Source organism: Lutra lutra, chromosome 2, assembly GCF_902655055.1.
Source record: "Lutra lutra chromosome 2, mLutLut1.2, whole genome shotgun sequence".
NCBI lineage: Eukaryota > Metazoa > Chordata > Mammalia > Carnivora > Mustelidae > Lutra > Lutra lutra.
In genome coordinates, this window is record NC_062279.1 from 189,035,454 (window position 1) to 189,107,542 (window position 72,089).

The following is a 72,089-nucleotide window of genomic DNA, read 5'->3' on the forward strand; positions in this document are numbered from 1 at the left end:
AGGTTAATGCAGCTGTATGTGTACCCCCCATGTTAATAAATAATGACTATAGCTCTAAGTGGCCAAAATCATAATCATAAGAAATATTGTATTTTAAGAGAGTACAAAAAAGATAATTTTCTTGATGTAGAATTAAAAAGTAAAAAAGATATCTCTTAATTCACACTTTATCACTCTATTTATTAGACTGTGAACTTTTTTTTTAAACTTATTTATTTGACAGACAGAGATCACAAGTAGGCAGAGAGGCAGGCAGAGAGAGGAAGAAGCAGGCTCCCCGCTGAGCAGAGAGCCCCATGCGGGGCTCTATCCCAGGACCTAGGATCATGAGCTGAGCAGAAGGCAGAGGCTTTAACCCACTGAGCCACCCAGGTGCCCCTACACTGTGAACTTCTTAATAAGCATCTGAAATGATGAATTTGAGAATTTTATTCCACACATACAGTCAGTAGGTGGTTTTTGAATGTATATATAGTCAATACTGTTACTGATATATTTGTGTTATATAATACTATGAAATGTGATTTTTATCAACTACATATTGATTTGATTCAGTTTTTATACAGTTTAATTTTGCACTCCTCACAAAGTTGGATATTTATTCAGAAAAGAAATATGATTAATATCATATTTCTTATATCAACTTGGGGGCTTATATCAACTCAGATATTCATGTAAACCATCAGATGCCAGTGAGTTAAACACATAATAGAGAACTATCCTGATTTCAGGATAGTGGTTTTCTCTGGGACCTCACTTCTCTAAATGGGTCCAAGAAAAGTTGTTTTCTTCGTCCGGCTTCTTATTCTTGTAAGAATGAGAATGACAATGTCCAAGGTCTTTACTCTTCTGAACCAAAACCAGAGCCTTTACATGATATTTTAGGTAAGTAGCAACACCAACGGAATATGAGTAATGATGGTCTGATTGGGCATTATCATGAAAAAGGACTAATTCTACCATATAATTATAACAGCTTTTTGTTGTAGTTAGTAGAACTGTATTATTACTCTGATAATAACTAGTACTATTTTCTTCTTTCTACTTTTCTTTTTCTAAAGCTTGCTGTACATTCTTAATTTTCTATGAGAAGCATATAATTAATTTATAATAAATTTCATACAGAGCATAAGTATATGCTCACTCAATTTCAAAATTATATGAAATTATAGAAACAATTATTTAAATGACCAAAAAAGGAAAGAGCATAAACATTTGAAGCAGAGGTGTCAATTTAACCAACAGAACTGAAATTCAGATTTGTTTCTAAACTTCCAGGCAGCAAGAAAGAAAAAAATGGGGTAAACATGATGAACTACCTAGTGCTCTTCAGAATGTTCTCAGAGAAAAGAAAACTTCTTAGTGCTCAATTACATGACATTACTCAGTTGGAAATATATTTCATAAGAGAAATGGTGAAATGTATAACGTCCTAAAAAATGTGACAATGAACTTTAAATTCTATTAATTCTTGCACCGTTATATAAAAGTCAAAAGCCAAATATAAATTACATTCACAGTCATAAATAAATCAAGACAGTTTTGTAAGAGATAAACTAATTTGGTTCAAGTATGCAGAATCCTCATTATTCATTGTGATCTTGGAATAAGATCTATAAAATCCATAGAAGGAGATAGTGCATATTGAATATTCACTTCCTTGGTAACTCTCCGAGATCTCCTACTTCTGCTATTCACAGCATTGTACATTTCCCTGTCACATTGTATCAAGTTTGCTCTGTATAATCAACAGAATATAGCAGAAGTGATGGCATGTGGCTTCTGAGTCTAGCATGCAAAAGACATGGTGACTTTACTGTGCTTTTTCTTGGATCATTCGTTCTTAGGGAAAGTTGTTCTGTCATAAGGACACTCAAGCATCCCAATGGAAAGATCTGTGTGCAAGGGACTAGAGATTCTTGCCAACAACTCTTGGAAGGGGATCCTTGAATTCAAAAGAAGTTTCCAGTTGACTACAAATGCAGCCAACATCTAGACAACAACCTCGTCATAGTTTCGGAGACAGAACTACTCAACTAAGCTATTGCCAAATTCCAGACCCACAAAAATCAGTGTTGTTTTAAGCTCCTCAGTTTTGTTACACAACAATACATAAATAATTCATTATGTCTTTATCAAGTCTTCCCTGGATTTCGTCTGTCTCATCTAGATTTGGGAGGGGAATTGGAGAGCAAGGGATGGTTAGACTTCTAAAAAACTGGTTTTTAGTATTGCTTCTATTCTCAAACATTGAATGTAGCATATTTTGTTTTCAAAATCAGATCTTTTTAACAGGTTAGAGATTTTATTTAACATTTGCTGGACTTAAAGTTCACCCAGATAACTATGAAAAGGTGAGTTGTTGTCATTAATTCAATAAATATTTAAATTAGTCTGTTCTCTCCCAAGCATTGTGTCAGCATTATCACTTAGTTATACAGATTTATATTCTCCTTTTGTGTGGAGTAGTTCTACTCTTGTCCTCTCTTGTGAGCAGGTTCTCAGTTGAATAATCAGAGACATCACACCAAAAATGTGGACAGTGAAATGTTTGGAAATTTTCAGTAGTCTTTAGAACACTGGGGAAGAAAATCAATACACCTCTCATGGATCATCTGATTTTAAGCAACTTGGTTTCTTAGTGCACCTGCCAGGATTAATTATGAACAAATTGTTACTGTACATAGCTAGATGAATTGAGTTGCTGGGTGGAATAATTTGATATAAACCTGCTGATTTTAGTGTACTACCTATCAAATCCAATGATTTTGGCTTAAGAATAATTAACATTGAGCCCCTATTTTTGGTTGTATACTTTATATAAAACTAAAAATACAGAAAGATGAGAAGGAAACGAGAATAAAGACTTGGAGAGGTTTTTCATGTATGTTTTTACTCTCAAAGAAGTTTATTCAAAGCAGTAGTTTTGGATAGCTCCTATTATTTTCAGGAAGAAAATAATATATAACTGACAGAAATAGGTCATTATTTTTTTTCAAAAATTCATTTCAACATGGTTCAATAGGCAAGCACACATTTTCAAAAATTAAACACTAAAATTTTTAGTTACTATCACTGTTCTATCAATGTCATCGTGTGATTGTATTCACATCCACTCCTGCCACAGCACCAATGGGCTCTTCTTCACGTCAAGCTCTCATGTCTGGAGCTGACTCCATTACTCAGAATTACTCAGAATTATTCAGAAATTACTCAGAATTATTCTGTCAAATCTGCCATACTTCACCCAGACAGGTGATAGCTCTCGAAAAAAGGGAAGATCATCAATGCAGAAAGAACACAAAAGCACTTCCATAATTTGCCATTGCTGGAGCATATGATGTTTCAGATAAGCAAAACTTTTCTGATTATGGAAAATTGGCTTGTTTTCATTGAAAGGGCCACCACAAATAACTTTTTGTGGAGGGGAACAGGGCAAGAGTACAAATGGAGGGCCCAAACTGCTAAATAAAGTATGTTCTATCCTTTATCCCAACAGTAAACGTCTATAATAACAACATTGAAAAATATGTACAATTTATGGTTTTATAGGATGCATATGATTTACATATGAATTATACATATATTGTATATATAACATAATGCAGTGATGTATTGTATATTAATGTCTATTTTACATTTACATATAAATGTACATTTATGAATTTACATATTTATGCATTTACATAAAAATTTTTACTTTATTTGTATAGTAATACATTTATATATTTATATAAAGAGAGAATGTATTTAGGCCTGGACTCAACAGCTTGGGGGTCACTCAGGAAACTGGGAATTAGCCTGCTTTGTCACACGATAAGTTAATATTGTTGGACACTGGAGGGTCATTAAGAGTAAACTGTCTGGAAAAATGTTTGCAAGCATTTTCTGAAGTAAAGGGTGAAGTGGTATACTAATTTACAGTGTTATCATCCTGAAGAAGGATACACTGAAATAAACAGTTGTGTTGTGTTGACCAGATGGTCATTGTTATCATTTTAACATGTTTTAATTTAATCATATCAATTGCTATTACATGTATCATGATAATCATCTTGTAATGAAGTATCTATATCTATATATTTTTTTCTTAAATTCTTTTTCTTTCTACATTTTTATTGCTGGTTTTTTATAACAAAATTGATTTTTAAAATAAAACTATTGTAGAAAGAAATTTTGTGATTACTTTTTTTTTTTTTAAAGATTTTATTTATTTATCTGACAGAGAGAGATCACAAGTAGACAGAAAGGCAGGCAGAGAGAGAGAGAGAGAGAGAGGGAAGCAGGCTCCCTGCTGAGCAGAGAGCCCAATGCGGGACTCGATCCCAGGACCCTGAGATCATGACCTGAGCCGAAGGCAGCTGCCTAACCCACTGAGCCACCCAGGCGCCCCTTGTGATTACTTTTTACATGAGTCTTTTTTTCATAGCCATGCAAACGTTTTCTTTACTCATAGTGTTTTGTATAATTGGAATGTCACTTTTGTTGTATGTTTCCTATGGAGATTTTTTTCTTTTAGGTAAGATGAATTATTTAAAAATACGTATTTTAATTTTCTTAAAGTTAAATAGCCAAATTTAAGATGGTTTGGATTTTTATAAGCTATTGCTAATCATAGCAACCAAAGCAATATTTCATGCTGAATAACTAAAGAGAAAATTCAACATTAATTTTTTGGCCAAAGACCCCAGTTGGGATTAACTCTTTGTGCTCCTTCTCTTCCTCCTCACATTCTTAACTTTTCTGTGCACCTTATATCTTCTCTGAATTAAATCTATTGCTTTCACAGAATTTAGGCAGGATTACCATAAGTTTCTAAGAGTGAATTTTATGTCAAAATCAATATGTTTTATCAAGACATCTCAGTTTTAAAAACACAGATGAAAATTGAAAGAAAAATTGTAAGCAATCTGAATTGTTACAAAGTCATCATTTCTAAATACAGATGAAATATGAGAAAGCATCATGGATTTTTGGCCATAATTTTGCTTCTACATTTTTCTTTTTCCTATACCAGTCAGAGTGGTAACATTATAATAAACTTATGCTCAACAAATATTTGTATTTCAAAGATTAACTTTTTATGTTTCAGTCCTTCACTTAAGTCAAAATCTATATTTCTTAACACCTGATTTTCTTGTTTTCTTCTAATAGTTCAACAATGTACAAAATAAACATTAGTTGTCCAACAAGATTTCTATCACTGATAGTACCTAATTGAAGTGTATAATGTTACATTTAAAATTTTATGTATAACTTCTCTCAGTATATTACCTGATAAATGAATAGTATTATTTTTACTTTTTCAGGCTAGATAATAACTATTTGTTTCATTATTTTGGTATCCGTCCTATGTGTTCAGCCATTCTAGCATCTAATTTCAAAAAATCATTTTTAATAATCTACCCTTTTTATTGTTTTCTACAAATATATTGCTTTTAGGAACACTGGAGTATAAATATAAAAAGGAAGTATATTAATTTTTTAAGTGCATTGTGATTGTAATCTTTACCAGAATTCTGTGAGTTGACTGAATTTGTATCACCATTTTTCTTCAGTCATAAGATGGTATGTACTTATCTGTGTGGAAACAACATTAATTAACTCTTCCTTTTACAAAGACTCTATAGTGGCAAGATTTTTATCTGACCTCTTTGAGAACTTGAAGAGAACAACTTTCTTGCTAATTTTTGTTGTTTTGATCAGTAATTAGATCTCTATTAAGTCAAGAATTTTAATATATTAACAAATTTTTTGTGGGTGACATTGGACAGAAATCTGCTCACTTTTATTATCTCCATTTAAAAAAAATGAGTAGACTGCTTCTTCGAAGATTCATTCTCACATTTTAGTTTATCATTAAATGAAATTACTGTTTTCTGTTTCTAACATGATTTTGAGTTCTACTCATTCTGAATAATAATCTAAATAATGTAAAGAATAAAAATTAGTTGGATTCAGAGTATATAATATTTAAATATCTATTCATCACAAATAAAGTAAGTACAAATTAAAAAGTAAAACTTTTTTTTATATATTTCCAAAGGAATTTATCTTCAAATCCATTAAAATTGTCAAATCCATTACAATTATAATTAAATATTATAATTTAAAATTAAACTTATTTAAATAATCTGAAATTTATGATTTATTTAATTAAAAAATTTAACTGAAATGTATGATGTTCACAGAAATAAAATTATTAGTTAGAGCTACCAATAAATGGTACCTTGTGAATTAAAGAATTGGTATCATGCTTCCTATATGTTTTATCTAGTCTTTTTTTTTTTTCAAGATTTTATTTATTTACTTGACAGAGGGACAGACAGCAAGAGAGGGAACACAAGCAGGCGGAGTGGAAGAGGGAGAGGGAGGCTTCCTGCAGAGCCTGGAGCCCTGCATTGGTCTCTATCCCAGGGTCCTCGGATCATGACCTGAGCCAAAGACAGATGCTTAACAACTGAGCCACCCGGGTGCCCCATGTTTTATCTAGTCTTATACAAATTTAAAAGGAATATCAATATATCAATTATTTTTTAAAAAATATTTCTCAGTGACTAATTCATCTAATATCAGTGTTATACTAATTCATAAGTACCTCTGGAATTGCAAATTGGAACAACAACCACAACAAAAAAGGCAAGAAAATAAACACAGCACCAATGAGAGATTATTCTTTCCTGTGCAAAAATCCATCATGTGAACAATAACGTAAGAGAAAAGATTTGATAGTGAATTTTCTACTTGCAAGTTCTTCTGCTAGTTAACTCCTCACTGCCCTTCAGAGCAACTCCATGTCCACGCAGGCTGTTATTAATACAGCCCTCAAAACTTTACTCAGTTGCTTTTGGTCCTAGGACTAGTTGAAGACTAGAAGACAAGTCTTGCCTAGGGGTGTTGAACAAGGATCACCATGAGATTGAGTGTTTAGGGTTGGGGTACACAGTGTTGGTGTTGAGAGATAGATCTTAGGTGACAGAAAGTGGCAGTGGTTCTCTAAATGTTTTTGCAATAATACGTGTGGGGCCCTGTAAAATCTGGGGCTCAGAGCAGTTGCCCTCTTGAATTTAAGATTGCTTTTGTACTAAAACTACCTTTATTTTTTTCCATGTTATTTTATTTTATTTCTTTTCAGTGTTCCAAAATTCATTGTTTATTCATCACAGGCAGTGCTCCCTTTAGTTGTTGGTGAGATTCATGTTATGGGAAAATATTTCAGAATATTTACTTGAGGGGTGCCTGGGTGGCTCAGCGGGTTAAAGCCTCTGCCTTCGGCTCAGGTCATGATCCCAGGGTCCTGGGATCGAGCCCCACATCGGGCTCTCTGTGAAGCAGGGAGCCTGCTTCCCTTCCTCTCTCTCTGCCTGCCTCTCTGTCTACTTTGTCTGTCTACTACTCTGTCTGTCAAATAAATAAAATAAAAAAAAAAAAAAAAAAGAATATTTACTTGATAATTTCTAGTTAAGACATTTTCAATTCTTTATGTATGGAGTCAGACTATAAATAAATCAGGTAAAATAAATATATATTTTTTCTTAGGAAAAATACAATAAAATGAGATACATTAAGGATAGAGAGTCAATATGCTGTAATAGAAAAAATGATTTTTCTGAATTTGAATTCTGGTTCCCTTATTTCAGAACTGTTCTGTACTTCCCCTTCAGCTAGATGGGCAAGCTGAGTCTATCTTCAGTGGGCATCACTGGGTCCTTCTCCTCTCATTTTCTTCTGTCTTCCTTCTTCCACTGACCTGGACTCCTTGCATTTGGAATCTCCTCTTTTCTACCTCCAGATATCTTTTTATTCATCTTGCCTTCTGGTCCAAGGTTTTAGACAAGAGGCTTAGTCTATTTTTTTTTTTTTTTTTTCCTTTCCAGGATCTTGAACTATAGGAAAGAGTGAAATAGGAAAACAACATTTTTGGTCCAGTTCCAAAGTAAAATAAATATGGATTTTTGTGTTTGTTTTTTTCTGAGTAAGAGAAATTCATTGCATTAGTATCCCTAGAGTCGTCAATCTCCCTGTGATATCCGAGAATCTTTCTATCATTTATCTATTATTTCTATTTCTATTACCCTGGCTGATTACCTGATTATGAGCCCAAGCTCTGGAAAGTGGTGGTAAAGTGTTCTACTCCAGAAAGAAGTTAGGTCTGGAGAAAATTTTATTCATATGTGTTTCTCTTGCCAGCAGAATATGAGAAACCAGATACATAGAGTATCAGGATATAGGATACTAAAAGTAATATACTGAGACTTTCAAACTAACCCCATATGAATCAACCTGTGTCAATAGAATTCTCCTCTAGATGTCATCAAGCCTGTTGTTGTACAGGGGTCATTTTTGGCATTGCTTTGAGAGATATAAATTATCACTGTTTTCCTCTTATTTGATAACAATACAGTGACATTGCTAATATATTTACTGTACACGAAAGTTAATGGCTGTTATGTGCAGAGTTCTTTATATTATCACCTCATTTAATTTTCACTGCAGCTATCCCTGCAAAATTGTTGTTATTAGACCTTATTTTAATGATGAATCACAGAGCATTCTGAAAGCTTATGTGGCTTTCCCCCCAGCTAGTCACCACAGGATTTAGAATACAATGTTGGATTCTATCGTGTATTCTCTTTCTATGGTATTACACTGAATATCTGGTAGATAGAATGAAGACCAAAAATTAAATATCTAAGAAAAATTTATTTTCCTATTACTTTAAATGAAAGGAATATATTTTCTTATCCTGTGGTCTTGAATATATTTCTATCTTTATCATGAATTTTGGGATTGATAGTCTTTTTCATAATTATCTTTGATAGTGTGTCTCCTATCTTACAGGCTCCTTTCCAAGGTGATGGTGACCCTTCTGCCACTTCTATTGAGAGATGGGGACCAGGTTCCCTCCCTTTGAGTTGGGGAGGGGTTGTGACTCTGACAGAAGTGATGCTATGTTGCTTCCTCGTCTAAGTCCAAAAAGATAATACATGGTTTTTATGGGACACTTACTTTTGAATCCTGGCCACTGTTCTCTGAGAAAACCCAAGAACTTCAGGGGGAGTACCCAGGGCCCACAACACCAGCTGAGTTGTCAGCTGATAGCCCAGCACCAATTTGTCAGCCATGTGTGTGAGACATCTTGGATGTGTATCCTCTTGTCCCTGTCAGCTGACACTACATAGTACAGATGTAATTATCCCTGCTGAGCCCTGCCCAAATTGAATATTTGTGATTAGAATAAATTATTGTCCTTTCAGACACTAAGCTTTGGGTGGTTTGCTTTGTAACAATATATCTATTGCTAATATATCTCAAATAGTCATCTAAGGCACAGTTTTCTCCGAGGACAGTTTCAAATTCTATATACCTAAGGTAAAACTACAAAATGACTTAACAGATATTTATAAGGATTTTTATTTGCTCATACTCATAACTACTCATCTATGATGTGACTGCTTTTTGTCTAAATTACTGTAAAATAAAATACACTTGAACAGTAGATAATTACCTTACTATCTTATTAAAAGCTTTTTTCTTATTGAGAGAGAATGCAATTTAAAAGACAGCATTTTCATCAAAGAAATATTTGTAAACCTCTGAGTTGGCAGGAAAAATCAAAGCTTACAAGCATTGGTTGTGTTCATGAAGTACTTTTCTTATTAATTGCTGGAGAATGCCAAAGTCCCTTGTGGAACACATGCAAAACAAGCTGATTAAGAGGCTGAGTATTATTTTTAAATTACTTAATTGCCATTTAATGAAATAGGGAGCTCTGACTTCCACGCTACCTAATAAAATGGTTACTCTGCAAGGAATGAATTGCTGGTTGCTCTGACCTTGCAGAGCAAGTTGGGTGTAAAGAAGCCACATAATACATTTCTGCAATGATGGTATGGGGACTGAAAGCCATATTACTGGAAATGTGCATGTTAGCATTTATATCTCTTTTATAATTGCTGAAATAATGGCCAACATACATTAAGAAATGTCTGGGTATTCCACTGGGCGCCCTGATTGCAGTCAACCCACATATATGAATACCTCTTAATTGCCAAAGTAATTTCTAAGGAACTAAGAACACAGTTCATTTGCTTTTCTACCCTGCCCTTGGGAACCTGCAATTTTGCTTCATTACAACCACTCAACCTTTAGCCCTCATCCACTTCAAAACGGTTTGCAGTGTTTTATATATAATAAAACAGTACCCATATGGAGGCATCCACAAATCCGTTATTTTTCTTAGTATGCTTTTTCCAAGTTTGGATTAGCTAAGATAGAAGCCAAAAATTTAGCCATATCAATGCTCTTTTATTATATGTGCCTATTTAAAATAAATATATATATATCCCCTTCCACTTAGTTCATATGTCTTTCCTAGTAGATTTGCAAGAGCAAATGCCTATTTGAAGAGGGAGACTGGGCTACTTTTTGTTTTATTCACTACAGCAACTAATTGAACTAATTAGCTTGATAAAGAAACAGAATTTCAGGAGCGCACATTGTGTCTGAGATTTCCAATCACTTCTACTAAACACTAATTCCCACAGTAAATTTACCGTTGCGTTAGAGAAATAAATATTCTATATTCATATATGTGTATATACATATATATACACACACGTATGCCATTATGTAAATACATATGTGTTCTCCCCCAGCTCTCACTCTCTCTCAATTAAATAAATAACTAAAATCTTTAAAAAACCCCAACTTAGTATGTTTAGGCACATTCTGGTCACTAAATAGAGAAACTCTACTTTTCTTACATTCCTCAAGGATAACAGTAGCATCATTTCTTATTTCCTGTGATAGTTCGCTTTTGTCCTATCACCCCTTGCTTTTAGTAACTAGCCCATTTCAGAAATAATAAAGTCCAGAATCCTCTGGAATCAGAAAATTATTCTGAAATACCTATGCAAATTAAGGGAACCAGGGGTGTATTGGACATACTAAAAATTAATAGTAATTCATAATAAAATTAATACAATTGTATCTATATACTACATACATGAACTATCAAGGAACTAGAGAAACAATATATAATATATGGTATTTCTTAGAAATGATAGCATCTGTTCACATCAAAAACTACTTTGAAGAAACTTTCAAAATGTCATTGAAATGAACTATATTTATAAAACCAAATTAAGTGTAAAATAAAGAATGACATACAAATGGCAATAGACAGGTTGCCATCATGTTTAAACAACAATCAAGATTCCTTGTTCTTCCAATAGGAATTGACCTTACCTTTCTCTTGATCATGATTATCACTTTTAGTCAAAAACATTCATTTAAATTCAAAGAGTGCTTATAAATAAATGTGTAATTATAACTGATAGTGACAAATTTCACAGATCATCTGGCTAACACCCAAAATTTCAGATGACTTTTTGAGGGTTATCCAACTGTTAAAGGTCGAAAAATTCAGTTCAACAAACATTTTAGTGTACCTTCTTATACTGTGGGAGCTAAAATGTTGAATAAGACATCTTCCTGGTGCTTTAAGGTCTACCGTATGAGAAGATTCAACCACATTACCCTATGTTAAGTACCATGATGGGCTTAGCAAAAATTACTATGAGAAGACAAGACTGTTATATCTCATTATTCCCAAGGGAGTTAATGAAAAATATCATATTAGGACATAATATTTGGAAAGAACAAGAAGATATACCAAATATTCAGTGGGGATGTGGGGGAACTATTTCATGCAGAAGATCCACAATGTTATAAAGAAATGTAAATCTAAGAGCATGTTGACAGACTTTTCCTTAACCAAAACTTAATCAAGTACCTCTGAGCTCTTTTTCCTTTTAGGCCTGTACCCTGGCCCCTGTACTTTAGGCCTGCTCAGCCCAGTTTTAGCAAGAATCTTCTCACCCTTAGTAGCTAATCACCCTTGACATCTGACCAACTTCTTCATCCCCCTCACCTTTGATGAATAAATCCTTGCCTGCCTTTAGCAAGAATTCTGTTAAGATAGTCTAGCCAGAATCACCCTATATCTCTTCTTAGTAATTTTCCATCCATTGACCATTCACTTTTTTCATTGGCTATAAATCCCTAACTACATTTCTGTATTTGGAGTTGTGTGCAGTCACGCTCCCCTACTATGGTATCCCTACTGCAACTGTCTTGCACAAAACCTTCCTTGCCATTTTAACAAGTGTCAGAATATTTCTTTAACAATATGACATATCCAAAGATATTTGTTCAGTATGACTGAAAAATTGTGGGAGATCAAAATCGTTCCCATGCTTAAGAAGCTTACAGTATGTTTTAGGAGATAAATATGGAGCATAATGTAGACAAATGCAATAAAGTATAAAATAAAGTTACATATAAATATGTTTAGTCTCTGGGAATCCATTTAATTCTAATTTGGTAGGCATTGGGAAGGCTTCAATGAGAAAGAAATATTTTAGAGAGCCATCAGGGAAGAATAACATGTCAATAAGCAGAGAAGGGATTGACGGTAGGGAAATGTGTTCCAGCCAGAGCAAAATGGGTATTTTAAGCCATAAAACCTTAGTGTAGAGAGTGATGGGAAACCAAATACCATCAGTGTGCAGTGAATGAAGTAAGTTGTGAATTTAAAAAAGTAGAGTGTTTTAAATTTGTTTAAAGATGACAGATTGCATACAAATGTTTCCTTTCATTCCCTGCCAAAGTCTCCTATAAAAGACATAAATGACATGAAATGGAATAAATACAGTCATAGGACAAAGAGAATGAAGGAAGACATAACAGTAAAATATTTTGAAAAATGAAAATGGATAATTGATAAATGACTTCACAAATGTAACAAAACAAACCAAACAAACAAATAAACAAAAATTCCCAAAAATCCTGATCCTAAACAAGCAATGGGAAAAAGGAAAAAAAAACTTCAAGAACTCCAAAACACTTAGGAAATGGTAACAATGACTAACTCTTTTTTTTTTTTTTAAAGATTTTATTTATTTATTTGACAGATAGAGATCACAAGTAGACGGAGAGGAAGGCAGAGAGAGAGAGAGAGAGAGGGAAGCAGGCTTCTTGCTGAGCAGAGAGCCCGATGTGGGACTCGATCCCAGGACCCCGAGATCATGACCTGAGCCGAAGGCAGCGGCTTAACCCACTGAGCCACCCAGGCGCCCCACAATGACTAACTCTTGATGTGAGGTGCTCTCCAGCATAAAATTCAACATCCCTTAAAGAGAACACAAACTACCCACAACATATCCACAAAGTTTAGGAAAATACATATATATATATATATGTATGTATAATAAATATATATATTTATGAACACATAAATATATATATTTTAAATATTATATATAATTTTTAATATGTATATGACATGAGAGAAGCAGAAAAACAGGTCTAAAATCAATTCAAAAAGAGGAATGGTTGATAGAAATAGAATCCAAGATAATTGAGAGGTCAGAATTAGCAGACAAGGATTTTAAAACTCTAACATAAATATGTACAAGGTGATGAAGAAAAAGATGCACATGATAAGCAAAAAGATGGGAAATCAAATCTATTTAGAGGTCTGGAATGGACATGGAAATTCAAGAATTTAATAGTGCTGTTTCTGGAAAGAAAAACAAATGGGATTAGCAGAAAGTTGGGATCCAAGTCAGGATTTGGATACTTTTTAAAATAATGGCAATTTTCATGATTATTTGTTCAAATGCTTTGTTGTGGTTTGGTTTTTTTTATTTTTTGGTTTTTGTTTTTTCCCTGAATCAATCACTCTTCACTTTCATTGATTCCACCGTATTTACATCAGACTTACTAATATTGTCCCACATAACACTGAGCTCTGTTACTATTCTCTCAGTTATTTTTTAATCCCTTTTTAAATCATTCCTGTTGTTTGTTTATTTATGTACATTGCAGCGCCCAACTTTCTGCTAATCCCATTTGTTTTTCTTTCCAGAAACAGCACTATTAAATTCTTGAATTTCCATGTCCATTCCAGACCTCTAAATAGATTTGATTTCCCATCTTTTTGCTTATCATGTGCATCTTTTTCTTCATCACCTTGTACATATTTATGTTAGAGTTTTAAAATCCTTGTCTGCTAATTCTGACCTCTCAATTATCTTGGATTCTATTTCTATCAACCATTCCTCTTTTTGAATTGATTTTAGACCTGTTTTTCTGCTTCTCTCATGTCATATACATGGAAAGAACCTAGATGTCCATCTACAGACGAATGGATAAAGAAGATGTGGTATATATACACAATGGAATACTATGCAGCCATCAAAAGAAATGAAATCTTGCCATTTGCGACGACGTGGATGGAACTAGAGGGTATCATGCTTAGCGAAATAAGTCAATCGGAGAAAGACAACTATCATATGATCTCCCTGATATGAGGGAGAGGAGATGCAACATGGGGGGTTGAGGGGATAGGAGAAGAGTAAATGAAACAAGATGGGATTGGGAGGGAGACAAACCATAAGTGACTCTTAATCTCACAAAACAAACTGAGGGTTGATGGGGGGAGGGTGTTGGGAGAGGGGGTGGGGTTATGGATATTGGGGAGGGTATGTGCTATGGTGAGTGTTGTGAAGTGTGTAAACCTGGCGATTCGCAGACCTGTACCCCTGGGGATAAAAATATATGTTTATAAAGCTGTAAAAAAAAAAAAGAAAAAGAAAAAAGAAAGGATGAATACTCAAGTTTTGTAGCAACATGGACGGGACTGGAAGAGATTATGCTGAGTGAAATAAGTCAAGCAGAGAGAGTCAATTACATATGGTTTCACTTATTTGTGGAGCATAACAAATAGCATGGAGGACAAGGGGAGATGGAGAGGAGAAGGGAGTTGAGGGAAATTGGAAGGGGAGGTGAACCATGAGAGACTATGGACTCTGAAAAACGATCTGAGAATTTTGAAGGGGTTGGGGGTGGGAGGTTGGGGGCACCAGGTGGTGGGTATTGTAGAGGGCACGGATTGCATGGAGCACTGGGTGTGGTGCAAAAATAATGAATACTGTTATGCTGAAAAAATTAAAAATTAATTAAAAAAAAAAAAGTATCCAAATCCAACAAGCTAAACAAACTCAAGTGGGACAAATTCCTATACTCCCATCACAGTCAAGCACCGAAGAAAAAGACAAATCTTAAAAGCATCCAGAGAAATAGGACGCATATTTAGTTATCAAGGATATCCATATGAAACCACAATAGTCTGTAATCACACATCATGAGAACGGGTCAAATTAAAAAGAAAAAGAAAAAAAAACACATAAACACCAAATGTTTCTAAGGATGCAGGTCCGTATTTCAAACATGGGTAGGATTAAGCTCTAGTTGCCCACAGTGAAAAATTGCTTGCTAAAGCACTCCATTTCCTTCAGGACTTCCCTCCAGTTTCTTATCAGTCTTCTCTGGGATCACTATCCCGGAGACTATTTGCACTCGAGTCCTTGAGCCAGTCTATTTTTATGGGAATAAAGACCAAGACAATTTCAGGGATGCTATTGATGTTCATGGACTACTTTTACTGATTCTCTGCTCCCTTCCTCTTGCTATTGTGTGCTTTTGTTTCTATGTGCACATATGTTTTGTTGTTTGTTTGTTTTGTTTTACTTTGTTTTGTTTTTTCAGAGAACTTTCCTTGAGCTTCTAAGCATTCTTTTCTGGAATTGTCTTAATAAATTGATTGTATAGAACTTGTTTCTCACTGTTTCCCTCTAAGCAATCTGGCCTCAGACAACTATCTTTTCTCTAGTTGGCCATTACTTCCACAATTTAAGCATGCCTATTATTTGAGGGTTTTAAACCAAATATTTCAAGTTATTTAGTTTATTTCCTAATATAGGGAAATACCTGTCTCTATAATGTTTTTCTGGGGTGATTACTTTTAGATTGCTTATTCTTAACCTTTGATTAGGCCATTCTATCATTCCTTTTGTATTACTTTTGCATAGGTCCTGACCTAGTCCTTTTCTATTTAATATTTGTTTAATAATATTTAATATGGGCAATTGTGAATTCATTTATCAAAACAAAGATGGATAAATTCTGAAGAAAATGAAATGGGGCAGTACACAACTGTAGTTCAGTAATTTAGAAAAATGTCTTCCTGAATCAGCTAGTCATTTTTAAAATGTTTTAATGTGACTTAACATTAGGTTATAAATAATCATCTGACTTGTAGAGATGCTCTGTATGAACAGGATTCCCATTGTTCTTATCTGTCTTGGCTTCCACTATCAACACCTACAGAATTGATTTCTGCTTCTCCTTCCTCTATATTCCTTGTCTTTCAAAGAGTTTATAGGTCTTCCTTTTCTAATTGAGATAAATATTTTTAAATAATTAAATAAAAGACAGTGGCATTATTTGTCTTGACAAAAGCATAATTTAGATTCTGTTTATTCACATATTAAATGACAAACTTAAACTAATATCAAGTGAACTGTACTGTTCCTTGCTTAACAGATTTTCTAGCTTATCCATAATTTTATAAAGGACACTTATTTTTGGTTATCAGTTCATGATGATCATCAGTTCAAACCAGATCACCATTTTTCATTTGAAGAAAAAAGAGAATAATTTTTAGTTTTTCTCTTCTTTATGATTTTTTATGCACAAAGAGTATGAGTGAGACAAGAGCTATTAGGGTTAAGAAGCTTCTTCACTAATCATGAAATTAGAGTTTAAAATTTGCTAAGATGCTAAAGTTTTAAGAAGTTTTATGAGTATTTCAGGATTTGAGTAATTATAAAAATTTTAACTTCTTGGGGAAAAAAAACCTAATTTTCACCAACCCACTTAGCTATACTCCATAGAAGTTTACTCAAATGGGAAATTCAGATAAATATATCACACAAGGATATAGCTTAAAGTAGTCATATAATAATGACAATGGAACTTTCATCTTTTTAAACTCTATTATACCTGAATAATGAAGCAGTGATAGTTCCAACGTCATGTATTTAATTTTAAATATTTTTTAAAACAATATATATTTGACTTCTTTATTTGAACATAGAATCAAAGTGTTTAGGAACACCTAGGTAGCTCAGTTGGTTAAGCATCTGCATTCAGTTTAGGTCATGATCCCTGGGTCCTGGGATCAAGTTCCACATTGGGCTCCCTGCTCAGCAGGGAGACTGCTTCTTCCTCTCCCACTCCCCCTGCTTGTGCTCTCTCTCTTTCTGTCAAGTGAATAAATAAAATCTTAAAAAAAAAAAAAAGAAAAAGAAAAAGAATCAAAGTGTTTAAGGAAACAGAGAAAGCAGTCCAACCCATCAATGTTATAGACGAAAAGTTGGGATAGAAGGGCCAAGAGCCTTGTTCATTATTACATAATATGTCATTTTCAGGGCTAAATTTGGAATCCACATCCCAGATTACTTATACTTGCCTCATTTTATTATAGCAGAAATAGTTTGATTTGGAGTTCTTGCTACATTGTTTCTGTTTCAGTCAGAACCTAAAAGAATTGCAGCATTAAATTTTTTATTTATAGATAGTTAGATACATAGACAGATAGATGTAATAAATAAAGGTTTTGGACATTTGTACATATGGCAGAGATTTCCTGACCTACTTTTGAATCAGTATTAAATGCTTATAGAAGTGGATAATTTGTTTTGGTGGGGGGAAGACTGCTCATAAATTGACATCTCTCTGTGGAGTACCTCCCTGACTGACACCTGAAAATCTTGACAGGAGGACATAATAAATAAGGCACCTTCGCTGCAGCTTGTAATTCATCAGTTTCAATCATCCTTCTCATTATGTTAACAGTAGAAGTATAATCAGATTAAGAAAAAAGTCTGTAGTCTCAACACTCATGTTAAATGTCAGTTCTGGATTGTGTTCAGATTCTGATGTTAAGGGTGGTAAATCATATGTATCTGTCCTAACAGGCTGTCATAAACATATTTGCCAAATTCCAAATTCTTTGCAAATAAGCAATAAGGAAATCCCAAATTATGTAAATAATTATGTATACGTGACCCTGAAGTTATGAAAGTAACAATGTAAAAAAAAAAAAAAGATATTTAAGTAGTGAAGTGTTTGAAAAGGATTCTTATAAATAAGGCCCTTTAACATGGCATCGTTCCTGGAAAGATTTAGTCATGTCATATAGGCATGCTCATGACATACTACAAAACACCAATGATACAATCTGATACTTTTTCTTGAGAAGCAGCTTACTTTGAACACTAACTAGAACAGTCACATTGAGAATACCTTTCCAAGCCTTCAGTCTTTTTAAAATAAGCATTTAGAGGAGGAAAAGAAAAAAAAAAAAAAGCATGGGATTTTTTTTTTTTTTTTATACCCATTGAGGGACTGTCAAGCAAATTCAGTCCTCAAATAGGGTTGGCATCAACAGTGACTTAGTCTTTCATCTAGTTACCCTTGCCAATGTCTGGATTCATTGACAGAGAAAGGGAAGCTGAGCTGAGGCGTAAATTCATTCAAAATTTGTCCTCTGTTTGAAGCTCAGGACATGGTACTTGTATGGTATTGGAAAAAAGGGGTAACATTTTAAGATCTTAAATCAACCATATACTCATAATAGTAAGAATCTCATCATGATCTTGCTATTAAATAACTAGTAGAATAAAATATATTACTACTTTTTTAAAGTTTAATACTTCTACTTGAAACATTTGAGAAAAAATAGAGAACAATGAGATTATTCAAACAGAGGGTAGATGGAGATGCTAATAGGAAAAATCAAGAGAAAATGAAGTTGATCTGAATAATAAAGGTTATCAGAGGCCACATGGGGGTGGAGGACACAGATGATGAGATTCAGATGACAAAGGGCCAGAGAGAGGTTGAAAGAGATTATTAGAAAGACTTGTTATGTGATAGAAAAATCTAATCCCTAATCCATACCCCCAGGAAAGCTTCAGTAAAATCTATATTTTCTATCAATGCCTTCAGAGATCTTTGCCTCATGAAAAATGCATGAGTTTATTCTTAATCTCCTTAAATGACTTTAAGAGTTTTCTTTTGTCATGATACCTAAATTGTTCAACTAATCATCAAGAAGAAACGATAAAAGTCATCTAAGATCAAACTTGTCAATTTGGGAAGCTTAAATTGTTGCAACCTTGGGTATTCAGAAAAGTTGCCAGAAGCATGCACTTCTGGTGGTAAAAATCTAAGAAACTTCCTCACAACATCTCAGGCTATAAATTATGCTTAATTCAGCCTTTGTAAGCTCACAATTTCTCTGGACACTTGAGTCTTTCTTGGGAAAAGAGAAGAGGTATATGGCAGATGTGCTTAGAAACAGGATCCACAAAGACAGGGCTGCTCACAAAGGACAAGAGATAAAATAAGTTTGAAAGTGCTTGCATAGGTTACATATATACTACCAGACACTTGAGCAGTGTTCAGGAAGTCCAGTGCCAGACATGATCATACTTCATAGATCATACTTCTATGGTAAGAAAATGCCACCAAATTGTTGCAAACTTGGCAAGTGTATGGTAGAGGTTAAGAGAGTTCACAAAGTTTGTGTTGGTGAGAAGTGATCCAAAGCCCCAGATCATTGGTCTGCCCAGAGAATATCAAATTGGACTTGAAGAGATTTCAGGCAATGTGGTCATTTGCCAAGACTTTGTGTGCAGTCTCCAAATACATTCTAACAGGGAGGGACCAAAAAAAAAAAGATTCCTAAATGTATTTACATATTTGAATATATGAAGATTTACAGCAAATGCCAAACCCAACAAGAAACTTTAACAGAAAGAGTCGTTTCATGAGGTCAGAGTTAAAACACTGTTGTAATAAGCTGTATTTCAACCGATGTCAAAATTCTTGTTATTATAAGAATAGAGCATATTTTAAAGTCTAATTACAAATGCTGTTAGAGAATTTTAGGGTGTTGCCTGATCCGGAGACTTCTTTCCCCCAAAGAGATTCTAAATCCTACATACAGATCCAGCTCTGCTTCCTTCTTAAGATGGATTTTAACTTTCAGCAGGGGGATTTTCAAAGCTGCTGTTTAACATGCTAACACTCTGAATCACATTACACTTGACAGCAAGTCAGCCTTCATCTTGTGGCCCCGTTCTTCAAACGTGGTTTCTGTCTTATCCCTTAAAGCCCCATCTCTAATTTGTTATGGCAGGGGGCTTTCTAACTGGTTTCTTCTACCCAAGGCCCTGTGTTAGTAACCCATCTAAAATGCCATTTCTTTAAGACCCAATTCCTGTCTTGCCTGGTCTTTCGCTTCTTTCTTCCCCAAACACCAATGTGTCTGCAGTCCTGCCCCTGGCCGGCACACACCATGACACTGCTTCCTATGTGGATGATTAAGTCCTGCCCTAGAATTCACCCCAAATCCATGATTTGCCTTTTTTTGCTAAGATCAAGGCATCTCAAGTACTCACACAGGGACACGGTACTAAATAAAGTGGCTTCTTGTGCCCTGGGCTATCAGCTATCACCTGTGAGTGTGATAAGTCTCCCTAATAAATGGATCCTACAATCCAGCACTTACCAGTCCTAGTACAATTGCTCCTAAGACAAGAGATCCAAACTTAAGGACTATCTTGTGCAAATATTCTAGTATCCCGGGGCATGGGCTATTAGAGCCCTGGGTGCCTCAGGAAAAGCAGGGTGGGAAGTATGAGGAAGTCATGTTTCAGAATGCCCAGTTCTCCATTCATTCATCAGATACTTACTTAATATTTTCTGTATGGCAAGCACTATATTAGGAGGTTTATTCAAAAGAGTTGAGTTTTAAATCTTACAGTTCCACTGTTTAAAAATATTTTCTAAACAATTATGATAGTGCAAAATACCAATATTTCAGAATAGTAAGAAAAGGAACAGAGGTTTTTGTTTCATATGCTACCTTACAAAGCTAATACTGATATTATTTATTGAGTAATTCTTTTTTTTTTTAAGACTTTATTTATTCATTTGACAGAAAGAGAGGGATCACAAGCAGGCGGAGAGGCATGGAGATAGAGAGGGCAAAGCAGGCTCCCCGCTGAGCAGAGAGCCCGATGCGGGGCTCCATCCTAGGACCCTGAGATCATGACCCAAGCCGAAGGCAGAAGCTCAACCCAATGAGACACCCAGGCACCCCTTTATTGAGTAATTCTTATGCGCTGAACATTGCAGTAGGTATTTCATTTTTTAAAGAGAGAGAGAGAGAGAACACGAGCAGAGTGAGATGGGCAGAGAGAGAGGAGGAGGGAGAAGCAGACTCCCTAATGATGCGGGACTGATCCCAGGACCCCAGGATCATGACCTGAGCCTAAGGCAGACACTTGTCTGAGCTATCTAGGTGCCTCTGGGGTAGGTATTTTAGATATGATGTTTCTTTTTACCTTCTTAACAAACTTGTTGGGTGGATACAATTGTTATCTCACTGTAAATATGAGGAAAAGCAACATATCTATTAAGCTGTGAAGCCAAGCTCTGCACCCAGCCACCTCTGTCTCCAGAATGTTTGGTCCTTACTGATAATGTTGAAAGTCTGAACTTGAATCCAGAGACCTTTGGAATAGAATCATGGTCACAAGGTGTCTCCACTTTCTCCAGTTATTTCTTTGCATTAACAATATTCCAAGCTTATTTCTCAAAAAAAAAAAAAAAAAAAAAAAAAGATTTAAACCATTCATCAAATTACTTACATATCCAGGCTTAAGAGTAAATATATATCTTTAAATGTCTCTATCAACAGAGGCTCATTGTTACTCCTTAAATCATTCTGAAAATGATTGTACAACTCTTCTGCAAGCTAAGAGACTTCCATCTTCATGTGTAATTTTGTTAGAGATGAACTATAGCTGGATCTAATAAAACATTTTTGACATACCAGATTATTAAATCTTACTTGGAAATGACCAAATTGATTTTTACATGAGCTCTATTTCATAAACTAGTGGTAGACTAAATAGTATTGAAAATATATGTATATATAGTATTGATTTCTCTTTATTAGATTCCATCAAAATATATTTAACAAGAGATTCTGTAAAGCAAATTGTTTTCAAACAAATTCCATCATAAATTTAGAGACATACTGTTTTAGAATATAGTTTTTTAAAAGGTCAATTTTAAAAATACTTGTTTAAAAATAATTTTTATTAAAGATGGTTCATGGCATAACTCCACCCATTGGGATTGTATTAGCATCCTTTTGAAAGTTAATGTAACTTGAGACTCTGAGCTCCTGGAATATGGTCCCCCCCATCCCCCACCCCACCCCCTGCCCCTGGCTGGGTTCAATTCAGTAGAGACTTACACAGATGACAATGAATGCTCCACACAGTATACACTTTACTGATAATATCACAATGTTATATCTGAGATAAAGGGTAAATATTAGTAGACAAATGTAAGTAGAGGAAAAAATTTAGTATCTAAGTATGTGTCTTAGTATTGCTGAAAATGATAAAGAAAAACTTTTAGCTTATATCTTCAAATATGCACACATATTTTAATAGTTCACTTATCTGTAGTGTTAAAGGGAAAGAAGCTATTAACATAAATGTGAATTTTTCAGATATTTGAAATGTAATTTATAGGACTACGTAATAAATCCAGATAAGCATTAAGTAACAGGATCAAGGGAGTTAATATAGCTCCAGTGTGTTAAACTAAGATTACATCAGTTTTATTTTATTCATTCATAGGATTACATTTTTAGAGGGGTATTTAAAGATAGAAGCCCATAAAAAGGATGATGTTCAGAGTGGGAAAATATCTAAAAATCATTCACATTTGAAGATAACTAAAGAAGGAGAGAATACTTATTAGGGGTACTAGTATCTCTTCTCAAGTAACTGAATACCCCTTATGGAAAACAAACAAAGAAGATTAGATATCAAACAGTGGAACAAACACTAAAGATTGAAAGTATAGTGGATTTCTGTTCAATGTAAGAAGCAGTTCTAATGATTATAATTGTTCCAAAATGAATCCTTTTGTCACAGATCTGTTCAACCAGAGGACAGAAAAATACCTTTCTTAGAGACACATTTTATTCAGAGAAATTCTATACCACTTTTTAAAAATGTGTTTTGTTTTCAAGCCATAGGTAAATACTGAAGAAAACTTAGGAGACACTATATTTGGAATAATATTTATATTTGACATTAGTTCAAGGATTCCAATAATCACAAGACATTTCTAATGTGTATGCATGGTTAGGAACCACAGTGATTGACCTAGCTGAAAATGCTAGAGGAAATCTAAGTAGCAAGTTGGAGAGAATTCCTGGATGGGTTTGATATTAGACTGATCTGAAGTAGGGGGAAGGGATAAATATACCAAAAACGGCTAAGATGGTGGACAAAGCAGAAGCAGCAGGATGTGTAGACATGAGAGCATAAAAGCGCAGAGAGTTGCAGGGATCTGGCAATCCAAAGAAGAAGACTGTAGTGAGAGGTGAATTCAAAAGGTGAGGAGGCTGGCACCTGGCTAAAATACATAGACTTCTCTGTGGTTTTTCAGGGGCAGCCAAAGGCATTTAAAAAGGATTTATCTGGCAGGTCTCACAGGAAAAAGCTGCCCTTCCCACACCAGATTTGTGCACAGCCAGTTCCTGGCAGTCTCTGAAAAGAGTTGGAGTCAGGGCTCGGGCCCCCTGGTGGGGCCAGGCTTGTATGCTTATCTGCATTCCTAGCCTTGGCAGAGGACTTCCTCAGGGCTTGCTATCAGGAGAGGGAGAAAATTTGAAGACTCCGATTCGTCCTTCATGCTTATCTACTCCTAGCCTTCCCCCACTGCTCTCTCCCAGCCCACAGTTCCTTCAACTGAAAAGCCTTTAACCGCCCTCCCTGGTGAGGCAAGTCTCATCTGTGCAGATCCGCTGGCCATTCCACGGCTACAGTCCTGCAGGGAAAAACGGAGCTGGAGGAGTCAATATTTTCTCTGGTTTAACTGCTTACTTATACTATCACAGTAGGTGACTAAAGCCTTCCTGGTTCGTTTTATTTTGGTTTTCATTGGTTTTTCTGACACCTGGCATCTCAGCTCGCTCCAGCTCAGCTCGGCCCCAATGAAAGGAAGGAAGAGATCATTCAGAACCTCCGAAGTTTTTGAGTTTTCCTGAAAGAATTCCACAAGGGTAATGATGAGTGTCAGAATGTTAGTCTTTGGCAGTGCTTTATGGGAACGCCGATGATTTCAGTAGCTGTCTAAGGGGTAGACTGTATAGAATTCGATGACTGATGATCTAAGAGCTTGGTAAGTGGTGAAGATAATCAAGGGGAGGAGTTTGAGGTATACAGGTGTTTTTTGGGCCTCTGGATAGGCTCAGTTGTTCACTCAAATAATAGGTAATAGTAAAAGTAAACCGAGTTTGAGTGGGGATAATTTCAGTTTGCAGTATAATGAAGTACTTATGGGATATCCAAATGAAACCACCCAGGAGCCAGCTGGACCAATCAAACTTATGTTGAAGGCATAGGGAGGGGAAAAGAGGGAAAAGGGGGGAGGGAGAGAGAGAGAAAGGAAGAGAGAGACTAGTTGTTTTACTATAACCAGGGAGGTTTTTGAAGTAAATTTTATATATATATATTTTTTAAATATATTTATATATATCTGTATATATGTACATATATATATATATATATATATAGTAGTTACATCATGATAGTATCTAAAATCCTCAAGAAAAGAAAAATGTACCCCATTCATTTCTTCCTTTTACAGTTTTAAGACTCCCCACACGAGTTTTCTTTCACATTTCCCCAAACCTAAGTTTATACTACTTTAACTATGAAACAAGTTATTTTTCCTACCTAGAAAGTGCTGTTATTGGCCTTCCCCTGCATCTGCTGGTCACCTATTTCCTACCTCAGTTTAAAAAAATCCTTTCCTTTCTAAGATGAGTATAAAAAGATCAGAAGGATGGAACTAAACCTTCTGTGATCAGATCCCTGCTCTTCTCACCTAAGAGTTCTGACTTTGGCAAGGCTCTTCACCTCACAGCCTCCTCTCTTGTAAAATAGATCATGAGGACTAAATATCTAAAGTGCACAGAAGAGTGCTGGCCCAGGGCAAGCTCTCGATCAACACCAGCCGTCAGGGTGCTGTGCTCTGAGCACCTGTCTCTTCCCTCCAGTAGCCTTGAAAACCTCTTCAAGGAGGAATCATGGTTGTCTTACCACTCTCTCCAGGACTTGGGATATAAAAGGTGCTTAGTAAAAAGTGGTGGAATAGGTGACTCTTCGGATTTTGCTTTCAGCTTAGTGCATGGGGAAGCTTTCAGTGTCTTTGAATATGTTGAATGTTCAAAGGATATATCCGTGACTCAGGTTTCATCTGATTGACTTTGTTTCTCAAAGGGTGAGAACCCATGGTTTCCAAGGTTAGTTTCTTTTTCAGCTCAGAAAAGTTTACTTCTGTTTATACTGTGGTATTTCTTCTGATTCACTTGCCTTGTTTTCTCCTTTTGGAATAACAACAGTTTATAGATGAGTCCCCAAGATTATGGCCTACTGATTTATCTCTTTGAGATACTTTAAGGTGGTACCTTGGGCCATTTTAGGAAGTTAGTTTCCTGGGGTGTCTTCCAGGTATACAGGAATATACATGTTATTGAACATCTTTTTTTGCTATTGTTTTTGTCCTATTAATCTGTCTTTTATTACAGGGTGGTCTCAGCCAAGAACTTAGAAAGGTAGAGGGAAAATTATTTTTCCTCCCCTACTGAAGGAAGGAGGGAAGAAAAGGAAAGAAGGAAGGAGAAGGGAAGGAAGAGGGGAAGATGGAAGGAAGGAAGGAAGGAAGGAAGGAAGGAAGGAAGGAAGGAAGGAAGGAAGGAAGGAAGGAAGGAGTAAGAGCCTCACATGAATAAGGAAAATTTTTCCAGTAGAGCAAGAGAGTAATCCTGGTCTGAAGCCAGGAGCACTTTCTATGGAGTTGTGACTAAGAGAATAAGAATGAAGCTGGGAGGTGGGTGAAGCTATAAGTCAGGAACAGGATTCCTGCAGTTCCCAAACTGCCTGGACATGCGGATGCAAACAAAAGCTTTGACCGGGGTCAGTTTCTCCCCTCTGCCCCATACGCTAAAGTCTGGCAGGTCTCTCATAGCCCATTTATTTCTCAGCAACTATTTTTTCTATGCTATTTCCCCAGCCATATATCTTGATAGAAGACAGAACCAAGTAAACTGATAAATTACAGGTAGCAGTGTAGTCAATGAATGACCCAGACCCCCAAATTTATTTTATTGTGTCCACCATGAAAAGACTGAAAAGTCCAAATACGAAGTCCTGAAACTTTCTTATGACACAGGGGAGGAAGTAATGATTGAGGGATATCATTTGCTTAATCATGGTTCACAGGAAAGATGACCATGAACTGGGAAAAAAGACAAATCAAATAAAATCTTCAACAAAAATCTCCATATTTATATTTCTTTACATTATATGAGGATATAAATTGATGACAGCATGCATTGATTAAATTAAAACATATGGATTCATGACTAATAATACACTAAGAAAGATGAAAATTAAAAATAAAACTTTTAATCAAATGTATGAATTAGCTCCGTAAAACAATAAAACAAAAAATACTGGGTAAATGTGAACTTAGCTAAATGAAGATGCAGGAAATAAAGGCAACAAAATAGAACTTTATTTTTATTTTATAGCACTCATGTATCTGTTAATTTTAATTCTTATGATGCTGGACAACCTGGATTGGCCCAATTAATTGCATATTTGGGACCTAGAAAGCAAGAGTATTCCCTCTTTTGCAAAATGGTACCATTTATAGTATATCCTGTAAACACTATGTAACACCACTGAATAGAATAATTAGTCACAGACTCAGTTCACTTTTGTTCCTCAGTTTATAGTTCCTCCATAGTTCCTCCAGCAACTCAGTTTATATTATTATCTGCCCCCCCTTACCGGTGCTAATTCTTTGTACAACACCAGTATAGAGTGGCTACATTTAATAGCTCAGCTTGGAAGGGCTTGAATTCTGCTTAATGCAGCTTCATTAAAAATATCTCCCTTTGAACAGAGTATATTGGCCATTCCTCTAATAGTGAGATTCTTCCAATATTACTTGAAAAATTATATGACTCAAATTAATTAATTAATTAATGTTATTGTCAAGAATTCTTTTAGGGCATATCTTACATGGCATAGATACCCCAAATAATAAAACCATCTTATTGGCTAGGAAAAAAGGTTGAATATCAGAGAAAGCAAGAAAATTCAGATCAAAATTTGAAAACTGAGGTGTACTTTAGATGTAGAAAATCGTAATAGAAGTCAAGATATAAAAGGAACTATCTTATCTGTCACTAGAAGGTAGGAAGAGGGTCCATAGATGTGGAAATGAAATAAACCCAACAAGAATTTCTTTTTTTCAATAAATATTTATTGAGTGTCTAATATGTGTTATTCTACTTCTAAGTATTCAATAGTGGTTAAAAAAAAAAAAGTTGCTATTCTCATGGAAGCCATAGTCAACATTATATAAGTAAAACCAATTTAAACCTTGCAAATACAGCTTTGACTGGTCCCTTTTAATTTCTATATTTACCAAAACATGTGTCTTTATTGTATTCTGCTCACACTATGGCCAGGCCTGATGATCACCTATCTTCATTATTTTTACCCAGGAAAATGGCCTTTAGTAGGGTTTATTAAGCTTTTGGAAGCCCAGGCCCAATAAGAGTGGGAATAACAAGGGACTGACATGCTGGTGGATCTGTGGGTATCCTGCCGATGCAGCAGCAGGTTCTCCTGACCCTTTATTGCTTGCAGTGACTTTTATTTGTGGTCACTTGTGGACAATGAACTTTGTTTTTATAGCACCTATGGCTGATCTCTGTCTTTTGCAATTTTAAACTTGTCACATCTTTTCTTCTAAATAGAAGCCTATAATTAATTTCAAGAGGCAAGGAGAAGCGAATCCTTCCCAGTTTTTGCTAATACACTATCATCTCTCCTTATGTTTTAGATGATCGTGGACCATACCAAAAAAATGTGAGCCACATCTATAAACATTAAATTTTCTAGTTAAAAAATGGTCAAAAGGAAGTTAGTTTTCACAACTTATTCTATTTAATCTAACATATCTAAATATTACCATTTCATCACATAATTAATGTAAAATTATCAGTGAGATGTTTTTCGTTCTTTTGTTTTAAACTAAGTATTCAAATCCCGTGTTTATTTTATACTAACAGCACATCTCCATATGAACTAGCCAAAATTCAAGGGTTCAATAGGCACATGTGGGTAGTGGCTAAGGTCTTGGAGTTCTAGGACACTGACGTGGGCTTGTCTTCAAAATTGGATTTGATAGTCCTTTATAGACATTTGGACTTCAGGTTTCCAGCCCCACATGTAAAGAACTTGGAAGTCATCACTCCCATCCTCACAACAGGGGAAGAGCAGAACAAACTGAAAGCCAACAACTCTTCTTACTTTAGTCAGAGAACTGAGCTTCACAGGGTAAGCTACCACCTTCAGACTGGAATGAGAGATGTGCAGAGGATCACCACTTACTGGGAGCAGAACTGCTGCTAGAGACAGCTTCGGGTAGGAACACTTATAGGGTAAGTGATTAATTACTGGAACCTGAAATAGGACTAGTTTGAGAACTAAAAACTCTCAAAGCCTCAGCCTTTGGGGAGGCTTTTGTGAGTTTTAGCTCTAGAGGTCCTACCAAGTCCTCAGGGCAAAGATCAGAGAAAGTTCTCCTTATGCCTCCTTAAAAGGAAGGGAAAATCAACCATTTTGAAACATTCCCAGAGCACTCTATTCTTAACAAAGTCCCACTGTTCTACCAGAGCCTAATCTGTATGAGAGAAGAGAAATAACTAACTCAAACCTCTTCTAGTCTTTGACATGGAGAACCCCAATCCTCTCTAGGCTAAGAATTGAAAATAAATACATAAAAGGCTGAAAAGTACGGGCAAAGGTTGTAGCTCAGGGGCACAAAGTCACTGAAAGACTGACACGTAATTATAGAATTAGAGAGAACAGCTCTTTCTCCCATATTTTACCGGGTCATGAATAAGGTTTTATATAATAAGAGGGCTCTATTTGGAAAGAACTGTAAGGCTCAAATCCTATATAGGAAGCAGTCTCTAGAAAAACTCAAAGGCAACAGGAGAGAGGGTTCCTGGGTGGTTCAGTTGCTTGATCATCCTACTCTTGATTTTGGCCCAGGCCATGATCTCAGGGTCATGAGACTAAACTCCACATTGGGCTCTACACTGAGCAGGGAGTCTGCTTGAGATTAAATCCCCCTGCCCCTCTTCCCTCGACTCTCTCTAAAATAAATAAATAAATCTTAAAAAGAAAAATCAACAGAAGAGACAAACAAGGACACCATAGGAAATTGCAGCTTCTGAAACCTAAAGCTACAAGGACTCCTGATGGACAATTAAGGATGTCAAATCTTATTCCCTCTTTGTAATAGCAGTGTGGGCCTGTATCAGGAAACTGATTTGAGGATTCAAGGTCCTCTGTCTACTCACATTACACTGGTATAGTTTGGGATTAAGGATATTCAATGGTTAATACTTCTAAAATATTTCTACCCCAGGAGGGCCCGGGTGGCTGAGTTTGTTAAGCGTCCGGCTCTTGACTTTGGCTCAGGGCATGATTTCAATGATCTTGAGATGAAGCCCCACCTTGGGCTCTGTGCTCAGCATGGAGTCTGCTTGAGATTCTCTTCTCCCTCTCCCTCTGTCCTTCCCCCTCTTCATGTGCTTTCTAAATACATGCATACATATATACATACATAAAATCTTTAAAATATTTTTATCCCAATAGGAAGCAAGCCAGGAAAGTATTACTGATTTATATACCTGTGAATGCTGGCATGTGCCTGTGTGCATGTATTTCTTCCTTTTCCTCATTAATGACTCCATTTATACATTTTAGGGAAAACTTTGACAATGTTTCAAGCACCATTTCTGAAGTCTTTAGTTTCAAAAAAGCTTCTTTTCTAAACATATGCTAATATATATATATATATATATATATATATATATATATATATATACAATGCTCACTCAATCATTTCTCCGGATTTCTAGATTATAACAAAGACATGTATGTAAGAAATTGCTATTCATGTATATTTTATGTGTATTTAGATATGACATCCAGAATTTCATTGCTCCCCAAACCATTTTATTTGTGCCAAGGGTCTATGCTGTATTGTACATAGCTGGCTTTACTAAATATGTGATATGTATAAACAAACAAGTTTTTTACTCTTTGTCCCTTTCCATTTTTCTTTAAAAGGTATAAAGGCAGCAAAAGTCAAAACTCTTACTGGTGTCTATGATGAAAAGCAAGTTCATTCATTGTATTTATTTACCACTGCCACTTATTCAAATAACATTTCTGCCTAATTCACATTAATGAAAGTTGTTCACATTTGTGGATTGATCTTCTGTAATAACTAATCATGTTATAATTTTTTTAATTTTAAAATATAGAAAGAAGAGGTAAAAACTTACTAGAAGAATAATCTAAAGCTAAAAATTTACCAAAGTCTTAGCAGAAATTTTTTTTAAAAGATTTGTTTATTTATTTTAGGGAAAGAGAGAGAGCATACACACACACACACACACACACACACACACACATGCACACAAGTATGGGAAAGGGAGAGAGAGAATCACAAGTTGACTCCCTGCTGAGCACAGAGCTCAACCCGGGCTTGAAAGGGCCTTGATCTCATGACCCATAAATTATGACCTGAGCTGAAATCAGAATTTGGATGCTTAACAAACTGAGCCACTCAGATGTCCCCAGAAATTTCTTTTAGATGTGAAGTTAATGAGGAAAATTAAAAATTTCTTCCTTGAACTACACATATACAAGCACATTCTCAGCTAGCCCCAGATCATTTCCACTGACTCACTTCTGACCAAAGGAGCACAGAAGGCCACTTTTTATCTTTGTAAAAAGAATAGAGTTCTATTAACTCTAATGTCTAATCGATTGGACTCTGGAACATACATTTTTTAAAAATAATAAACACAAATCTTTAGCCTTAAAAATGCCAAAGAACTACCTATTGAATTCTTGGATTCTTACTTGGTTGTCATTAACCTCTTCAGTTTCTTTGTTTTTTTTTTGTTTTTTTTTTTTAAGATTTTATTTATTTATTTGACAGACAGAGATCACAAGTAGACAGAGAGGCAGGCAGAGAGAGAGGAGGAAGCAGGTTTCCCTGCGGAGCAGAAAGCCCAATGCGGGGCTCAATCCCAGGACGCTGGGATCATGACCTGAGCCGAAGGCAGAGGCTTTAACCCACTGAGCCACCCAGGCGCCCCCAGTTTCTTTGTTTTTATATCAATCCAACAGTTATAACTACTAGGACCAAAATATGCTAGAGATGAGCAGGGACACAATCATCATTGGATACTTGATTAGACAAGGAAAATAAATGGGAAGAAAAGCCTACATATCGGGGGTACAGGGGCATTTTTTATTAGAATGATCTCAAGAGGGCACCTGGGTGGCTCAGTGGGTTAAAGCCTCTGTCTTTGGCTCAGGCCATGATCTCAGGATCCTGGGATTGAGCCCCGCATCGGGCTCTCTGCTCAGTGGGGAGCCTGCTTCCCTTCCTCTCTCTCTGCCTGCCTCTCTGCCTACTTGTGATCTCTGTCAAATAAATAAAATAAAAAATCTTAAAAAAAAAAGAATGATCTCAAGAGAAATTACAAAATTCAACAGACTCATCTACTCAGAAATCCTAAGAATTAGACCAACAAAAAAAATTGCTAAATAAGTCCAGAAGCCCACATATGATTATCTGGTATAAACTGGAATTTGGGTTTAGTTGTGCATAACAATTCTATGAGTTTCCCAAGGGAAATGTAAATACAGAGGGATGGCCACAAAAATGGTGAATTGAATCAAAGAGCCAATTGAAATTTTGTTAGTGAAGATCTAGGCAAAACACCATGCACAAAGGAGAATGTTCATGGTGGTAGGCAACAGCAGCAGTATTATTAAAACCAGCCTTTAATGAGCATTTATCTCATGTAGGCAGAGCACTTGATGCTTTCACTGATTACTGATGCAGGCATTTTTACTTACTCCATTTCTCAGATAAATCAATTCTATCTGTCAGATAAGGCAACTGAAGTTCAGAGTGGGAAGTTCAGAAGTGATAATTTTCTCAGTATCACATAGGTAGTAAAGGTAGAAAATTTAATTATGGAGCCCTTTCTTAAAGGCACCGTACTATCTGTATTCCTTCTAAATGGTCTTGGAATCCTCTCTTTTATTTTATAAGGTATTCACATTTATTAAAAAAAATGTCTCCAAGCAAAGATTTTCCTAATCTTATTTCAAACACTTCTTTACCTATTCTTCCATTGCAAGTTAAATCTCCTGATTTTCAAAGCCACATACCTAGAAATGGCACAGTGATTTTTAAAAAAGATTTTATTTATTTATTTGACAGAGAGAGAAATCACAAGTCGGCAGAGAGGCAGGCAGAGAGAGAGGGGGAAGCAGACTCCCTGCTGAGCAGAGTGCCCAATGCGGGGCTGGATGCCAGGACCCCGAGATCATGACCTGAGCTGAAGGCAGAGGTTTAACCCACTGAGCCACCCAGGTGCCCTGACACAGTAATTTCTGTTGCTGCTTTCTTCTCCAGAAATCGTTGTCCTGACAATTCTATCTTTTGGGTAGTTGCTTATCTCCCCCCAACAGCACACACGTTTATTCAGCAAGAAAATTTTCTTCAAAAAATATTTAAGGTTGATATTCACAATTAGATCTCTTCTTGTCTTACTTAAGTGATGACAAATCCATTACTGGATTAATTTTCATCTGTGTGTTTTTACTAGAAACAGGGGCCTATTCTATTTTATCTTTATTTCCACTTAATAGATTTTATTTGGTTGTGGCTTTTCCTTATACCAGCAAATTTTGTGAACTGACAAATATTCAAAATTTCAAATTTCTTAATTTGACTTATTTCACAATATGTATGTTTGGGGAAAGGACGGAAACATGTCCATCAGAAGACTAATGATGCTTAATGACTTTTGGAAGTAAAGAACAGCTTGTTTGAGACTAAAATTTCTTCAGATAAACATAAATTTTGGAAAGTATTTTTTTTGTTGTTGTTGTTGCTTTTATTATTTATTTATTTATTTATTTATTTATTTATTTAGATTCAAGTATTTGGATGCACTGGAGAGCTATTAAGAGTAGCCACTCAAGTATCCCTGGGTGGCTCAGTCAGTTAAGTGACTGACTCCTGGTTTTAACTCAGGTCAAGATCTCATGGGTTGTGAGATCAAGTGTGTCAGGATCCTTACTCAGTGGAGAGCCTCCTTCCGCCCCTCTCCCACTCATGCTCACATGCATGCACTTTCTCTCTCTCTCTCTCTCTCAAATAAATAAATAAATCTTAAAAAATAAGTGGACAGACACAAGAGAGGGAGAGAGTCCTTCACTATTAAAATAAAGATAATACACCAAGAAAGATTTGCATTTATATGGCTTTTCATTTAAAGACAACTGAAAATCAGGCCGAGAGATATGGTTTTGATTGAGAAGTCAGAGGTCTGAATAAAGGATTGTCAAAGAATGTGAAGAGTCAGGGGAATTCTGGAAAGAAAGGAGCACCAGAATCTTTTGGAAAGAAGCCCAAGGTCTTCAGTGGTCCCAGAATTTGTATGTGAATAGGAGACTCCAAAAATTCTGATGCAAGGTGCCAGCGAGGGACAGGTTGAGGAAATAAGTGGAGAGTTTGATTATGACCTTGTGACCCACCACCGGAAAGCGTATTAGTTGTCTGTGTATGCATAACATATTATAAAAAAATTTAGGTGCTTAACATTATGTTTATTACCTTATAGTTCCCATAACTCAAGAGTCTGGAGACATCTTAGTTGGATCCTTTGCTTAGGGTTTCACAAGGCTGGGATAAAGGAGTCAGCTGGGGCCAGAGTCTCATTTGAAAATCAGAATAATCTTTCTCTCCTTCTCCTCCCCTTCCCCCGCCTGCTCCTCCTCCACCTCCTCCTTCTTCTTTTTCTTCTTCTTCTTCTTCTTCTCATTCTTCTTCTTCTTCTTCTTCTAGTTGTTGTTGTTGTTCTTCTTCTCAGAATCATCTTCTAAGCTCATTGTCTTTTGTCAGAATTAGTTTCCTTGCAGTCTCTTTCAGATCCTAGAGATCCCACGCAGTTTCCTGACACATGACCCTCTCCATAATATGACCATTTTGCTTTTTCAAATCAGCAGGATAGGATCTCCCTAGGCTGTAAAGACAGAGTCTTCTATACTATAATAATGATAATGGGGGTGACACACTATTAGTTTTGCCATATAACGTAACTTAATCAGAGGAGTGATATCCTATCTCCTTTGCCATGTTTATTGGTTAGAAGTAAGTCACAGATTCTATTAAAATGAAAGGTTATTGAGGCTTGAACATGAGGTCAATCTAGGGTGTATTGGCTACTGGAAAACAAAGCTGAATTGAACCAAGGTAATGCCTTCAGGACCCCAAAATAAAACTCTTGTGTGGCTAGTAATAGAATACAAAGTCTCCGTAATATACTATCCAAGATGCCAGGCTTAGAATAAATATTACCTTGAGATACGCATAAAAGGAAAAAGTGAGGGTCGTATTTGAAATGAAACCTGAGAAGAAACTTTGGTTGGAATTAACTGAGTAAACAGAAATAAAGACCAAATGCAAAGAGTTAAATGATTTGGTTGTAGACGGGGAAAAGAAGTAGTTACAAAGGACATTAGTGGGACAACTTATAATATGTAAATAGGTATTATATTTTAGATAATAATATCTTGTTAATAATAAATTTTGATTTTAATAATTGCATTACAACTATGTCATAGAATTCTATTGTTCTCAGGAACCAAACACTGAACTTTTTAAGGTAAAGGGGTATGGTAACCCAACTTAATCTCAAATGATTCAACAAGAAAATTATGTGTATCTATATACCTATATCTGTATTTCTATCTATCTATCGATCATTTATCTATTACAAGAGTAAGAGAGTGAGAAAGTGCAGGGAGATAAATAGGAGGGGTAGTACTAAAATGAACAGGCAAAAATTATTACAATTTGTCAGTCTAGGTAAAGGTTATAGATTTATTTGTAATATTCTTGTAATTCTTCTACACATGTGAGGTTATATAATAAAATTTTATGAAAAATATTAATAATTATTATACTTGATTGACATTTAATCTATATTTAACTTTTCTGGAAGTATGTATGTATATATTGATTCAAAAATGAAGAAATAGACAATTGAAAGAAAAAAATTGGAAAGAAATATTCCAAAGAAATATTCCAGTGGGCACTGGGATTATAAGCAATTTTGTGTGTTTTCTTGTACTTTTACTTTATATATTTTCTAACCTATGCACTATAAGCATAATAAAGTATAATTTAAAGGATATGAAATCCAGAAACAATAATAGAACCATTGCAACGTATTTGGTATCTCACCTTCCAAGCTCCCATGATATAATTGTTTTTTTTTTTCATGACAGAACTATATATTAATAATACTTCTGTAAAAAATAAAAAATAATTCCTTAGGAGTGCTTATCATTATTTTGCCATAAATATATAAAATTTCTTTAGGTGTCTTGAATAAATTCAAGAGTTTTATCCAGGGAGAACAAGCCTATATCTAATAGAAATTAAATGAGGAAAATTAACATACTAGAATTTGATAAAAATAAATGTTCACTTTAATTATATTTATATATTAGCTTTTTTTCTGGGTGTTTTCTATTTTATTCAGGAATCAGTAATTTCATATGAGGGATGTGGTAATGAACCAAAATAGTAATGTAATAGTAAAATAGTAAAATAGTAATGATCTAAAAATATGACCTCGTGGAAGAAGAGTACATGTATATTGTCAAGGAATGACAGAGTGGAGAAAATGATTGAGGAAAATATTTTATTTTCAAGTGGATATATGGGAAATTCATAGATACATTCTTTGTGTCAAATAGCAAGATTACTTCATGAATATATTTGTTAGTAAAATGTAAAATATGGAAAGTTTGACATTAGACCATTTTAAGTTGGCCTAAAACATGGACTAGAATAAATGCAGTATTGATAATCCTGATTTAGCTCCTTCAAACAGGCTGAATTTTAGTTGGAGTCAGCTTAGACTGTATTCAATCAAGTTCATTTCATTTTAATGTACCCTATTATTTAGGGTGAAAGGGTAGAGAATATATTTGACATTGCAGCTATGTCTAACAGGAATGGTATTTTCACACTTCAAAGTTTTTAAATAACATTTTTGAAATAAAAGCCATGACATTATGTTGTCCACCAAATAAACACTTACTGACAAGTCCAATCATTACATACAAATTGCTAGAGGTCAGAAGTGTTCTGAATATTCTGGCCCTATATAACAAGTAAGAATCATCCTAAAAGATTACTTTAAATTGAATTTTTCCCCCAACACAGGGGCTACATAACATTACATGATTGTGGCTGAATTAATTGGCACTGGAAAAAAAATTAGTTAAATTATTCAACTCACAGACATACCTGGAAAGGAAATCAAAGAAAATATTCAAGACCCCAGCTTTAACTTATTTATCCATTTATTGATTCATTTGTCAACAAAAACTTGTCCATATCTACGAGGTACCAAGCATTATAATAGGGAAATGAAAGTACTTGATGAATGAAGCTGTTCTAGAACAAATGTTAATCTATTGCAATTTTATATGTCTAAAATTTACAAATACATACATGGGTGGTTAGATGTGAATGGATAGATATGTCCTGGTATGCTAAAAAATTAAAAATTAAAAAGCTAGACTTTCAGTTCTATATCATGTAGGGGGCATTTTATTCATTAGTACTTCTTTGTATGCTCTGGTATTGTATCAGAAGAAGGATACTCAATATTGGAGCAGTGTTTTTGGAAAGAACAGTAATATACTAGCTCATGAATATGCATAATTTTTTAATGATTATAGTACTTTTCAGAAATGAGTCTACCACTTCACACCTTTAAGGTTCACTGACTGGCAACTATGAATAGAATAATGCTCTACCTAAAATAATGTATTTCATATGTTAAATGTTCTCTGATGATTCTTTTGCATTTATATTAGCTTTTTTCCATTGTTATTTCATGACTTCAATGAATAATTATATTTCAGAGAAACCACATCACTATTGATTCCTAATGACAGAACATCCTCTAAATATATATCACCAAGAAAGCCTTTATACATACAAGGATTTGTTTATAGATTCTATTATGTAGACATGAGTGCTTCTGTTTTTGAATCCAAAAACACTGAATATAAAAATCTTATCTTGTCACACTGAAGATATGTATAAAGTGAAGAAGTGAAATAATAAATAAAAAGGAAAATATATAAATGAAAAGGAAATATCTGAAGGGGATACTTTTTTTACTAGTCTTATTAAATTAGTTTAATCTTCTTAAGCCAGAATATTAATCTTTCCTAAACAACAAAATTCATCTTTAAAGTTTAAGCTCTTTAGGAGAATGGAAGTATAGTTCTTTAAACTGAGACACAGAATTATGATAAAGCACCTAAAATCTGTTATCAAACCACATAAAATCGTAAATGTGAATTTGCGATTATTTCTTAGCAAGGGAAATGTTGAATGTCTATAGTTATTCTTTCTTTACTCTGTACTATTTCTGCTTCTATCAAACATTCTTTTCTCATGTACATAAATATTTATCATGGATGTTAGCTATATTTCGTATATTTTATTCTGCTTATTGGGGGGAAACAAAAGGAAAACCTCTATTTATCTGTAAGTTAACATTACTAATCATACTTCATATGTAGTAATGACCAGTTTACCACTAATAAGTCTGAAAATAATGAACCTCTAAGAACATTAGAATTGACAGATGGCTTCAGGCCAAATTAAAATGATTCACATATTTTTGGAATATTGAATTACTTCACAAAATATGTATATCCTTACTTGTTTAAAAATAGGAAAGAAACATCAAGGCCAATGTCTTAGCTCGTGTCTGGCTGAAAAGCAGATCCAGAGACCAGGCCTAGTAGCAGGAGCAGTGTGCTTGGAGCATGTTGTAATAGTTGAAGAAAGGTACGGGTGAGGTCTGGAAGACAGTTAGCATCCAGGTTCTTGGGACTTTTTTAACCTTGGTAGGGCAGCTGGTATGAATTTTAAATAGCTAAGAAGCCATTGGTGGAGGGATATGATCAGGCTTACTACTATAAAATATTACTAGAGTTATTAGTTGGAGAATATACTTTAGAAGAAGAATGGCAGCAAGGAGATCGGTTAAGAAAATTTTGTAGTAGTCCAGGTGATAGATGATGACATTTTCAGCTAGTCTTTAAACAAAGTGGACAAGTTTAGCATTTGCTCTAGAGAATGGTCATCAACAGCTTGCTAATATATTGGTTATTGGTGAGAGAAATGGAAGAACCACAAGTGATACCTAGATATTTCACCTGTGTAATTCAGGGGCTTATGATGCTTTGTACTAGTAGGCTTTCAGAGGAAGAACTCGAAGAGAAATAAAAGTTTTAGCTATGCTGAATGTGAAATGCTGATTAGAGCACATATAATCAGGTATTTATTTGTTTGTTTACTTGTTTATTTATTGGCATGCAAAAAGCTTTACACAAATTGATGAGTTTAGAGATAAATATATATCCATGAAACAATCACCTGAATCTATGCCATAAACTGCCTATCACCTCCAAAAGTTTCCTCCTGACCCTTTATTGTTGATGATGATGATAACACTTAACATCTAGCCTCTCAGCACATTTTTAAGTATGCAATACTGTATTGTGAAGTGTAGGCACTATGCTCTGTGGTCTGATCTGTGGTACATACTGTATAACAAAAACTTTGTACCCTTTGACTAGTATCTCCCTGATCGTCCCTCCCCCCAGTCCCCAGCACCCACCATTACACTCTGCTTCTATGAGTCTGACTATTTAGATTCATCATATAAGTGAGATCATGTAGTATTTTCCCGTAAGTCTCTGGCTTCTTTAGCTCATTGAAATTTCTCCAGGTTCATACACATTGTTGTAAACAATGGATATCCTACTTTCTAAATAGGATTTCCTACTTTCTAAAAGTTAAGTAGCATTATGTTGTATGCACATTCCACATTATCTTTATCTGTTCATCCCACGAATGGACATTTAAATTGCTTCAACCTATGGTGTAACAACAAAAAGTTCTAAAACGAAGATAAATTAAACTTAAATGTATAAACTGTTCAGTTCCACAAAGAGAACATTGAGTATAACAGGCAAGTTGTAGGAGAATAAGTAGGCTTAATGACATTTATGTTTCTTTTTAATATCTAGAGTATTCTTATAAAATAAGACATATGTATCAAAATATATTAAAAATACAAAGTTATACTCACCTTAAGATGTTGTTTACCTCGAGGTTGGGAGAGAAAGGAATAGGATAGGGGTATGAGGGCCTTCGGTGATATTTTTTAGTATTTCATAAAAATAAAGAAATGAATCAAATATGGCAAGATGTTAACATTTTAGAACTAATATCTAAGTTCAGGACCAGTTCCAGGAAAAGATTAGAACAGGACTTTCAGACAGGGGGTAAGTGACCCCATTGGTAAGAACTAGAGTTCTTATAAGGCTAAGGAATCTGGCAGGAAATGATAGACATTAATCCTGAAACACCTTTGGCAATTTTCAAAATTCTTGCAATCTCGGCATGTATAATTAAGGTCTTCAATATTTTTTGGAACATTTTCTTCAATTATATGTTCTGACCAACAAAATAGCCATTACTTTGAATGATTCCCAAATATAGAATTTAACAATAGCAAATTAGTGTTGTGTTGTGAAGATAGAATTTTAAAGTAGGAATGATTTTTACTTGATTGGTTTAAAAGGATTTTAATTATAAAGAAGCATCATAGATTGTAAGACTAATCATTTGGAATGTTTCTACATTTAAGAAAACATTTTCATGAAGTTCAGTGAGGTTTATCTTGGACATTACTTTTTAAATCCTGCTCTCCAAATACTTGCTCTGTAATACCTCAGGGGAAGTGAGCATAGTATCAAAAGTGCACTGGGATAGACTCTCGGGTTTCTACAGAGGCTCTGATATTTCCTAGCTGTATGGCTTTGGACAGGAACCTCTCTAAGCTTGTAGATCCTCATCTGTAGTGACAAAAACAATAGTAATTTCCAAGAGTAGTTTCTGTACATTAAAACAGTGTGCATATACCACTTTGCAAATTAATCAAGTTAGCTATCATTATTATAATTTGCAGTTCCTTTACTTGTAGAAATATTTTATAATTCTGAAATTAGAATATTAGTTTTGTTTTATTGTTCATGGTTATGTATTACACATAAATATAATTTACATATGAACACAAAATTGGTAAGGAGTTTTTAAATTCTTTTTCTAACGTCTCTGTTGCACAAGTGAAAGAAAACAATACAATTATCTTAATACGCCGTCTTTAGGTTTCTCAATTAACAGGGAGAGTTCTGTAGATAGCTATATAGGCAACTAGGGGAGAAGGGGAAAGACCTGAAAAATACAAGAAGAAAAGGAGTGAGGAGAGGACAAAAAGAAAGAGGGAGACCACCTTTCAGCAGTGTGTATCCTGAGTACTCATAACCCCATATACCCCACCTATGAGGTCAGCATTTCTGGTGGGAGTTTGGAGGAACTGTAGTTCATTACCATTTTGTAATTTGTTCTTGGTAGGTAAGTGGTCATGTGGCTTCACTTGGGCAAAATAATCATGTAGGGTTTTTTGTTATTGTTATTGTTGTTTTCAGTTTCTCTTTTTGAGTAATTTTGTTGAATAACTTTAACAAGGGCAGGTTGTTGATCAGTAAGTTGCATTTGTGCTCCTGAGCACTTTTGTACTAACTGGAGAAAAGAAAATAAATGGTTTGGAAAAATGCACAGACATGTATATAGCTATTTTTTAAATGCTTAAATATTTCTTCTATCATGTTGAAAAATTCCAGTGATTTCTCTATTTGATAAAAATGAATAGGAATTCACCTTTTTGAGCCAGAAAATTATTTGTACTCAAATAAACACTCTACATTTTAGAAAACAGGAGAAGGATTTAATGTTTACTTAGATATGTGGAATTCCAAAATTGTTCAAATATTCAGATTATTCTGAACACATGCCTCAATGAAAAATTATGCAATTTCCCAATTTTCCCAATGTAAATCGAAACCCTGTACTGAAAAAAGACTGCCTCAACAGCTGTAGAGCAGGTTCCACCTAGTAACCTTCGTCATGTAGACATAAATGCATCTTGAATTTCTTTTGCAGTCAATAACCTCTTTAAGAAAATTCCCAAGTTCCTTTCCATGTCTTGCCTGTGTCAAGTCATATTCACCAAGTAAAGAAGCTCTGTGAAAGGAAATGTTGTGATGAGCTGTAAGGGCAAAAATAGGATCACACTTTTCTCACGTCCCTCAGGTTTCTCTGGTGCTACTGAGATACTAGCTGGTGGGCCCCAGGGTTGAGGATGATGAGGATGGAGAAGGGGGGATGGTATTCAGCCTACTTAAAACTGGAGCATATTGAATCATGCAGGAGAAGTCAATGAAATAAGGTGCAGTAGGTATCAGTGGGGAATAAAGAGAATGGAAAACATTTGTAAGGAGTGATGATATTGAAGTGAAAATTCTTTATGCTAGTTCTGTACTATAAAAATTAAAAGAAAATTTATTTGTGCTATAGTGTTTTTTTTAAGATTTTATTTATTTTTTTGACAGAGATTACAAGTAGTCAGAGAGGTAGGCAGAGCAAGAGGGGGAAGCAGGCTCCCTGCTGAGCAGAAAGCCCGATGCGGGGCTCGATCCCCAGACCCTGAGATCATAACCTGAGCTGAAGGCAGAGGCTTTAACCCAGTGAGCCACCCAGGTGCCACTATGTTGTAGTTTTGAGGTAAATTCTAAGTAACATAATCCCAAATCTTGTGTTAATAAATCCTAGCTAACATTTTTTTTTATTAAAAAAAAATAAATATATTTTTAAGTAAACTCTGTATTCAACATAGGCTCTAACTCACAACCCTGAGGATCAAGAGTCGTATGCTCCACAGACTGAGCTAGCCAGGCAACCTCGTAGCCTTAACTTCTTCTTCTAAAAATAAATAAATAAATAAATAAATAAATAAATAAAAATCATGTAGCATGCTGAGGCTTTTTTCCAAACTATGACTAAGATTGAGAGATGTTTTAGCATCAGAATCAAAGCTATAAAATTCTTTCTTCATGTGAGCATAATTTGAGAAAGTTTTCTACCTTTTAACTCAAGTATATTTTCCTTGCTTTATTCAGCTTTGAAAATCTGTCTTCTTGGAATTATATTTGTCTGATTTTATACTTAGTATTATTTATTATATCTCTAATGAGGGGCCAGGGAGCTTGAATTTGTGCTACTTATCAATGGTCTGTGTATGTTTACAGCACATGTGTGCCATCTATAAAATTAATAAAGGTAAGATTTTTTTTTCTAGCATACTGAGGGAAGAGAAGAAACTCAGTGGGAAAGATACTCTTTCCCAATAAAAATGAAAATGTTTTTTGCAATGTACAAGTCAAAAGAAGTCAGCCCTAAGACATGAGCTGGTGCTCTAAGTTGTGCCGAGGTTCTCTGTTGGCTACTTAGCCCAACCACTTTCTTTAAGCCCATAATGCAGTATTAGGCCAAAAAATAAATTTTTATTATTTTTATAATTATATATAAATATATAATATATAATGTATAAATATATAATAATTACATATTATTATTATTTTTCTCTTATCTTTTAGTAGTTATACTTAGAAAAGAGATTACTAGAATCATTGATAGTAATAGTATAATCATAGATCCTGCCTTAACCCAGAGAATTACAAATCAATAGACCTATGTGAATTATCATATGTCTGACACTTACTAGTTACTGATATTATTTTAAATAAATGACTAAATAAATAAGTGAATAAAACCATGGATGCTACTAGAAATTTAAAATACATAGCTCTCCATTGGCACTTACATAGACTTTATATCAATTTTTTGTATATGGCTATCTCCCTTATTAGGTTAAAATGATATATGGTATATGTATATATGTTAAAATAAACTCACAGGTCTATTTTTGCAAGTATTCTTTGAATTGTCTTTTATAGGATAAAAATAGAAGCATACCATGTTTTGTTCTGATGACTGATTTGTTACAACCCTTCTTAATATATATTATATTTTATATACTATTCTTATTTAGGTCATATGTCTTTATGCTTACATGTATATCACTTAAAATCTCTACTTTGTCCTATGGAGATCAGGAAAAGAAGGTGTTTCCCACCTTCATTACCATCTCAGTTAATAACAGCTTAGATTGAAAATATTTTCATATCTTTTTTCTTCTTTGTTTATGCTTAGTATATACTTTAAATTTCTTTGTGACAAATATCTATATAACCAAATGTCAAATTCCTAAACTTTAATGTCAAGACCCAGCCTCAAATATATTACATAGCTTTTAATTTTATTTACTGTGGTTGTCAATATAGTCTTATTACTCTATTTCATTTTTGATCTTTAATGAAGTACCTGTGAGTTATGTTGTGGAAAAATGTCAGGATGGGAAAATGATGATCCCCATTTTTTTCCCAGCCATGACATTTCAGTATTATGAGCTATATCTCATAAGGTCAGGACTGTGTGACCTATTTTGCTGTACTCATTATCCACTAATCCCAAAACAGAGGCCAAAGGAAAGGAAGGAGTATATTTTATAAGGATTTCTGGCCAGGTTTTTGTGTGCTGCACTGCTTGGAAGGAAGCGGGTGGGGATAAATATTACACACTGGCTTTTCTGGGTGAAAAAACTCAAGTTGTGTTATAAAAAATTAACTCATAACCCATCATAAAGAATTGGTAATCAGATTATCTTCTCACCACCTTGTTCCACATTTGTCCTTGATAGAGAGGAAAAGTGAAACCATCTTTTTATGAAATCATTTTTTTGGTTTCATGAGCAAACATTTGTGAAAATGGGAGTTGAAGAAGTTAATTCCAAAAGTATGGTAAAACATCTGTCATTGTTTTTTTCTTTTTGCAACTAGCCTACAGTATCAATGTGAAACAACAGTAAAGCTGCTAACAAACTCAAAGATGATAACAATTTAACTATATCCACAGAAGACCACTAGGTTAAGAATCAGAATTTTGAGGGTTGCCTAGGCTGGCTCAATCAGTTAAGCAACCGACTCTTGGTTTCAGCTCAGGTTATAATCTCGGGGTCGTGAATAAGCCCAAATTAGGCTCCACACACAGAGTCTGGTTGGGATTCTTTCCCTTCCCTCTCCCTTGCCTTCTGTTCCTCTCTCTCCCATGCACACTTTCTCACTCTGAAATATATAATATCTTATCAAAAAAAAGTGGAATAATTTAAAAAACAAAGAATCAGAATTTTGACAATTTCAATCTAGGAACATATTTTTTTCTCCAAAATCTTAGATAAAATTGAGAATTTTCTTAATTCCTGAGATTTATCATCTAAAAATGAGCATTATCTCCACTCCTAATGAATATCTAATATATCTGACTCCAACAAGAAAACCCAGACCTTAGAACAAGCACAAGGAGAACAAAACTGAACTAAACCAGAAGTCCCGATACAAATAATCATGAGGCAGAGTTGCCTACCAAGCCCATTGTAGACTACCTTAATTACCCAGGAATATTAAATTAACCACTTTTAAAAAAATAAGTCACTGAGTTTTGGGGTAATTTGTTATGCAACATCACTGTGGCCACAGCTGGCTAACACAAATATTAGATGCACTGAACTTGAATTAAAGTTTTATTTACCAGAAAAACTTATTTAACCTTTCCATGACTCACTTTTATAATCTTTAAGTAGAGATGCTTGCTTAGATATTCTTGGTAAAATGAGAAGTACTGTTATCAACTATAAATGTGAATGGGGGAGAAGTGTTTAAATGAAGAAAATGGGAGTAGGAATATAATGAGAAATGAAGAAAAATATCTGGTCAGCATTGTATGTCTTGGTTGTTTCAAAGGATTATTGAAGTTCAGACACCAAAAGAAGTGAACTAGAAAGACACGAGATTGTGGTCACAGAATGGATGTGTGAATCGGACTTGGAGAAAACCATCAACATCTGCAATGCAAATAGATTTCACAGGTTAAGGACAAAAGAATCCCACAAGAGTCCCCTGTTTTTCAGACACCAGCCTCAAGTTTGGGGTTCCCCACGTCACCAATACTTCTGAAAAATGATACAAATTCAGGATATTCTCTTACCCTTTTAGGTTCAATAACTTGCTAGAACAACTCACAGAACTCAGGTAAACCCTGGACTTAAACTGTGTTTTATTATAAGAATAAGAATCAGGAACCAGCCAAAAAAAAAGAGACACATAGGGAAAAGTTTGGGAGGTTCCAATTGCAGAGCTTTTCTGTTTTCTCCCATGGAGAAGGAGGCACATTGATGTGTTCACCAGTCAGGAAGCTCAACGGAGCTCTGATATCCAATTTTATTGGCACTTTATTACATAGACATGATTGGTTGAATTATTATCTGGCTTAAAACTTCCACCCTCTATCACATAGTAGGTCCCATTGACCTGCATGGTCAACCCCCATCCTGAAACAATGTAGGGATCCACCATGAGTCACCTCTTCAGAATAAACTCAGATGTGATCCCATGGGCCCAGCATGAATAAAAAAGGCACTAAAACTTAGAAAAATTCCAGGAGTTTAGATGCTTAGTCCCAGGAATGTGGGATAAAGACTAGACAAATTTTTTATTATATGACACCATGTAAGAGGCTACAGGGTAATCAGCGTCCTTAGAGGAGAACCTGGTTTCCTTTAGAGGAAGAATGTATAAAGAATTAGGAAAGTCAGGATTTTGCTGGTGAATCACCATCAGACAGTAGTGAAAGGTTTCAGGAATTAGGAAAGAGTGAGAAGGAAAATGGACTTTGAAAAGTCTTAAAATTTGCATGCAGGAGCTGAGGAATGATCTGGAAGAACTGATCTTGTGGTTATGAATTCAAGTTGTTTTAAAGAGAAGAAGTATATTAATGCTGATAGTATTAAAGTGAAAAGGGATATCAAGCCTATAAATATTGGTGGGTACATGATAATGTCCTTCTAGAAGCAAGCAGAGTTTTGAAGCTCCCTTTCATCTCATGTCAGGGGAACAGGAGAGGCTGGGAGGGTTGAAGTTCATGGTCATTATCGGTAAAACATTTACCTTAAGCTATTGAGTAGCCCAGGAGAAACAAGAAGGTGCCCCAGTAACCACTATTTTGACTTTTCACATAATTAATTCACTGAGCAATTATTGAATTTCATGTAAAGGAATCCTAAATTATGTGCTCTTTTGTCTCTGTCCTCTTTGGTACAATGGTAAATTGTTAAAAGTTTTCACCAACTAATAATTGCTTTCTATAGTTACTTATAGTTTACACAATATTTTATTATATATTATTTCCCTTGTCTCACATAAAAGTAGGGTGCTGTTCCCACCTATGGTGGAAGAGTAATAAGGGTCTATTCCCACAGAACATAGCTACCACGTGACAAAACTGACTTAAAGACACATTTTCAAGTTTCAAATTCTACCCTTTTCCCATTAGGTCTCAGCATCTCTTTATTTGGGGAGTGAGGGAGAGCTTATTTGATATAGGCTTATATTCGTAACCCCATATAGAGTATCTTTAATATACTAAAACAACTCTGCTATGTCTGAAATGAATAGGGAAGTGAAGTCTTGTTTAGATGAATTGTTTCTTCAAGACTTCGTGATTTTTACTTTTCTTTTGATTCACAAATATCCTTGATAAGTTTCTGCATCATTATGCCACAGAGAACTCTTGAGAGAGCTGAGACATCTCACTGAATGTATCTATTCTGAAGTTAATAAAACCTGTCAGGAACAATAATTCTTGTATTCCATTATGGATTCAGCTCTTAAAATCTACAGGGTGTTGCCTTTACAAATTCATTTTATGAACAGTTATAGTGCCCTCTCCCCACTAGGTTAGCTGCTCGGGATGAATTGAAATAATTCAATAAAATGTAAGTAAAGTCTTCAGTGTACAAATTTATTTGAAAGGTGGATTTTTATTACTTCGCTAGCATATTATGAATAATGGGGAGAGATTTTAAACAAATAAAAACAAGCTTTGATATTGGTGCGTATTTTAGTTCAGAATTCCCTTGCTTTTGAAGACCAGATTTACTTGAGATGTACTTATCATGTTTTCTGTGGCTGATATTTATTCACTCATTTATGTAACTAACATATCTGAGTCATTAATGTCACAATAGATCCATACAGTACTGTATTTCAGATCTATAATTATCAGTACTAAACTAGCTCGGACAGAGTGTCCTTTTTCATTATCAGGGAGTAGCTTCTCTGCTTCTCTTTCTAATGTTTTCATCCTTGACTTTGTTTTGCTGATGCTCCTCATCTCAAAGAGGAAAGAAGAAAGAAGAAACCACAGCAATAATTACCAGCCCAGCAAGTCATTATCATTATAATAGAAATGAAATTGAAATGGTAAGAACTTGGCATTATTCAAATTTTTACTCTGCTCTGTTAATGATCATATCATATTTGAAATCCTCATAGGTTTCTTTTGAATGGTAGATATGTCATAATACCTAAAGCATCTTAAGATACAAAATCACACCATAATCCACTGATCAAGCCTTTTAGGCCCTGTCTCTAGGTGTATCATAGCTCTGATCCTCATGACCTCTCAAAAATGTCTTTCTGAGGAGTTAATGGAGAACAGATGTTACCTAAGGCAGCAGCTGTTACAATTAGACAAATGGGAAAAATTGGCAAATGAAGAGGGCAGAAACTCTTTAAATAAGCAATCCAAATCCTTAAAAATCTATGGGAAGTTTTGAAAAGGTCAAAAAAAAAAAAAAAGCGCGCAAGCATGTGTGTTTGTATATGTATATTCATTAAAAATACTTTCTGAAAACAACTTTCAGTGAAGCAAAATTCTCAAGTGTTCTTTGGAAATAGTGTAGTCATAGTCTTTCTATACTGCAAAATGTGAAGTTCAGTTTTATTGAGTTTTTAAGTTTATATCTCTTCATTTTCTTCAGAGTCAACAATATTTTTCTGATGGGTAATATATTCCTCACCTAATGAGGAAGGGTTCAGTGAAAAAATATAACTGTCTCTTTCTCAATCTAGAACTTCATCTTTTGTCAGTGGAAAGAAACATACGAACATATAATACAGTGACTGGTACAAGAATTGATAGAGAAACCAAGACCCCTGACAGGGAAGGGACATCTTAGAAAGAAGGGATATTTGAGCTGGGTCCTGAATAACAATAATAGTGAAAAAAATTGGCAAGCAGAGGAAGAGAACGACTTTATGACAGGAAACCCCAAATAATACACAGACCCTTGAAAGTACATTGTATGTTGGAACCCAAGCCAGATGTCAGATTCGGACAGAGGAACAGAGTTTTTCACATTGTAGTGTGCGTCAGAACTACCCAGAATTCTTGTTAAAAATGCAGACATCTGGGTCCTTTCCTGGATATTCTGAAGTAGTAAATCTGGTGTGGTATCTGGGAATCTTTACCTTAATAAGCAGCCCTTATTACTCTGATGAAGTCAGGGGGTAGACTGCACCTTGAAACATGTTTCTCTAAATGAGTGATAGTCTCCATACCAGAATCATCATCATCATGACCTGGAAATTTGTTAGAAATCTCAATTCTCAGCTGCAACCTAGACTGGTAGAAACTCTAGTGGTTGGGTCTAGCTATCTGTGTTTTAACAAGCTTTTTGGCTGATTCTGATGCATGATTAAATTTGAGAATCATTGCTTTAAATCGTACAAACACATTTGGTCTCTTTTGGCTAGAAAACTCACCTATTGACCAGTATTCAAAAGAGGGTCACACTTAACATTCCATACCTGACAGTAACTTTATTTGTGAAAATCTTTAGATGATATCGAAGCAGAAATAAGCCCCATGCTGTTCAAATCATTCTCTATTGCTGGCTTCACTCTAGTTGAGGAGGCCAAGAAAAACAAGGCTGTACCCACCTCGAGTCTAGCCCAATTTCCAGAGACAAATAACTCAGTTCCTTAAGCCCTAATGTCACCCTCCCCTCCATAAACAAAACTGAAGGAGGCTGAGGTAGAAGGAAAAGGAAATAAAGTTAAATTTCTTCTAAACCCAAATCTCATTAACAAGGACACTTGATAGCAAGAATGTGACATTCCACCAGGAAACTCCCAATTGTCTTCATGCTAGTGCCTCATTAAAGGGAAAAACGGCCTTGGCTTGATAGTAACCAGGCCTTCAATATCCTGACAGTCTTCTTTACCCTGATAGCCCTTCTGAATACCCCCTTTGTCCTCACCCATCGCCGAGTCCACCCCTACTCTGCTTTTAAAAACTCTGACTGTGGGGCGCCTGGGTGGCTCAGTGGGTTAAGCCGCTGCCTTCGGCTCAGGTCATGATCTCAGGGTCCTGGGATCGAGCCCCGCATCGGGCTCTCTGCTCAGCAGGGAGCCTGCTTCCTCCTCTCTCTCTGCCTGCCTCTCTGCCTGCTTGTGATCTCTCTCTGTCAAATAAATAAATAAAATCTTTAAAACAAAAACAAAACAAAAACAAACAAACAAACAAACAAAAAAAAACTCTGACTGTAATCTGGCTCGGGGTCCAAGTCCCTACTCCATGTGTCGGGTATACTTGGGCCCAAGCTTAAGCTTGTCAAATAAACCCTCATGCAATTGCATCGGTGCTTGGCTCCTTGGTGGTCTCTCAAGACGTGAAAACTTGGGCACAACATAGTAATCTAATTACAGATTTATTCCTGACTTTATGGGATATAAATATGGACGAGGATCCAGTCTAAAGTGCTAAAATTGTTCCAAAATATTTGCTAAACTATAATTTTCTGTCTCAGAAGCTTACACATTCTTGCTTCATTTTAGCAAACAAAGTAGTCATATTTGGGGATTGTAATGTAATTTGTTGCAGTTGAACTTTACATGAAATTATTTGGCACAGTTTAGTTGATGGATGCTCAACTGAAGTTATATAATCTCATTTTGAACATAAATAAGATATCCTTTTAGTGTGAATCAGGCAGTTGAGGTTACTTTGAGATTCATTTTTGAGATGATTCAAATGCTCCCAATGAGTGTGTAGGTTCCTCTATTTGTAAAGAATCATTATATTTGCAGGAGGGCATGGATTGCATGGAACACTGGATGAGGTGCATAAACAATGAATTTTGGAATACACACACACACGCACACAAATAAAATTAAATTAAAAAAAATATTTGTAGTGGTGTATGGTAAAATTTGTTCTTTGACCCTCCTTAACCATGCAGAATAGAGGCTAGTCCTGTATGAAATGATATTTTTGGTAACATTAGAGAGTAGTTCCTTTTTATATTTTTTTGGTCAGCAAATATAACTCTTCATCTTGAACCTTAGATGCCAAAGTCAATGTGTGAGAAATGTTATTTCATCTATCAAATGGATGTAGAAGAACAAAGATTTCTGATTTTTGTCCTCTTCTACAATAAAGACATGTAGAAGTTATTTTGCTTTTCAATGGAAAGCATGATTGAAATCCTCAAATGTGAGTAGAAATAGCACTTCTACAAGGGTGGATCTTGGTCTTTGTTCTTCTTCTTATTTTCCCTATCTCCGCTCTCTGAATTCACCCCCTCATGGTCAGGTACGAGTCCTTTGTGAGGAAAGAAAAGGTCATGTTTCGCCTGTACTTCTCAAAGGGTACTTCTGAGTCATTTTTTGAAACCACAGGTCAATGATTTTAGAGCAGAAATAGAATATGTAATAGAACTAGAGAAAACTTGGTTCTTCATTTTTCATTGATTGATTAGCAGCTGTATTCCAGATAGTGTATTCAGAAAGAGATGGAGGTAAAATAATAAATTAAGCAAGTTTCCTGGAATCTGCAGCTTATAATCTTCTGGAAAACACAGAATGTGCCAGAGTGACTAAAACAAATAATTGGGCCAGGAAAGAGTATAATTATTTAAATTATAGCTCTGAAATGTTAAATTTCAAACTATTTATTTAACAACCAGTGGTGTCAGCATATATATTATCATCTCTTTATATTTTACAATATAAGTGCATGGTATTTATTGACTTTAATCAAAAGGAGTGAGTGGTTTGTTTTGCCTTTGTATTGGGTTGAAATTACATTATTTCTCCCCAAAATAAACAGAAGAGTAGGTTATAACATGGCTTAGAAATAATTATAGAAACTTCACGAATGAACTTTTGGAAGCATGGTAATTTTCATGGAGACAGAAGAGATCTGGATCCAGGCAAATTTAAGATCTGAGTGTTAAGAATTCAGGCAGTTATTTCAACCTTTCCGAAAGTCTTGTTGCTTCATCTGTGCATCTGTGTGAAGTGGTGATAAATACTACAATATATTGCTATGAAGTAATTAAGTGAGATGATGTTTGTAAAGAGCCTGGCATTTGGTTGGTGCTCAATAAATTCTAGTTTTACTCTACATAGACTCTATTAATTGCCTTCCCCTTTCATGTGGAGCCAGGTGTCAGCCCTTAACTGCTTGCTGCTACCTTTCACATCATATCTATTTGAAGTCTAAGAAGTCTACCTTAAAAACCAGAAATTATTACACTAGATACTGTTTCCTATTATTTTAACAGTACATGGACATTGGTGTGCATTTCCCAGGTGCCCAGATTCTCACTGTCTCAAGGGACAGTTGGAGCGAGTGATGAGATATAGGATTATAGACTAGAGAATAAAACCATTAGACAGTTTGGATTGAGTGACACTTAAGGCAAGAGTGGCTAGGACAGTAAGTGGAACAACAGGAGGGGAGTTAGAAAGGTCTAAGTCAAACACCATTTATCTTTTAGTGTTGACATTAACTAGTTCTCTGAGGGTTTCTTGATACACATAAAACTCCTTGTTTGTTATTTATATCTTCATCTTATTTTGACATTTTCCATCATTAGTAGTAAAAAATAAAATTTCGTGTGTTTATCTTTTTATGTAGGAGAGTCATGCTGAGAGAAATTGAGAATCTGCTTTACATTGTACAGAGAGTTTGGAAAACAACCTACCAGATGTAAATGCTTGCAGTTAGTGTCTGTTTATCAAGTTGAGAACCAGAATAAAAGGGTATCTTTCTGCTGGTTTGGATAACATCAGTAGTTCTTACGTATTTAAGTAAAGAAGCAGTCCCTTGCATTGTGCTAAACACTGCCCTAGACACTAGAGATACAGACATGAATAAGACACAGTGATATTGTGAGGCTTTTGGGGTCTTCTGATGGAGAACACCTGGTTCCCAGGCCCAAAGAGCCTGATCACAGTGGAGCAAAATTTCCACGTAAGTAACAACACTCTATCACTTAGAGGAAAGTGAGTAGAGATGCAGTGGGAGGGTAGGGTTCAAGAGGGATACATTTTCTTTTTTCTTTTTGGCTCTACTATATAATATCATAATAAGATTTCAGCAAATCATTTAATTGAATAGTAACAAGCAGAACAATGTATATGCGTCTCCCCTCTGTATGTTGTAAGGTTTATAAAGGCTTGTTACCATAGCATCTTAAAAACACTTGTATGATGATGTTTTTGTGCATCATGTGACAATAGAGAAGACATCTGACAAGTACTTTGTAAAATACTGAAAGTAATGCAACCATTTTAATATTTCTGGTAAGGAAACACTAATACAACATAATGTTTTTATGTTTGTTTATATTTTCTCCAGTTCTTTTTTTTTAAGATTTTATTTATTTATTTGAGAGAGATAGAGATAGAGGGAGAGAGAGAGAGAATCTGAAGAAGATTCTGTGCTGAGTGCAGAGCCTGATGTCAGGCTCTATCCCATGAGCATGAGATCAGGACCTGAGGCAAAACCAAGAATTGGACACTTAACCACCTGAGCCACTCAGGTGCCCCCTGTTTTTTGTTTTTGGTTTTGGTTTTGTCTTTTTACCTAAAATATGCTTCTGGGGAATTTTTGAGAAGAGAGCATATCATGTAAAAATGAATCATTTTTTTTACAGTTAAACATTTTTTTTTAACATTAGAGTGGAGTCTGCCACTTTTGAAAAAATAAATGCTTCTTGTTTACTTAAAATCCAAACCATATTTCAACAATCATTCTGGTAAGTGGTATGGTTTTTATACCTTCCTTAGAGATGTCTACATCAAATATACATGTTTTAACAGATGAGGCAACCATAAAATTTCACTTTGGGATTCACTCTCAGGTTAAAATTATTTGATCTGACAAAGTCTAAACACACTTCAGAGAATGAAGAAATTCTAGGAATGAAAAAAGAAGAGAAGTAATTCAGTAGCACCATTCTTCAAGCAGCACAGAGGCTTTTAAAGATAATCTTACTACTCTTTGGAACAAACCTCTCAGGTAAACTGCTATTAATGGTATTATTTTTATCACTGTATCACAAAGGAAAATGGGTTTCAGGGAGATTAAGTGATAATTATTGACATACTACAAGTAGATGGTAAAGCCAAAAATTAGTTTCTAAATTTAAAGCCTTATTCTGTTCTTTTACTTGACAAGAGATTGACTTGTTTTCTGCTCAGAATTTTATGTAGTGTTCAGATATTTGGATTTAAAAGAGAAAGTATTTGTTTTCATATGTCTATAAACAATGATGATCATAACAACAAAAAAAGTGGTTTTGTTAATTTGTTTGTTTTACCTTTAACCTACATACCCAACATGGTAGCAAACAGGTTCCGTGTACCTGTACCCTGATTATCCAGGTAGTAAGGGGATAGTGATGGCCACTGCCTCTTTAGAGACTGTGATTTGACAGTGTCCATGTGGAGTGTGCAAACAATACTTGTTGGCTAACTCAGACACTGTGACCTCTTACTGTCTGCCAGGTATTTAAATACTCACTTTTACAGTTTCACTGTTGATCTGCTTTTGGATGATGGGGTGTAAGGTGCCTACTAGGGCATATCTGAACAAAGAGTCACAGAGCTGCTGCAGCCTTCCATTGTCCACGAGGCAACAACTGTGAGGAAGTAAAGCTGAGGCTGGACTAAATTGAAGGTAAAGATTAACGCAAAACACAGAAAGTGTTCAGGTTCTTCTGACATCATTAAGTCAATTGTTCTAACTCTGTGAACAACCTACATGGCTTTTCCACTTGAATCATGTGGACAGGGCATTCTGTTATTGCAGCCAAAAGCATGCTTTAAACTTAATTTCCTACTTCCTGCATCTATAAGATCCATGGACACTAGAAGCCACACAGTAATTTTCCCTTCATAGGGAGCCCTGGTTGCATATTTACTCTTCTTTATTCAACCCAGTCCAGCTACCTTCCTAGATGGCTTACCCTTCTTATTTTTTAAGTTTTTATTTATTTGAGACAGAAGGAGAGAAAGAGCGAGCAGCATGGGAGAGAGCACGAATGGAGGGAACTGTAGGCAGAGGGAGAAGGAGGCTCTCTGCTGAACAGGGAACCAAACCTGGGGCTCAATCCCGGGACTCTGATATCATGACCTGAGCTGAAGGCAACACTTAACCAGCTGAACTACCCAGGCACCCCAGCTTGCCCTTTTTTATACTATTATTTTTTGAAAATTTTCCTCTGCCTTTCCTTATCCTTAAAATACTTAATTTATTCCCAATAAATATTCTTAGCCTCTGTACTTTATAAAAAGAATGTTTACCCCATGTCTTTGTCTTAACTGAAAACTAACTTTCCCCAATTAAGGTAAGGTTTTATTTTTCACATCTGTTGTGATGGACTGAATATTTAAGACCCTCCCTTACCCCCCACCAATTCATATGTTGAAACTCTAATCGCCAATGAAATGATATTTGAAGGTTGGCCTTTTGGGAGATAATTCTGTTTAGACGAGGTCATGAGGGTGGAGCTCCCAAGATGAGATTAACATCCTCATAAGCAGAAGAAGAGATCAGAAGGTGGCTAAACCAGGAAAAAATTTCTCCCCCGACACCAAATCTGATTGGCCCTCTTACCTTGGACTTGCCAGCCTCCAGAACTGTTAAGAAACACATGTCTATTGTTTAAGACACCTAGTCTATGGGAATTGGTTACAGCAGCCTGCACTGACTGTATACAGACAGCACTGCTATGGGTTTATAATTCTTCCAAATTCCAAGAGACAGAGAGGCATTCTTCTAGGTCCCCTGCCTAATTTCCTTATATTATCCGCTAGTTCTCTTAAAAGACTGTCTTCTCTTAACTTTTTTTTTTTTTTTTTTTAAGTATGCTCCATGGGGTGGAGCCCATCATGGAAGCTGAACTCACAACCCTGAGATTAAGACCTGAGCTGAGATCAAGAGTTGGATATTCAACCAATTGAATCACTCAGGCACCCCAAAAGCCTGTCTTCTTCCACTGAAACTCTCTCCCCATACTCATTATTGTCTAGTGCAACTCTTTTGGCTTTTACCTCACCACACTGGAAAACAACAACAACAACAACAACAACAACAACAACAACACAGATTTAACTACAACCCACTGAGATGTTCTACAGACACCTAAAATGTCTATGTGGAGGAAAGGGTGCCAGGCATTTAAACACTCATATCTATTATTCACTGGATGTGGCTGCCCCCAAGGAAGTCTGGGCTTGGGCAGGTCTATTCTCTTTAGCCCAGGCAGTCATAGAGGAGGGAAGATAGCTGAGAGTGTTTTACAGCAGTACTCCAAGCAGCTAAGGGAATAATCCTTTATATTGGAGGAATATCGGGGAAATAAATGACAGCATCAATTATATATATTCTCCCATTATGTTATTCAGGTACTTAAACTTCATATAAGTCCTGGGAGTAACAACTTCCAGGAATAAAGGGAATAATCCTGCACAGGAATAAATGTGAAAACTTATTATAATTAGTGTATATGTTTTTTACTGAGAGATTGCCACAATTATAAAAGATTGAATGTGCGTTTTTCACATCACAGTACTTTAGGATATCATTGTTCCTTTTGCTCTAAGCTTAATGATGTAAGTTTTTTTTTTTTAATCTTTTCTCAAGTATCTTCTTTAGGAGATGAGTTTTTATAATTTAATGAATAGAGTAATTTTAAATGAAAATAAAATACATAATAATAATTGCGCACACTTTTGAAGAGCTTAACAGTGTGTCAAAGATGATTCTTAATATTCTGTTATTGTTCCCATATCACAAATGAGAAAAATGAAACTGAGAGAAAGGGTTAAGTTATTGGCCAAAAGCCACTAGTTATGGATTTGACCTCAACACTCTGGCACAGTAGCTACATTTTTAAAACACCGAGTTATGCCGACTTTTTAATCCCTTACTCGTTACTCCAAGAATGGCAAAACAATTTCTCTCAATATCCTGGTGGGTGACTATTTCTAGAAATTGAATGTGAAGTTTTATAATTCCCCCTTAGACTTCCACTTTCCAAGGAAGTGTTGAAAGAGGTATTGCAAATTTCCTCTCATACTCTTTATTTTGTTTTATTTCCTGACTTTAAGATAAATTAATTTCAATTCGTATGGAAAAATTAAAATGAGCATATTCACCCTTTAAACACTAAAATGGGTGCCTGGCTGGCTTAGTCCTTAGGTATCTAATTCTTGACCTCAGGATCTGAGTTCAAACCCCACATTGGGGATAGAGTTCACTTTAAAAGAAAAACAAATAAGCAAACAAACATATGGTTTCATCTTTGGAATTTAAGAAACAAAACAGATGAACATGGGGGGAGGGGGAATAAAAAGAGATAGAGAGGGATGGAAATAAACCATAAGAAATTCTAAACTACAGAGAATAAACTGAAGATTGATGGAGGGGAGGTGGGGGGGTGGGATAAATGGGCGATGGCACTATTAAGAAGGCACTTATTGTCATAGGCACTTGGTGTTATATGTAAGTGATGAATAACTAAATTCTTGTGCTGAAAGCAAGTTACACTATATGATAACTAACTAGTATTTAAATACAAATTTGAAAAAAAAAACTACAATAATTTGAACAAAGACAAGAACAGAACAAAAATTTCTTCCTCCTTTTTCTCTTCCTCTTCCTCCTCCTCTTTTGTCTTCTTTTTTTTTTATTTATTTTTTATTTTTAAAATATCTTATTTATTTATTTGACAGAGAGAGATCACAAGTAGACGGAGAGGAAGGCAGAGAGAGAGAGAGAGAGGGAAGCAGGCTTCTTGCTGAGCAGAGAGCCCGATGTGGGACTCGATCCCAGGACCCTGAGATCATGACCTGAGCCTAAGGCAGCAGCTTAACCCACTGAGCCACCCAGGCGCCCCTCTTTTGTCTTCTTTTAAAGTAATTGTTGAATCTCATCCTTCTTGGGGAGAAATGCAGTTATTGTACACTGGCAATGAAAATGAAATCCACTGGATGTTACAAACCAACTTTGTTTCCTATACACTCAAAAGTCAACACTACAGGGGCGCCTGGGTGGCTCAGTGGGTTAAGCCGCTGCCTTCGGCTCAGGTCATGATCCCAGGTCCTGGGTTCAAGCCCCACATCGGACTTTCCACTCGGCGGGGAGCCTGCTTCCTCCTCTCTCTCTGCTTGCCTCTCTGCCTACTTGTGATTTCTCTCTGTCAAATAAATAAAATCTTAAAAAAAAAAAAAGTCAACACTACACAATTCTTCAAGTAATTGTAAATATTTTTCCTTATTAATTTTCTTCTAGTTTTTAGAAGTAAGTTGTTGAAAAAAAAGTCATGAAGGTGTGAAGTAAGGACAAATATAGGAAAACAGAGGGTGCTGAGGGAAAATAGGATAAAATGACGTTATATACAGTGACCCAGTGCCATCATGAGAATTCAAAAATTTCAGGAAATTTTGTAGGGAGACCAATAGCTTTGGATGCTGCTTACTTAATTATATGCTGCATTTAATTTGCTGTGAAGTTCTACTATTGAATGTAAAATAGTCTATACCCTTAAAAATGAAAATATCTTGTCTATTGCAGATCAAAATCTTTTAGCCAAAAGGACTGTCTCATAACTTCTACTTGTTGAATCCCAAAGGACTTCTGGGACTCTTTTACCCTTTTTTACTTCTAAAAATCAGGAAAATTTAAAAATGAAATAAGAGGAAAAGAAAACTAAAATTATTCTTAATACTATCTAAGGATTTTATTGAAGGATAACTATGGTTAACATTTAATGTGTATCCTTCCATTATTCATCTATACTTATTTTGTACAGTCTATAGATATGAGACAGGCTACCTAGTTTTGGGAGCCCAATGCAACATGAAAATGCAGGGCTTCATCTTAGGAATTTCAAGATGACAACAGCATTAAGCCAGGGCGAGGCTCGCCTAAGCATGGGACCCTGTTCATCTCATGCAGGTTGCACACCCATGAAGCTGTCCCAAGTTGGCTTACTAAATGAGTGAATGTTGAGTAACAGGAATTACTGGAGAAGCTAAATATATCTTAAATATATTGAGGAAAACTCAGTGACATAAGTTTGAAAATATTGCATGTCCTTCCCATTCCTGCATATCCAGAATATGATGGAGAATGAAAGTCATATGGAATTTAAGAATCCATACTTACATATGGTTAAGAGAGAGAAAATGAGGCTGAAACAAATAAGAAACTTAATAGTTATCCCAGAAATAGGGAAAAACAGATTGGAGAAATAAATAAAATATTACTTAAAATGAAAAACCCAGATAGTAGGTCAGACATAATCACTACAGGATGCATCAGGAAATGTTTACTTCGCATATCTAAAATTAGTTATTAAAGAAGAACTGAAGCATAAGAGTACCTAGGTAAATTGGTTATTGAATATTTGCTAACAGTTTCCTAAAACATACCCTTTACTGTTTATCATTTTATATGTGCAGTTGTCTCATTAATGCAGGAGTATTGATACATTTTGAACTCCCTTTGCAAATTAGAAAAAAATGGGCTGAGTGGAGATTACTGGTAATGCAGCTTTGATCCTACCCTTGACAGACTAGGGATTTATATCTCCCAAGATTGCTGTCACCTACCTTGTAAGTAATCAACAAACCTTGAACCATAAATATAGAAATATATTTGCAAGTCATAGAAACAAAATTGTAGGCATATTTATTCCTTGCATATTCTGACAACAGTATAAATCACTACCAGAGATTACCTTATGAATTCTGGCCTAATTGATAAATAGTCAGCTTCTGATTATTTGCAATAATGAAGGAAGCAATAATGTGAAGATTTCAGAGAAGCAGGTGAAATAATCAGTAATTTCTTCAGGCTTTGCATCACAATTTATTTGGTTAAATTTATTATTAAGTAATACAGTATGATCTTCTTAATATTAGCCTTAATATTACTGCTATAATACGGTGTATATTAGTATAAATAAAATAGTATAATATTATTAATATCAATAGTTATTAATCATTACATAGCTTATATAAAATATTAACACTTATTAGAGGACATGATATTCACAAAATATACTTCAGCATGCATCCCACCCTATGATAAACTCAATCTTTATCACATTTCATCTGAGTTTCTCTCTCGACTGTGAGCTCATTAAGCCATGAAGATTGTTCCTTATTTTTTCCCAAAGTTTTCCGAAGTATTTGAGCCTGCTTAGCTCTCAATTTGTTGACTGAATGGTCAATGAATAAGTAACTTTTGAGGAGCATATAACACTACTGAAAGAATACTTATGCAAATAAAAACCAGAGAAACACAGATGACATATAATCAGACGCTACAGTATATTAAGATGAAATGGTTTATGTTGTGTCATGAAAGGAAGTCAGAATTGTCTGGGTACAATTTTTGGAAGAGAAAGAGTGTGAATGGAGACTTGGTCTGGGCTGAAACTGAACAATGTATCCATGGACAAAGGCAAGGATGAAGAAGCCTATTTCAAACACGCGGAGCTGGCTGAAGAGATAGAGGTAAAGAAGAGTGAGTTTTATAAAAGCTGTAAGAAGTTTGAAGCAAAGGGTTCTAGTGTTTTTTTAAATTTATTTTAAAACATTTTCTTCCTATTATTTTATTAACACAAAATTAAAAACTTGAATTAAATATGCTCCTCAGTTCAGGATGTACAGTATTTATTTGTTCTTCCCTTTAAAAAAAAATCTTATTAATGTTTTTGAGAGAGAGAGGGAGAGACAGCACAAGGAGGGGGAGTAGCAGCTGATGGAGAGGGGGAAGCAGGCTCCCCACTGAGCAAGGAGCCTGATGCAGGACTCAATCCCAGGACCCTGGGATCATGACCTGAGCTGAAGGCAGGCACTTAACTGACTGAGCCACCCAGGCACCCCTATTTGTTCTTCCCCTAATCCTAATCTTCACTCTATTCTCTCCAACTTCATAGGCACCCATACTAATATATTGGATACATCATTATGTGTGTTTGTGTTTTTTTAAAGAGTTGCTTTCTTTCTTTCTTTCTTTCTTTTTTTTTTAAAGATTTTATTTATTTATTTGAGAGGGTGAGTGAGCAAGAGAGCACAAGCCAGGAGGAGAGGGGCAGGAGGAGAAGCCGGCTCCCCACTGAGTAGGGATCCTAGTTCAGGACTCCATTCCAGGACCCTGGGATCATGACCTGAGCGAAGGCAGATGCTTAACCGGCTGAGTCACCCAGACACCCCAGTGGTGGTGTTTTTATATGTTTTAAGTTTAAATAACTTGTTTCCTTTCAATAAATCTCATTCCATTTTGTACTCTTCTTATCCAATCCCATTATACAGCATGGACTTTTAGTTCATGACTTCCAATGGACAGATGACTGCTATGTCATTGACATATTCTTAACTCTAGTCAGACACACTTGAGACCTAATTGAGAAGCTCCTTGTGCTTTATAGTGCTCCATTCTGGTCTTCTTCTGGCTCTTCTCTCAACACAGGGAAGGGAGTCTAGGGCCAAAGAGGATTTCCTCAAGCGTTTTTACAACTGTCCTCAGTCCCCCTTACTTCTAGGCCATATTTCAGGCACCTAAGACCCCAGAGTTTTCTGTCCAAATATCCCCAAGCCATTTGTTTTCCAGGGCCACCCTGGCTTTGTCTTCTGAAATCGGATTGTTCTTCTGGTGTACACAGCTCTAGACTGGATGGGTGGTCAGTGGGCAGCTGCATGTAGGAATTGCGGATGGAGTTTGTATGTGTACGTTAAAGTGCTCACATATCTACAGGTGAAATCCCTTGCAGTGTTAGAGCAGATGGGAATGCAGGAGAAGGAGGAGGAGAGGGTGGCATAGACTAGAGGATGGATGGTAGGAGTGAGCTGATTGTCTCATTGGAGAAAGATTTATATGGAAAAACATGCATAAGCTCAAGATTGATAAGTTTGCAAAATTGCTAAAAAATTCAACCCCTGAATGTGTGCATGTGTGTGTATATTTTTAATTCAGGAAAATTACAGGCTGACACACGTATGAAGACATTCATCTTGGCATTATTCATGGCATCACTGAATTGGAGGCAACCTACTATCCCTGGGAGGAAATTGGCCAGGATTTGAGTATTTACTCTTGTTAACTGATTATCTTTTTGTCTATCACCTGACTATCATATATCACCTATCTTATAATAGATTATATAACTTTTGTTTGCTTTAAAGGTTTTTTTTTTTCTTTTAACTATTGCCTTTGACATATGTATTCATAATGTAGTTCTAAATAGTTTGTTACTTTTTTGGTGCTCTTCTTTAATTTTTTTTTAAGTAATTTTATTTTTAGAGCAGGTTTAGGATTATAGAAGAAATAACTGGAAAGTACAGAGACTGTCCATATGATTTCTCTCTCTCCCTCAGCCTTCAGTTCCCCCTATGAAGAATATCATGCATTGGCATGTTATGTTTGATACAAATGATGAACTGATATTGTGACATTATCAACTGAAGTCATAGTTTACTTAGGGTTTTTTCTTTGCATTGTACTGTGTTAAGGAGTTCACCAAATGCATAATGTCTTTTATTCACTATTACAGAATCATACAAAACAGTTTCATTGGCCCAAATCCCTCTTTGATGTACTTACTCATTCCTGCTCTCTTCCTGTCCCCCAACATTGGCAACAATTGATCTTTTTACTGTCTTTGTGGTTTTATCTTTTCCACAGTGTCATTTAGCTAAAATTATATAGTCTATAATCCTTTCAGAATGGCTTCTTTCACCTAGAAATATGCATTTGAATTTCTTCCATGTCTTTTTGTGAACTGATAAGTTACTTCTTTTTATCACTGAATAATCTTGTGTTGTATGGATGCAATGCAATTTTTTATCCATTCATCTATTGAAGGACATCTTGGCTGCTTCCAAGTTTTGGAAATTATGAATAAAGCTGTTATAAACATTCATGTGAAGGCTTTTGTATAGATAGAAGTTTTCAACTCATTTCGCTAAATCCACTACAGTTACTGAATTGTAAAATAAGATTATGTTTGGCTTTGTAGGAAGTCTCTAACCAGCCTTCCAGAATGGCTATAATATTCTACATTCCCATTAACAATGGAGGAGAATTCCAGTTGCTCCACATCCTTGTCAACATTTAGTGTAGCCAGTGTTTTGGATTTTAGCCATTCTTTTAGCTGTGTAGTGGTATCTCTCTTTTTTTTTTTTAAATTTGTTTATTATTATTATTTTTTTTTTTATCTGCAATTCCCTAATGACATATGATGTTGAGCATCTTTTCATACTTTTATTTGCTTTCTGTGTATCTTCTTTGGTGAGGGGTCTGTTCTGATCTTTTGCTCTCTTTTTAATAATTTTTTTTATTGTTGAGTTTTGAAATTTCTGGTTAGATTTTTAATTCAAGTCCTTTTCAGATATCTGTTTTGCACATATTTCCTTCCAGTCTGTGGCTTGTTTTCTCATTCTCTTAACCATGTCTTTCACAGAGCAACCTTTTATTCTAATGAAGTCCAACCAATTCTTTTTTTCTTATATAGATTGTGCTTTTGTGTTGCATATAGAAGTCATCACCAGAGTCAAGGGAACCTAAGTTTTGTCCTGTTGCCTTCCATAAGATTTAGTTTTTTTTTTTTTTTTTTTTTCATAAGATTTAGTTTTGTGTTTTACATTTAGGTCTATGATTTTTGTTTTGTGGCCTTTGGCTTTTGCTAATTTCTAAATATGAGATCACTTTCATTTTTTTTTTGTTTGTTTGTTTTTTGTTTTTTAGAGAGAGAGCAAGAACACACAAGTGTGCACAATTGGGTTTGGATGGGGGTCAAAGGGAGAGCAGACACAGAGTCTGGAGTGGGGCCCAATTTCATGACCCCGGGATCAAGACCTGAGTTGAAACCAAGAGTTGGTTGCTCAACAGATTGTGCCACCCAGATACCCCTTAATCTTTTTTTTAACCATTGATATTTAATTTTAATGAATTATGATTAAAGAACATGGCCTAATGCTTCACCATATTCCACTTGTCTTTAAAAATTAGTTTTTGGGGTGCCTGGGTAGCTCAGTGGGTTAAAGCCTCTTCCATTGGCTCAGGTCATGGTCCCAGGGTCCTGGATCGAGCCCTGCATCAGGCTCTCTGCTCAGCAGGGAGCCTGCTTCCCCCTCTCTCTCTCTCTGCCTGCCTCTCTGCCTACTCGTGATCTTTGTCTGTCAAATAAATAAATAAAATCTTTTAAAAAATTAGTTTTTATTCTGTATTCATTACTTTTGTATTTTTTCTTTCTCTCCCTCCCTCTCTTTGTCTCTCTCTATACATGTACATATATATATGCACATACATCAATACTGTAATAGTACATATGTTTTATATTACATGTACTATTGTATATAATAATATATGTGTACATGTTCATATACTGAAAGTATTATGATATCATATTGCTCTGTGCTTTTTAATTAAATCATAGGAATCTTCTCTACATATGTTTATTTCCTTCTGTTTGGATCTAATAGTTTCTGAGAATGCTGTTGCAAATATAAACAAGGGGGAAAAGTCATGAAATTTATGTATTGGAGGCAGGTGGAGGCAAACAGCTGACATTAGAAGAGGTATGAGCATCTGCACACTCAGAGCCAGCCCTCCCTGTGAGACTACAATCTTGACCAAAACTAAGAAGAGTGAGACAATTCTAAATTTAAAGTCAGAATTGCTCCTTAAAAGCATCAACTGGGGCAAGTTTCTAAATTGAGACCTATGTACTATAGCCCTAAATATCGAAAGATTATAAATCAAGATAATAAAAAATTAAATCAATGTATTCTATATATTTTCCTTGCAAAAGTATTTCATAAAAACCTTAAGAGCCATATTTAATTGTCTGATTAAAGAAGAATTTGTACCCAGAGTATTTTTAACACGATGTTTTCTTTCCTCTAGGTTTACACGCTTGTAGATTTACCTGTTCATTAGTGGATATTATCTTATTATACTCTGTATTATAGTAGCGCTATTGTAACCTTTTCTTGTGAAAAGCTAAAGGTTTCCAAGACTGCTGTTTTAGAATATGGGGCATTGTTACTTGTACACTCGCTGAAAAGCTGCAAATGTTTTCTTGTATCCGCCTGAGGCTTATACTTCCTATGCGTTGCTCTTGGAGCTATGCTGAAGAGATGTTTAATGTTAGTGCAGAGTGACAATAATGATTCTGGCTGTGCCAATTTAGACTAATCAAAGGTATCAATCGATGAGACAGCTGGATTTTGTGGGGAGGGATCTTATTCAAATAGGCAAACTTTTCTTTGCTGTCAACAGTTATATTAACAATGCAAATTCATGGGAATGTCTCCCTTTTGACATTTTTCTTCTGGGTCACATAATCACCATAATCAGACCACACAGTGATAATGACAGTGCTTGGCCTTTGCATTAGCCTTTTAGCTAAAAACCCTTAGGAGATATCGATTAATTAATCCTTTTCCATCTTTCTTGTTTGACAGCCTTATCCATACCAAGAAGTGGCCTTGGCAGAAAGCATAGATAGAAGGTATTTGAATATGAAACAAAGGCAGAAATATTTTTCTCTCTGTTCAGAACTTACCTTCCCTCCTTACTTTCTCACTATTACAGTGCACAGTGTATGGTTACATAAAAAAAAAAAAAAAAAAATAGAGGAAGAAGAAGAGAACTCAATGTTACCAAAAATCTCTAAGATGTGAGAATATTGAGGAGGAGATTCAGTTATGACAGTTGAGGCGCTTCTGTCCAGGATCAGTCCTAGAACATCTTAAATCACAGCCATCTACTTACCACCCCTATAATCTCCTGAGAGATACCATCAACAAAGTGGACTCCAGGCAAGTGAGTGTTTCAGGCAAGTGCATACTGCCTAGGATTCTGACTGCAAATTCCTATGTACTTCTCTCATCTGATGGGTTGTGCTGAATCACCTGAGGGCTGCTAGACGTGTTTTGTCCCTCAGAATTACGTTCCTGGCTAGAGAGAGAGTCAAGATAAAACCACCTCTCCGAATCATGCTTCCGAATCCTCTACTTGTTTACTGGTTGTTTGGTTGCTTGATTTGTTCTGTTTTCTTCCTTGGCTCCAAAGGGATTCTGACACGTGGAGGTTGTTATTCACTCAAGCATTACAAGTCTGCAGTTCGTCTTTTCATAATTGCTTGCATGGAATTCTGGTAGAAAATACCTATCCAAAGTCAGTGAATTATGGAAAAGAAGCTCCCCAAAAATGACAAGGAATCCTACAGTGTAAAATAATTTTTAATGTATTGGTCTATTTCTGGTTCAAAAGTATACTTTGAAACGTCCTCAAATACACATTGTCACAATAAAAAACACAAAAGAACTCACAGGAATAACATAATAACAACAAAAATTAAGACCAAAAACAACCTAATGCCAGAAGCTAAGAAGAAATTTGCTAGAAATATAAAATGGATAAATTGAATTTAAGAATTCCTGGTGGTGCAGTCAGGTGAACGTATAACTCTTGGTTTCCGCTCAGGTCATGACTTCAGGGTTTTGTGATCAAGCCCACTGACAGGCTGTGTGCTGAATGCAGAGTCTGCTGAAGTTTCTCTCTCCTTCTCCCTCTGTCCCTCCCTGCCTTGTTCTCTCTCAAATAAAGAAATCTTTATGTATATATACACATATATTTATATTTACATTTATATTTATATTTATATATATTAGTATTGGGCCCATTCTTTATAAAATTCATTACTAAATTTCTAGAGCATGAACACATGCAAAGATAACAGTGATGATCTCTCTAAATCCTATCACATAGAATAATTAGTAATAACTCTTGACAATATCAGTACAGGTACCTTCTGTGCCTGAAATAAATATGTATATGCATATATAAAGAGAGTGGGACAAATTGATCAATCTACAGGGGTACTTTTATATTAATAGGAACATACTGCAAGTACAATATAATATCTGCTATCTGTGGTTTGGGTAAAAGTATAATTTTTTTCCAGATAACATACAGTACTAGAATGTTTTAAGGGCTGTCCGAGAACTAACTCCCCAAACATGGTTGTTCCTCATTTAGCTCATATAATTGTGGCAAGAACACATTCAAATTTTACCTAAAAGACACTATTCCACTATATGCCATTAACATTACACTAATGATTCAAATTAGCTTATTAGAAATCATTTTTATAACTACTTTATTTTAGTAATATGTTTTTATTTTTCATAATATTACTTAAATACATGTGCCTTTTAGTTGTAGCAAAATTAGAAATTTAAAAACCTTATGCTTGGAGATATTCTGACTTATAATTCTCAAAGAGACATTCTGCCATATGTCTTCTGTCTTTATCTGTGAAAATATATCATATGGGTAGTTTACTTTAGAATCAAGAATGGTATATTTTAATTTGTTAGTTTTAGAAGAAACGTACTTAAAATAGAAAACTCTTTTAAATGGAGATCTCAGGGGACGCCTGGGTGGCTCAGTTGGTTAAACAGCTGCCTTCGGCTCAGGTCATGATCCCAGCGTCCTGGGATCGAGTCCCACATCGGGCTCCTTGCTCGGCAAGGAGCCTGCTTCTCCCTCTGCCTCTGCCTGCCATTCTGTCTGTCTGTGCTCGCTCTCTCTCCCTCTCTCTCTCTGACAAATAAATAAATAAAATCTTTAAAAAAAAATAAATGGAGATCTCAGGATTCCATGGTGGTTAGTTTGTAAGTAAATATAAAAGATTTTGTACTTACATTTTTATTGTTTAGCTGGAAAAACCATAACAGCTTGGCAGGTGACAATTGGAAATCAATCCCCGGATAATTTCTATATCTTCACATGAAAATTACCTTACATGATTTGAAATACGATATAAGGTTGCAGCTTTGGAAAAGCTACTAGTGAATTATATTATACTGATACTACCTGAAAATCTGATGATATCAGCATTGCTACCTTTGCACTGATGATGTTAGCTTTGGACATATTGCAGCAAAATTCTTTCTCAGAACATAAAGCATTTTTAAAATGGTTCTCAAAGGGCAGATATCTTGTCTATTAAAATTTATATTCTAAAAATTTTTTCAGTCTAAGGTTGCATTATGCTTACCAGTGTGTTTCATAATTATGAAATGATTAAGATTAATACTAATTATTGCATAGTAATTAATATTAAATTTACAACAATACAATGAAGAGCAAATGAGAAACTTTCTGCAAACATTTGTAAAGTGAAAATATTTAAAATGAAATAGATTCCGAATTCTTTCTTCCAATGGATTGTCTACTGGGTTCTGAATATCACAAAGAGCAATGGTTTTTCAAAGTTATTATAATTAATTTACATATAAAATATTAAAGAAAGGAAAATAATTCACCATAAGAAAGATATCTTCTATGTGTTTAATAAATATGATTGTGTTTAATCAAATAGAAGGGCATGCTATCATGTGATGAATTTGATTAAAATCCCAAATCATTATTTTACACACACACACACACACACACACACACACACACACACACACACACATTATATTCACATATAAAAATTCCTAGGAAACTGGCTCAGGTGGAAAACAAAGATGTAGAATGATGGGTTTCTAACTCTACTTCAGATTCATGTTTTATATACTATATTAAATATACTATATAACTTGTTAGATATGTATACACACACACACTATTGTCAAATGCAATCATAACCATGACCCTGAATTAAGGCCTGGGGGTTGGTCCTTGTTGCAGACATAGCCAGTAGGATATCAAACCCCTCTTCAACTTCAGCTGGAGCAATATTTTATTATCAGGTACAGTGTGAATAGTGTGTGCTTTCAACTATGACTTTTAATAGAAGTGGTTGGTGAGAACCATTTGATTATAAATGCATAGCTTCAAAACTCTGCTCATTCATAAAGATTTCAGTTTAGGAACCAAAATCATCGACACCATAGTTTCTACACAGGAAATGGGCTCATAAACATAACAAAAAAGCATATTGGGTTCTAATGGAGCTTAGTGGGGAAAAAAAGAGATTAAAGGGGACAATTATTTTGAGTAAAATTTGAGAAAGGGGAATGCTTTTTATAACTGGGTCCTTAAACCAAGAGGCATCTTTTTAGTTCAACTTTATCTTTTAAATTTGTTTTCTAAAGAAGGAAAGAGTGAAAAGAATTTCGATTTGCTTTTTTAATACTCTGACCAAAACCCAACCAGGAGCTTTCAAGCTGTTTGCTTTTCTCCTATGTCATTTATTTAAATCCCTAGGATTTATTTTTCTGCATTGCAAGTATATTCGCCTCGACTCCTAGCATTCCATCATTGTCAAGCTGATATATTTTTTTTCTTTTGTAGTCAAAACAAAAGAAGTCTTATAAATATTTGTCGATTCTAATGACTAATTTTTAACTCAACTAGCTTCAAAAAATACATGTTTCTTTCAGGGATTAGTAGAAACCCTTTGCATTAGTAATATGGAACTTCAAACATAAACAGAATGTTTCATTTGGTCTTCGAGTTCTCCATTCCAGGCATGCTGTGTACAGAGGTACTGTATGATATGCAAAATGATGCTAGTACTACAGAGCAGCCTTGAAGTCATCTATTCTGGAGGATATGCACATTAACATAAGACGAAAACATCTGTTGATGACTATGAATTAACTCTTTATTGTACCACCTGGACCTTGACTTCTTATCATTGATGAAAATTCTTACAAATACAATTGATAGTAGTTTCAAAGCTGGAACTGAGCAGTGCAAGTGTTTGAAATACAGAAAAATGACCTCAGAGAGACTTGAAAGAATGATATTGGATATTTATTTTCAAGCAACTTCAAAATGGATGAAACATATTTTCGAATGGACATAGCTGCATATCTAAATTTATGGATGGGCACACTTGTTAAAAGTGAAGCTGATAATCTCGATACATCCAGAGCATCAGAATAGCTTGAAGACCAAGTTGCTGACTCAGAAATGTTAAGGAGTGCAAGAATTTTCCTATGAGTGGGTACTAACTTGTGCAAAAGTCTAGCAGTGTGGATAGTAGTTCAACATTTAAAGACATCGATATACTTTTTATTCAACCAGTACTCTGGTTGATGTAAATTAATACAATGCCCAGATATATAGTCGTTACATGAAGGCAGTTTGTTTTTTGGTTGTTTAATATGGCTTTTAGTATTAATTGTACATTAACTGTGCCCAGAGTACTTTTTAGGTGGGAATGGAGACAGAATTGCTTAACAGAGCATTCACTTTGAGGAGGAGCTTAGTATTTAATGAATACACAACTTGTGAGCACCCAAAATATCTTTGGAGCATTCACCAAAAAAGATTTAAAAAGTATATTTACTACAAATGTACCACACTTGTTAGGAAAGGAAGATATGTGAGGGAGTAAGCCAGAAACTTCATATAGCCTAATGATTGTGATAAATCTGAACATTTGAACCAGATGGCATAAAAAAATGTTATATTTTACTATCTGACTGATTAAGCATCAGGTTGCACTGTGTTAAGAAAGTCTCCAAAAACTACACTGGTAGGAATGAATTAATATGAATCATCATAAAGAATAATGCTTTCAAGTTGAAGTTCTGGAATATGACTTTTATCTGAAATAAAACCTCAAAGCAAAAAATCACTTAATTATGGAAGTATGATTAATATTGAAAAAAATATTTAAAGAACACACAGAGGACCCTTGAACTTACTTTCTATTTTTCCCTAGTAAGTAACCAACTGTGGCTCTAGTTACAGCATTAGACCAACTTCCCCAGTGGACCCAGAATGCAGGACTTTCAATCTTGCCAGTGCCACTTAATTCATACTTCAATAATGTATAAAAATCAGTTAGCTTATGATAGAGTTGGAATTAGTGAGTTAGTTTAGTTAGTTAGTTAGTTAGTTAGTTATGTTTCCTCAGGAATCTGTCACCTTCTTCCCCTTTTGTCCCTGTAAATCATCTTTCTTCAACAAGTGAGGACTTTCATGATTAGTTCAGCCTTCTCTGAACCCTGACTGTAAACTTCTAAAAGCATACTGTTTAGCTTTAAATCATGTTACGTGTCATTATTCACTACTGTTTCATGGTGTATTTATTTTAGCAGTGAATTGCTGTGTTTCTCATAGATATAAAATGATACTCTTGATATTAAATATATTAGTTCTTTTTCAAACTGGATTATCAGTTCCTCTCTTCTTTGAAGTCATGTTTTTCCAGGTTCTGCCATCCTTAAGATGGATTAAACGGATAGATGCTAAATGAATGTTTGTTTTTTTGATTAGTACCCTTTGCAATTGACCCCCAATTGCATTAGCTGTGCTAAGTAGGAAAAGTCATAACCTGGGGGGGAAAGTCTCTGTATTTTTATAATTATTTTTGCAGCAGATGCATTGATTGTTTATGAATTTCAGAGCAAACAGGTAATGTGACCGGTTAGGTCTGCCTCGCATAGGAATGGAGAGCTTCCTGGGATCCCTACTGAGTCCCTGGTGCCACCCAACAGAAACCACCTCTTTCACTCTTGCTGCCTAAACTTTCTATGTCTCTGCTTCTGCTGTGTCTCATACGACCTCTTGAAATAGGAAAGATAATTAAAGGCTTAGGTGTCAAATATCTTTCATGAAAGTGGAAACTAAAAAACGAATCTCTGAATTAACTTTTCTTTTTCAGATCTGCTTGACTACTACCTGAAGAAAGAGTTTTTGCTCAGGAGATAAAGTACCCTCTAAAAAGGAATGAGGATGAGGAACCAGAGCAAACTTGTATTCATCAGAAATGTTAATAAGGGTGCAGACTAAAATATTCATGTGGTTAACTATCCATGTTATCCACAACCAGAAACTACTCACATGCCCATCGACAATAAATTGGATACATTGTAGAAATTCACCCAGTGCAATAAAATATGGAGCAACACATACAATGTGCATGAATTGAATGGTGTTCCAACAAAAGAAGCCAGCCACAAAGCACTGCATATTGTATGATGCACTTACAGAAAAATAATACTTGTTGTAAGGACTGGGAGGGAGCATGGAGGATGTCTGTAGTACCCCTTGTGTTGTTTCTTGATCTGGATCCATTGCATGCATGTGAATCTCAGCTTGTGGAAGTCTATTGAGTCAAGTAGGATGTGTATTCTTTTCTGTATGCATATGGCTACTCAGAAAAAATTAAGAAATAAAGAGAGGAAATAAATATATCAACCTAGAAGATGAAAGTTCAACTGGGAGCCTTTTGTCACATTGCAAATGGGTAATTTTCTGGGGAAATAATGTAAATGAAATCTACTGTATATTTCTTTTTAAAGACTTTTAAAAAAGATTTATTTTTAATTTTTTTAAAGATTTTATTTATTTATAAGCAGGCAGAATAGTAAGCAGAGGGAGAGAGAGAAGCAGGCTCTCCACAGAGCAGGGTGTCCAACGCAGGGCTTGATCCCAGGACCCTAGGACTATAACCTGAGCCAAAGGCAAATGCTTAACCGACTGAGCCATCCAGGCACCCCCATTTATTTATTTTAAAGAGAGAAAGAGAGCATGAGTGAGAGAGGCAGAGGGAGAGGAAGAGAGAATCTCAAGCAGACTCCCCGCTGAGCACAGGCAAAGCCAATGTGGGGCTTGGTCTCAGGACTTTGAGATGAGGGCCTGAG